The sequence below is a fragment of the Saimiri boliviensis genome, chromosome 3, assembly GCF_048565385.1.
Source record: "Saimiri boliviensis isolate mSaiBol1 chromosome 3, mSaiBol1.pri, whole genome shotgun sequence".
NCBI classification, from domain to species: Eukaryota; Metazoa; Chordata; class Mammalia; order Primates; family Cebidae; genus Saimiri; species Saimiri boliviensis.
In genome coordinates this window covers 120,544,647-120,616,735 of record NC_133451.1, presented here as the reverse complement: position 1 = coordinate 120,616,735, position 72,089 = coordinate 120,544,647, and the positions used below count along the sequence as shown (strand labels likewise).

Genomic DNA, 72,089 nt, shown 5'->3' with positions numbered 1-72,089 from the left:
CAACCATGATTCTAAGTTTCCTGAGCACCACCCCCACCAAGCCATGCAGAACTGTAAGTCAATTAAATCTTTCCTTTATAAATGACCCAGTCTTGGGCAGTTCTTTATAGAGATGTGAGAATGAACTAATATACATCACTATACAACATTTTTACTGAAATGTTTAGCATAGGCAATTCTACAGAGACAGAGAATATATCAGAGATTGCTTAGGGATGGAGGCATTGGGCAATGGGAGTGTACAAATAAAGGGCATGGAAATTTTTTTGAGATGATGAAAACTACAGTTGACTGTAGTGATTGTTGTACACATCTATTAATATACTAGATGCTATTACTGTATGCTTTAAATACATTAATTGCATGATATATGAATTATAACTCAATAAAGATTTTTTTTTAAAAAAATAACACATTTCTAGCAGCTTTCTTTTCCTTGGAAACAACTTTAATTTACACCTGTAACAGACTGTTTTAGAAAAAAAACTCACAGGACTAGATTCTTTAGTTACACAAATATAAAGCAAGAATACACCTTTTGACTTTGAAAAACTATGGAATATCAACAATTTTCAGTGCAGAAGCTGCAGGATGAAATATTATATATTCTGTATGTGAATGTAAGTTGAGTATATTTACTTTTAGGATCACTTGCCTTTGGAAAGTTAGATCCTCTTCCCTCCATCCCCACATAAACATATTTAGTCCAAACTAAACATAGTATGAACTATGTTTAGTCATATGTTGGTATTACATATGAAGTTAAGACTAAATAGTTTTATCTTTTAGAAAGGTGCAGCAACTATCGTGAATGTGTTTCTCAGGTCAGGAAAGCCTAACCACACCATTGTAGGTGGGGTATGGGGTTTTTATGAAGGAATGGTTACTATCACTGTCAAACATACAAGATCATTAAATAAGCAAGACTTCCTTGGACAACAGGGGAGGGAACCTGCTATTCTTTCTGGCATCCAGGAAGGTTGTCTCCTGGTACACATGGTACTAGATGGCAGAAGTTACTTGCTGATGGAGCTGAGATGTCCCTGACTGAGCAGCAACCTACCAGGAGGAAAGCATGAACTCTCTGGTTTGTTTAGTATCTACACACTAAGAGACACTATTTCTAACAGCAGTGCAATATACTTCCTCTATGGTGCTCTATGTATCTGTGTTTACTCAAGTTCTATGACACAGCATAGCCTCGCCTGAAATATAATTTGGGGAAATTAAATGAGGGGTTTACACTCATCCTGTCAGTAAACTGATGGAGGAAGAGTATGACCCAGAGAAACCATTGGATTTAGTGAAGTACTCTAAGAATTCCACAGATTTAAAACAAAAGCAGAATACAATCCAACAAAACAATTCCCAAATACAGCCAATGGGTCAATTTGCAGTATGTTATGCATATTGTATACATACATTTTAGGGATTTCCAGAATTTTCTTGGATAAAAGAATGGACTGCCTCCTGTGATCTAAAGGATGAGATCTGAAATCATTATAATGTAGATATTTTAAATAAGGTCTCAAATGTCAAATACATAAGGTAGGAAAACCTTAAAGGACAAATTTATTTATTTTACTAAGAAAAATAATTACACGGAAATAATATATCATCATCATTTCTCAGTTGTAAAATGACAAAGTTTTCTGTTTTCTTATTCCTACTTTTTATTTTCTTTGTTGTTGTTGTTGTTGTTGTTGTTTGAGAGACAGTCTCACTCTGTCAACCAGGCTGGAGAGCAGTGGCATCTCAGCTCACTGCAACCTCCACCTCCCAGGCTCAAGCGATTCTTGTACCTCAGCCTCCTGAGTAGCTCAGATTACACGTGCAGGCTGCCACACCCAGCTAATTGTTATTATTATTATTATTTTGTATTTTAGTAGAGACGGGGATTCACCACGTTGCCCACTCGAAATCATGGGCTAAAGTAATCTACCCACCTCAGCTTCCCAAAATGCTGGGATTACAGGCATAAACCACCATGCCCAGCCTCTTATTCAGACTTTCCTATGCTAAGTTTTTCAGGACGTGCCGCTGTAAAAGGCTGCATTGCTTTTATAGTCTAAACATAGAATATATGTTATATTTTAAAGTCATGTATTATGTTGTATATAACATATTAGAGATAGATATAATTGTAGCTACATTATTCTTCCCAAAGTTAGGGAAAAAATAAAACTGCTCATTTGAACTTTGGTAAGGTTTAACCTTTAGAAGTTTCATGTTCATATTGAAATTAATTCTGCCCTAGATCTTAATCTATGGTTTATTTTGAACATGTCACTAAGTCCTACTGTATTTTAAAATAATTAAAATAACCAGGCCGGGCGCGGTGGCTCAAGCCTGTAATCCCAGCACTTTGGGAGGCCGAGGCGGGTGGATAATGAGGTCAAGAGATCGAGACCATCCTGGTCAACATGGTGAAACCCCGTCTCTACTAAAAATACGAAAAATTAGCTGGGCATGGTGGCGCGTGCCTGTAATCCCAACTACTCAGGAGGTTGAGGCAGGAGAATTGCCTGAACCCAGGAGACAAAGGTTGCAGTGAGCCGAGATGGCGCCATTGCACTCCAGCCTGGGTAACAAGAGTGAAACTCTGTCTCAAAAAAAATAAATAAATAAAATAATAATAATAATTAAAATAACCTTCCTAACTCTGCTCTCTTAACCTCATACTTCATTTCATTCAATTCCTCCTAAGACGATATAGGTTAGAGTTCCTTTATTCAAGAGTGATATCAAAATTATTTAGCAGAGTGTATTATAGACAGGATCAATCAGAACCAGATGCCAACTACTCAAGAAACTTACAGATCAATCAGAACACATGCCACTCAATCAAAATAAACAGAGGTAAGTGCTAGAGCAGGGGCCTAGAAGCCCCCCTATTACACAAGACATTCCCTCATTAGTTGCTAAATCATGGGAGACATTCAGAGATCTTAGAAGGGGCAGGAGACTTGGAGTAGCCAAGTCTAATAACCAATATGCATGAAAGGGTTTTGCTGTTTTACTTTGCATCTGTGTGACTTCATTTTTGTTTTCCTCCTCTCCCCAGCACTTATTTGACCATGAACTCACTGGGAACAGGACATTTTTTTCTCTCCAAGACCAAACTGCCTAGGTTCAAATCCTAGCTTACTATTCTAAACATTTTGTGTGCAGATAGTAACGTGATGGTTATTATTCTGATAATTTTCTCATTGTCGTTGTTAGCTTTAGAGCAATTGTTTTTTCATTATCTGTGTAACCGTATTAAACTGAAGCTTCCTTATGAATTACGGCAGCAGAATTAGTCATATGTTTATGTTGTCACACATTTAAGCCCAGAAATTTAAAATACATTTTTAAGAATCAACAGATTTTCATATGCTATATTTCTAACTTTAATAACATTACAGGTATTTTTTAAATCTTGCATTTAAATAATGAAATTTGTTTAGATAGCAACAAGCAACAGATGTATAGAGAAGAGATGTGCCCCAAGGTAAGTCTCCCCAGAAAGACAGTTAATTTGTAAATGTTTAATCATAATTTAAGGTGTTAATTGGTCCAGCAAATAATTCTATTAGGCAAAATTATTTTTATGTCTTGACTTAGATATTAGAATGAAAATTAGATAGAAGAACAGAAATTCAGTACGTTATTTGCTTCTTAGGTATTCAAGGCTATCTCAAATTGTAAAAAGTTATTTTAATGTTTTCATACTACTATTGACTGTTATTTGTTTAAATTTATGATTGATACACAAAACTTGTACATATTTCAGGTAATAACATGATGTTTCAATAGACGTGTAAAGACATACTTCATTTTCTTGTACTTCACCTTATTGTGCTTCATAGATAACTGCATTTTTGGTGAGTTTTCTCCCCCCAGAAATTGCAGATTTGTGGCAAGGCAGCCCTGTGTCACACAAGTTTACTGGCACCATTTTTCTCACAGCACGGCACTCACCTTATGTCTCCTGTTTACATTTTAATAATTCTTGCACTATTTTAAACTTTTATTATATCTGTTATGGTGGTCAGTGATCTTCGATGTACTATTGTAATTATTTTGGGGCACCACGAAGTGTGCCTATATAAGACAGCAAACAATAAATAAATGCTGTGGTGTATTCTAACTGCTCTATCAGCTGGCTGTTCCTCACCTTTTTCTTTCTCCTTGAACCTCCCTATTCCCTGAGACACAGCAATATTGTAATTAGATCAGTTACTAACCCTACAAAGGCCTCTAACTGTTTAAGTAAAAGGAAAAGAGGCATGCCTCCCACTTTGAACCAAAAGCTAAAAACGATTGAGCTTACTCAAGAAGGCCTATTAAAAGCTGAGACAGGCCAACAGGTGGGCCTTTTGCACTGAACAGTCAAGTTGTGAACAAAAAGAAAACGTTTTTTGTTTTTTTTTTGTTTGTTTTTTTGAGACGGAGTTTCGCTCTTGTCACTCAGGCTGGAGTGCAATGGCACGATCTCGGCTCCCCGCAACCTCCACCTCCTGGGTTCAGGCAATTCTCCTGCCTCAGCCTCCTGAGTATTGGGATTTACAGGCACCCACCACCATGCCCAGCTAATTTTTTATATTTTTAGTAGAGACGGGATTTCACCATGTTGACCAGGATGATCTTGATCTCTTGACCTCGTGATCCACTCACCTCGGCCTCCCAAAGTGTTGGGATTATAGGCGTGAGCTACCGAGCCCGGCCAAGAAAACGTTCTTGAAGGAAATCAAAAGTGTCACTCCAGTGAACACACAAGTGATAAGAAACTGAAACAACCTTATAGCTGATACGGAGAAAGTTCTACTGCCCTCGATAGAACAAACCACCCACAACATTTCTTCAAGCCAAAGCCTTGTCCAGAGCAAAGCCCTAACTCTCTTCAGTTCTATGAAGGCTAAGAGAGGTGATAAAGCTGCAGAAGAAAAGTATGATATTAGCAGAGGTTGGTTATTTGTGTGTATGTGCATATATAGTAGGTGTATATATTTATGGGGTAGATGAAATGTTTTGATACAGGCATGCAATATGAAATAAGCACATTATGGAGAATGGGATATCCATTCCCTCAAAATAACTTGAGGAATGTAATTGGATTGTTTATAACTCAGGGCATGGGGCCTTCACATCCTCCTACTTGCCTCGGCTCCCTGGGAGCCCACCTTTATGTACCTTCTCATCTCTTAATTTCTTTGTTTCCGCTGACCCTGTTACTTCCTAGGTTGTGTCTGGGCTGGTACCCCGCCATTTTGGTGCCCAAACATCGGGTACAAAGAAGCCTCGGTGAAGGAACACTCCAGGGTACAAACAGGAGGACTACAAAGAAAATCCGAGGACTACATTAAGAAGCTTTTCGGCTAAGCTAAAGCTCTCAGAGGTGCCAGCGACACACGGGCTATGGAGTGAGCAGGTGTAATGCTTACTCTGAGTCTGCTAAGACAGCTCTTAAGGAAAGGAGGAGTTAAAGTGAGTACTAGCCGCATGCTCTGCCAGCTGTTTTCAATGAATCTGTGTTTTCTTACTGTTCTTCTGTTGCTTTCTTTGTCTTTCACTGCATTATAAAGAAGGAGCTGGGGAAGAAGAAAATTGCAACTGAAATGAGGGAATCAAAGGTGACTCAGAAAAAAAAAAGAAAAGAAAAAGAAAAAAGCTCCAGTGGGAAGCTCCCCCCATGCCAGCAAGCTGCGAACCAGGCAGGGGGAGGGAGCAGAGCAAGCAAAAGGTATCCCCCGCAACCAGGTTGGGGCTGGGGGTGGGGAGGAGGAGAAAAAGAAAAAAAAAAAAAGGAAACAACTCAGCAGCAAAGAAAGGTCAAAGCAGCGTTCAAGCGAACAGACTCAGCCCAAGGCCGGCAACTGTGGCCCAGGCTCGGTAGTGAGTAGCACAAGCAGAACACAAGCAGAACGAAGCAAGCAGCAGCCCTGTGAGGCCAGGTCCAAATATCCGCGTGCTGCTCTCCGCAGGTGTTCCACAGAAAAACTTTGTGTGTTCTTTGTAAACAAGTAACATCCAAAATTGTAATTCTCTGCTAAGGTTTAAGTAAAATTTAAATTCTAATAATAATTCCTTTGGTATCTCTGAGATAACTCTTTTAAAATCTGATTTAAGTAAAGCAGTAGCCTCTAAAAGGAAAGAAATTACAGCTAGCCCATGAATTAGTTAAAAAGCAAGTAGAAGCTAAGCATGTAAAATCACACCCTTTAAAGAAAAGCTTTAAACCAAATGGAAATAATATTAGTTAAATTAAAAGTAAAAATGTTAAGCCCATTCTCAAAAAGTAAAAGGGCCAAACCTACCTGATAGTCCCCCGTTGGAAAACTTAAAAGTTGTTCAAAAGCCAACCGTGCCGCTCCAGTGGCTCTATACAGGCCTTCCACAGCAGTAATCATCTATTCAGGCTGGGATTCAGGAGGCTGGTAAAAACGGAAATCTAGAGGGATAGCAGTTGCCTGTTATAATGCATCCTCAAAATGAGCAGGGACAGTTTCAGGTAACATTGAAGACTTTTCCATTTAAATTCCATTTAAATTTCTAAAGAAACTTAAACAAGCAATCAATAATGCTAATACAAAATGTCAGGCTGCTAACAGTCTTTTAAAGGGATAGCTCATTTAATGGACTATATTAAGGCTCATGATGGCAATGGAGGTAATTTACATAAGGCTACATTATTAGTGCAAACTATGGAAGGATTGAGGGTAAACAATGGGACTGCTGCATTTCCTGGGGCTTGTTTTAATTCTGGAAAAAGGGAACACACCAAAAGAACTGCAGACAAAATCTAAGAACAGGACCTCAGCTGAGGGTAACAACAAAAAATACAAAAAACAACAAAAAAATCAGGCATTTGCCCTAAGTGTAAAAAAATAAATAAATAGAAATAATTGGGCTAATCAATGTCATTCAAAATTTAATAACTAAGGGAACCCGATTGCAACTGGGGCCTATCCTGCTCAAGTTACTCTCTCATCTCTGTACAATGTTTGTCCCCTGCCACCAATAAAAGCACAGCAGCAAATTTGTGTAGCACTCAAAAAGTAAATATTTTACCTGGGGAGCCTCCATGAAAAAATACCAGCAGGAGTTTGTAAGCCATTACAGAAACAGTGGTTTTGCTTTTAGGAAAACCTAGCCTTAAAGGGATAAAATTTCATACGGAAGCTATTAATAGTAATTTTACAGGGGAAATGCAAATTGTAATGTCATTTTCCAATACTTTCAGTGCTAAACCTAAAAAACGCATAGCACAAATCTTAATTTTACCTTACATCAAATTAGGTCAAAGCAAAAATAAAAGAATTGGAGGATTTGGAAGTACAAGTAAGCAGGGCAAAGCTGCATATTGGATATATCAAATTACAAATAAACACCCAGCATGTAAAGTCACTAATCATAGAAAAAAAATTTAAAAGTTTAGTTAATACTAGCACAAATGTCTCAATTATTTCTGTTCAGCACTGACCCTTTCCTTGGCCTGTATAAAATGCTCACTCTAATATAGTCAGAGTGGGGCAGACTTCACAAGTTTATCAAAGCAGTCTTATCTTATCATGCAAAGGGCCTAAAGGACAGCCTGGACCCATTAAGCCTATTGTAACTCGGATTCCTATTAACTTGTGGGGAAGAAACTTATTACAGCAGTGGGGAACCAAAGTCTTAATACCCGAACAATCCTATAGCTCCCAAAGTCAACAAATAATGGAGGCCATGGCCTATGTGCCTGGAATGGGACTAGAAAAAATTTACAGGGTCTAAAAGTATCTTTAGAAGTTGCCGGGCGCGGTGGCTCAAGCCTGTAATCCCAGCACTTTGGGAGGCTGAGGTCGGTAGATCATGAGGTCAAGAGATCAAGACCATCCTGGTCAACAATGTGAAACCCCGTCTCTACTAAAAACACAAAAAATTAGCTGGGCATGGTGTCACGTGCCTGTAATCCCAGCTACTCAGGAGGCTGAGGCAGGAGAATTGCTTGAACTCAGGAGGCGGAGGTTGCGGTGAGCCGAGATTGCCCGGTTGCACTCCAGCCTGGGTAACAATAGTGAACCTCCGTCTCAAAAAAAAAAAAAAAAAAGAAGGGACAAAGTTCTCAATATGGTTAGAATATCATTTTTAATGACAGCCATTGTTGAACCTCCAAAACCAATAGCTTAAAAATGGTTAGATAATAAACCAATTTTGATAGAACAATGGCCACTTAAAAAAACTAGAGATTTTTAAAAATGTAGTTGCTAAACAATTAGAAAAAGAACATGTAGTTTCCACATTTTCAGCTTAAAACTCTATTTTTGTAATAAAAAAGAAATCTAAAAAATTTAAAAATGTTAACAGATCTTAGAGCAATTAATGCAACTATACAACTATACTACTTTTACCCACTATGATTCAAAAAAATTGTCTACTAACTACTATTGATTTGAAGGACTTTTTTTTTTTTTTTTTTTTACAATTACTTTGGCAGAAAAGAACTGTAAGCAATTTGCCTTCACTTTTCCTTTTATACTAATCAAAAACCTGCCAAAAAACATTATTGAAAAGTGTTTTCCCAGGGGATGGTAAACAGTCCCACAATTTGTCAAACTTATGTGGACAAAGCTATTAAACCCACCAGAAAAAAATTTCCTCAGTGTTATATTATTCATTATATAATATTCTTTGTACTGCACCAAATAAAGAGTTACTTATACAATGTTATAACCATTTAAAAAAAGAAATCCATTGAATGTACTGGGTTAATAGTAGCTCCAGAAGGCTGGGCACGGTGGCTCACGCCTGTGATTCCAGCACTTTAGGAGGCTGAGGCGGGTGGATCACGAGGTCAAGAGATCAAGACCATCCTGGTCAACATGGTGAAACCCCGTCTGTACTAAAAATACAAAAAATTAGCTGGGCATGGTGGCGCGTGCCTGTAATCCCAGCTACTCGGGAGGCTGAGGCAGGAGAATTGCCTGAACCCAGGAGGCGGAGGTTGCGGTGAGATGAGATCGTGCCATTGCACTCCAGCCTTGGTAACAAGAGGGAAACTCCGTCTCAAAAAAAAAAAAAAAAAAAATAGTAGCTCCAGATAAAATTCAAACTACAACTCCTTATTTGTATTTGTGCATATTGGTAAAAAAAAAAAAAAAATACCACTATACCACTTCAAAAGGTGTCCATCAGAAGAGATAATTTAAAAACTCTAAATAATTTCCAGAAGTTATTTTGAAATATCAATTAGATAAGACCTACTTTAGCCATTCCAGCTTATGCTATGAGTAATTTGTTTTCTATTCTTTCAGAAGATTCCAGTCTGCATAGTCCTCAAGAGTTAACTTAAAAAGCTAAAATGGAATTGCAAGTAATTGAAGAAAAAAATTTGTAAGGCTCAAGTAATTAAAACAAGACTTTAACATTATTAGTTTTCCCTATTCAACACTGTCTTACACTTTCTTAGTAATAATCTCTTAGGAGTTATTATTCAAAATCAGGACTTAGTGGAGTGGCTGTTTTTACTTCATAATAGCACTCACACTCTTACTCTATATTTGGACCGAACTGCAACTTTGATTGGAATGGGGAGGTCTCAAGTTGTAAAAGTGCATGGATTTAATACCATAAGAATAATAGTGCCTCTTACAAAAATTCAAATTCAGCAAGCCTATACTAATAGTGTAACATGGCAAACCTATTTGCCAAGTTTTGTGGGCACTTTAGACAATCATTATCAAAAAATAAAAATTTCTCAATTTTTAAAATTAATCAATTGGGTTTTACCCAAAATTACTAAGTCAAATCTCATTGAAAATGAAGAAAATGTTTTTACAGACAAAATCTAGTAACAGTAAAGCTTCGTTTTCAGAATCTAAAGGCAAAGTTACTGAAACTCCTTATACACAACTGGGCCGGGCAGAGGAACCAGGGAATGGTGGGACCAGAATGGACAACTGGACCTTTGAATCTAGGCCACACATAGGCAGACTAACAAGTGATGGTGCAACCAGCTCAGGTAGCTTTATGTAAGGGCACCTGCTAGTTAGGAACATGCACCCCACCTCAGACCCCAATCCCAGACCACCTGCCTACACTGGGCATTGTCTCATCTTGGCAGAAAGGTGTGGGGGTGATGATCAGGTAGTATGTCCCTGGGTCTCAGGCCTCAGAAGTTCCTTAGGAACTGGGCAGTCACTGGGCAGGGGGAGGGGCCCAGGGACCCCTTGTGTGTATTTGCCCATCGAATGTGTTCTTACCCCAGCTTCTCAGTCCTCACTAGGAGAGTCCAGGGCTTCCACCTGCTCTATGTTTCCAGCTCTGATCCACTCACCTGGTGACTCTGAAGGCTTCCTCACCCCAGCCTGGGTCCTCCTCTGTTAGATGGGGGTTCCAGGCTTCCTGAAGATAGAAGCCAACCACCAGCCCCACCTTGGAGGTTGGACCTGGACCTCTTTTTCTTGAGATGGAGTCCCACACTGTCACCCAAGCTGTAGTGCAGTGGTGAAATCTTGGCTCACTAAAATCTCTACCTCCTAGGTAGGTTCAAGCGATTTTACTGCCTCAGCCTCCAGAGTAGCTGGGACTACAGGTGTATGCCACCATATCCAGCTAATTTTGTTTTGTTTTGTTTTGTTTTAGTAATTTTAGTAGAGACAGGGTTTCCCCATGTTGGCCAGGAGGGTCTCAATCTCCTGACCTTGTGATCTACCCACCTCGGCCTCCCAAATTGCTGGGATTACAGGCATGAGCCACCACTCCCGGTCCTTAGTTCTTAAAGTATAATATTTTTCTCTCTCCAGTCTCCCATTTTTACTAAAGAAAAATCATGATATGACCAAATATCTCTATTATACTTGGCCTGAATATTTGTATAAAGTATAGCAAGAATAGTTATTTTTTATATAGGTTTTCAAAATTGGATTTTATAAAACTTTGTTTCATAGAGTGAATCTCAGATAAGACTTTTTTTTTTTTATTGCATTTTAGGTTTTGGGGTACATGTGATGAACATGCAAGATTGTTGCATAGGTACACACTTGGCAGTGTGGTTTGCTGCCTTCCGTCCCCTCACCTGTATCTGTCATTTCTCCCCATGCTATCTATTCCCACCTCCCCACCCCCCCGCTCCTCCCCCATTTCCCCCCAACAGACCCCAGTGTGTAGTGCTCCCCTCCCTGTGTCCATGTGTTCTCATTGTTCAACACCCACCTATGAGCGAGAATATACGGTGTTTGATTTTCTGCTCTTGTGTCAGTTTGCTGAGAATGATGGTTTCCAGGTTCATCCATGTCCCTACAAAGGAAGTGAACTCATCGTTTTTGATGGCTGCGTAATATTCCATGGTGTATATGTACCACATTTTCCCTATCCAGTCTATCATCGTTGGGCATTTGGGTTGGTTCCAGGTCTTTGCTATTGTAAACAGTGCTGCAATGAACATTTGTGTGCACGTGTCCTTGTAGTAGAATGATTTATAATCCTTTGGATATATACCCAGTAATGGGATTGCTGGGTCAAATGGGATTTCTATTTTTAGGTCCTTGAGGAATCACCACACTGTCTTCCACAATGGTTGAATTAATTTACATTCCCACCAACAGTGTAAAAGTGTTCCTATTTCTCCACATCCTCTCCAGCATCTGTTGTTTCCTGATTTTTTAATGATCGCCATTCTAATTGGTGTGAGATGGTATCTCAATGTGGTTTTGATTTGCATTTCTCTGATGACCAGTGATGATGAGCATTTTTTCATATGTTTGTTGGCCTCCTGTATTCAGATAAGACTTTTTAAAGCTGAGCCCAGCCATGGGTTTGTCCCCTCAAATAACTATATGAGTTGCATAAATTTCTCTTTTGAGGTCACAGGATAACTTGGGTCTCATAAGCCTGTCAGGAAGTAACATTATCTACTTACTACAGGTTACTTACAGGGAATATGTAGACACGGTATGAAGCCAGTTTTCCCAAAGGGCTTTTATTGACTCTATACATCAAGTTTGATTCCTCAGGGGAAAGCATGCCATTCCAGTCAAAGCCTTTCCCAAATAACTAATTGCTCCAATTGTGTTCTGTTGCAGAAGAAAACTTTCTTTTGCACTTAGGCAAATTATATTGGTAAGTTAAGAATACTCACACATAGAATCTAAATTCTGGAGAAAACAGGTAGAGAGAAACAAATATACTCCTAATTTTGTTTACTCAATTGGAGCATATTTTACTCAATTGCTAAAAGCTGTAAATGGCTCAAAATAAGTTTCCGGAACTCTGAAAAACAAAACAAAGGACCAGTAATATTTTAAGAAAAGTCAAAAAGATTACTTCAGTCTTATATTAGTTTACTCCATGCAGTTATGTCCTATTCTGCTTGATATTCTTGAACATTTCAGGTCTTCATGAGAGTCCTGAAAGTTTTTTCTTTTTTTTTTTTTGAGACGGAGTTTCACTCTTGTTACCCAGGCTGGAGTGCAATGGTGCGATCTCGGCTCACCGCAACCTCCGCCTCCTGGGTTTAGGCAATTCTCCTGCCTCAGCCTCCTGAGTAGCTGGGATTACAGGCACGCACCACCATGCCCAGCTAATTTTTTGTATTTTTCGTAGAGATGGGGTATCACCATATTGGCCAAGCTGATCTCTAACTCCTGACATCAGGTGATCCACCCTCCCTGGCCTCCCAAAGTGCTGGGATGACAGATGGTAGCCACTGTATCTGATCTGACAATGCTTTCCGACAATTCCTCCTGTGTGGTTTTTATACCAAATAAGCCAAATGTCATTTATGTACTTTAGGGGACATAATATCTAAAAGATATGTATGTAAGAAAAATACATAATTTATAATTTGATTTTTACAAGTTTGTCAGATATCAAATCACAGCTTATCTTAAGTCACTCATTAACCAAAGTGATAACTCAAAAATTGTAAAAAGGCAAAAACCTTTACTCATTAATAAAGGGATGACTTCACTTTGCAAATAATATATTTTTTCCCTTTCCTGTTGCTCCAGTTTATTCAAAAGGGCAGACAAAAATCTTTCATTATTAAAATAATACAAGAAAATTTTGTTCACAGGGAAATGCTAAATCTCACCTTTGCATTAGTGCATTATACATATCAAACCTAATTCTTTTTTTTTTTTTTTTTTTTGAGGTGGAGTTTCACTCTTGTTACCCAGGCTGGAGTGCAATGGCGCGATCTCGGCTCACCGCAACCTCCACCTCCTGGGTTCAGGCAATTCTCCTGCCTCAGCCTCCTGAGTAGCTGGGATTACAGGCACGTGCCACCATGCCCAGCTAATTTTTTGTATTTTTAGTAGAGACGGGGTTTCACCATGTTGACCACGATGGTCTTGATCTCTTGACCTCATGATCCACCTGCCTCAGCCTCCCAAAGTGCTGGGATTACAGGCTTGAGCCACTGCGCCCGGCCTCAAACCTAATTCTTAATAAAAACTTATTGAACCTCCTTCATGACAAGAAACTGAAGCACTACAAAGAGGTTTTGAAACTTGGAGTGAATGACAGTATGTTTCAGTAATGCTTCATCTACTCAAGGGTAAACAATCAAATCTCTTCTCGACTGTTATCTAGAGAAGGCATCCAAGATGGCCGATTAGGAGCAGCTCAGGATTGCAGCTCTCAGCAAAAGCACAGAGGGTGAGTGGATGCTGCATTTCCAGATGGATTTTTATTGCCCACAGACCAGGAGATTGCCAGGCGGAGGAGCCCAATGGGTCGCCAGTGTGGTTGATTTGGTCCCCGCAGCTGTTTTGGCCTGCACAGCTGTTTCTTACATTGCAGCTGTTTTGCTGGTGCCCTGACATGGCAGTTCTCCATACAAAATACACAGGTCCGGGTGCCATTTTAGCTGGTGATTGGAGCTCTGGGAAGGCAAAGTCGCCCATTCATCTGATTAGAAATGGGACTGAAACAGGGAGCCAGGCCAGGAGATTCCCAGGCAAAAAAGCATCACGTATCTTAGCACCACTGTTTCAGCTGGTGCAGTAGGTCACCGCACAGGAAATCACACAGATCCCGGTGCCTTTTCAACAGGCAACTGGAACACCTGGGAGACAGTCAACCATTAACTAAAAAAAAAAAAAAAAAAAAAAAAAAAATTTTAAAGGGGCTTTGAGGCAGGGAGCCAGGTGATCAGGCTTGGCAGGTCCCACCTCCACAAAAAAAAAAGCAATCGGATACGCTCTGGATTGAGAGTTTCACAGCAAGCACAGCTGAACCCAGGAAGGTCCAGCTCGGCAGTGGGGGGGCGTCTGCCATTACTGAGGCAGTCCACATTTGCTGAGGCAGTCCGCCATTACAGAGACAGTCCACCATTATAGAGGTAGGCCACCAATGCTGAGGCAGTACTAACTACATCCATTAAACAGGACTGCAGGGAAGTTCACACGACAGCTGGGTGGAGCCCACAGCAGCTCAGCAAAGCCTCTGCAGGCAGGCAGTGACTAGGCTGCCTCCTCCCTGGGTAGAGCGCCATGAAAAAAGCCAGCAGAACTCATAAATAAATATGAACAGAAACTCATAAATAAAGCCCTAACTCCTTGGGACAGAGCACCTGAGAAGAAAAAAAAAGGGGGCGGTTTATGAGTTCTGCTGCAGCAGACTTAAATGTACCTGTGCAGCAGCTCTGAATGAACAATGGTGCTCACAGCTCAGCACTTGAGCTCCTATAAAGGGCAGACTATCTCTTCCAGCACCTCCCTGACCCTTGTATATCCCAAGAGTCACCTCATAAAAGAGAGCTCAGATGGACAACTGGCGAGTATCCTTCTGGGACAAAGATAGCAGAAAAAGAAACTGGCAAAACCCTTACTGTTCTGCAGCTGCTGCAGGTGACCCCCATCAAGCAGGGCCTGGAGTGGACCTCAGCAGTCCTGCAGCAGAGGGGCTAGATTGTTAGAAGGAAAACTAAGAAACAAAAAGAAATAACTTCATCATCAACAAATGGGACATCCACTCAGAGACCCAATCTGAAAGTCAACAACTACAAAGACAACAGATGAATAAATATACAAAGATGGGAAGAAACCAGTGCAAAAAGGATGAAAACACCTGAAACCAGACTGCCTCTCCTCCTGCAATGGATCACAGCTCCTCACCAGCAAAGGAACAAGGCTGGTTGAGGAGAATGCATATGATGAATTGACAGAATTAGGCTTCAAAAGGTGGGTAATAAGAAAGTTCTGTGAGCTAAAAGAACATGTTCTAACCCAATGCAAAGAAACTAAGAACTTTGAAAAAAGATTTGATGAAATGCTAACAAGAATAAACAACTTAGAGAGGAATACAAGTGAATTGATGGAGCTGAAAAACACAACAAGAGAACTTCACGAAGCATACACAAGTTTCAACAGCTGAATTGACCAAGCAGAAGAAAGGATATCAGAGGTGGAAGATCAACTCAATGAAATAAAATGAGAAGACAAGATTAGAGATAAAAGCATAAAAAGGAATGAACAAAGTCTCCAAGAAATGTGGGACTATGTGAAAAGACCTAATCTATGTTTGATAGGTGTACCTGAATGTGACGAAGAGAATGAATCCAAGCTGGAAAATACTCTTCAGGATATTATCCAGGAAAACTTCCCCAACCTAGCAAGACAGGCCGATATTCAAGTCCAGGAAATACAGAGAACACCACAATGATATTCCTCAAGAAGAGCAACCCCAAGGCACATAATCATCAGATTCACCAGGGTTGAAATGAGGGAGAAAATGCTAAGGGCAGCCAGAGAGAAAGGTTGGGTTACCCACAAAGGGAAGCCCATCAGACTCACAGCAGTTCTCTCAGCAGAAACCCTACAAGCCAGAAGAGAGTGGGGGCCAATAATCAACATCATTAAAGAAAAGAACTTTCAACCCAGAATTTTATATCCAGCCAAACTAAGCTTCGTAAGTGAAGGAAAAATAAAATCCTTGGCAAAAAAGCAAGTACTCAGAGATTTCATCACCACCAGGCCTGCCTTACAAGAGATCCTGAAGGAAGCACTGAACATAGAAAGGAACAACCAGTACCAGCCACTCCAAAAACATACCAAAGGGTAAAGAGCATCAACACAATGAAGAACCTGTATCAACTAATGGGCAAAACAGCCAGCTAGCAACAAAATGGCAGGATCAAATTCACACATAACAATATTAACCCTAAATATAAATGGGTTAAATGCCCCAATCAAAAGAAACAGACTGGCAAATTGGATAAAAAGCCAAAACCCATCAGTGTGCTGTATCCAGGAAACCCATCTCATATGCAAGGATACACAAAGGCTCAAAATAAAAGGATGGCGGAATATTTACCAAGCAAACGGCGAGCAAAAAAAAGCAGGGGTTGCAATTCTCATCTCTGATAAAATAGACTTTAAACCAACAAAGATCAAAAGAGATAAAGAGGGACATTAAATAATGGTAAAAAGGATCAATGCAACAAGAAGAGCTAATGATCCTAAATATATATGCACCCAATACAGGAGCACCCAGATACATAAGGTAAGTTCTTAATGACTTACAAAGAGACTTAGACTCCCACACTATGATAGTGGGAGACTTTAACACCCCATTGTCAATATTAGACAGATCAACAAGACAGAAAATTAACAAGGATATCCAGGACTTGAACTCAGACCTGGACCAAGCAAACCTAATAAACATTTACAGAACACTCAACCCCAAATCCACAGAATATACATTCTTCTCAGCAACACATCACACCTACTCTAAAACTGACCACATAATTGGAAGTAAATCACTCCTCAGCAAATGCAAAAGAATGGAAATCATAGCAAACAGTCTCTCAGATCACAGTGTAATCAAGTTAGAACTCAAAATTCAGAAATTAACTCAGAACCGCACAGCTTCATGGCAACTGAACAACTGACCCTTGAATGTTGACTGGATAAACAATGAAATGAAGGCAGAAATAAAGATGTTCTTTGAAACCAATGAGAATGAAGACACAACATACTAGAATCTTTGGGACACATTTAAAGCAGTCTCTAGAGGAAAATATATAGCAATAAATGCCCACATGAGAAGCAAGGAGAGATCTAAAATCGACACCCTATAGTCAAAATTGAAAAAGCTAGAGGCACAAGATCAAAAAAACTCAAAACCTAGCAGAAGACAAGAAATAACTAAGATCATAGCAGAACCAAAGGAGATAGAGACACAAAAAACCCTTCAAAAAATCAATAAATCCAGGAGTTGGCTTTTCGAAAACATCAACAAAATAGACAGAACACTAGCCAGATTAATAAAAAAAGAAAAGAGAGAATAATCAAATAGATGCAATAAAAAACGATAAAGGGGATATCACCACAGATTCCACAGAAATCCAAACCATCATCAGAGATTATTACAAACAACTCTACGCACATAAACTAGTAAACCTGGAAGAAATGGATAAATTTCTGGACACTTGCATCCTCCCAAGCCTAAACCAGGAAGAAGTCAAAACCCTGAATAGATCAATAACAAGGTCTGAAGTTGAGGCAGCAATTAAGAGCCTACCACCCAAAAAAAGTCCAGGTCCAGATGGATTCACAGCCGAATTCTACAAGACATACAAAGAGGAGCTGGTACCATTCTTTCTGAAACTATTCCAAGCTATCCAAAAAGAGGGAATCCTTCCCAAATCATTTTATGAGACCAACGTCATCCTGACACCAAAACCTGGCAGAGACTCGGCAAGAAAAGAAAACTTCAGGCCAATATCCATGATGAACCTAGATGCTAAAATCTTCAATAAAATACTGACAAACTGACTGCAACAGCACATCAAAAAGCTTATCCACCATGATCAAGTAGGATTCATCCCGGAGATGCAAGGCTGGTTTAACATATGCAAGTCTATAAACGTAATTTGCCACATAAACAGAACCAAAGAAAAAAACCACATGATTATCTCAATTGATGCAGAGAAGGCCTTTAAGAAAATTTAACAGCACTTTATGCTAAAAACTCTGAATAAACTAGGTATTGATGGAATGTATATCAAAATAATAAAAGCTATTTACGACAAACCAACAGCCAATATCATACTGAATGGGCAAAAACTGGAAGCATTTCAAAATCTGGCACTAAACAAGGATGCCCTCTCTCACCACTCCTATTCAATATAGCATTGGAAGTTCTAGCCAGAGCAATCAGGCAAGAAAAAGAAATAAACGGTATTCAAATAGGAAAGGAGAAAGTCAAATTGTGTCTATTTGCAGATGACATGATTGTACATCTAGAAGACCCCATCATCTCAGCCCAAAAGCTCCTGAAACTGATAAGCAACTTCAGCAAAGTCTCAGAATACAAAATCAATGTACAAAAATCACAAGCATTCCTATACACCAGTAACAGACTGAAAGAGAGCCACATCAAGAATGAACTGCCATTCACAATTGATACAAAGAAAATAAAATACCTAGGAATACAACTAACAAGGAATGTAAAGGACCTCTTCAAGGAGAACTACAAACCACTGTTCAATGAAATAAGAGAGAACACAAACAGATGGAGAAACATTCCATGCTCATGGTTAGGAAGAATCAATATTGTGAAAATGGCCATTCTGCCCAAAGTAATTTACAGATTCAATGCTATCCCCATCAAGCTACCAGTGACCTTCTTCATAGAACTGGAAAAAAACACCTTAAACTTCATATAGAACCAAACGAGAGCTTGCATAGCCAAGTCAATTCTAAGCAAAAAGAACAAAGTGGGAGGTATCACACTACCAGACTTTGAACTATACTGCAAGGCTACAGTAATCAAAACAGCAGGGTACTGGTACCAAAACAGAGATATAGACCAATGGAGCAGAACAGAGGCCTCGGAGGCAACACAACACATCTACAAGCATCTGATCTTTTACAAACCTGACAAAAACAAGCAATAGGGAAAGGAGTCCCTGTTTAGTAAATGGTGTTGGGAAAACTGATTAGCCATGTGCAGAAAGCAGAAACTAGTCCCCTTCCTGACACCTTACACTAAAATTAACTCCAGATTCCAGAAGGATTAAGGACTTAAAACATAACACCTAACACCATAAAAACCCTAGAAGAAAATCTAGGCAAAACCATCCAGGACATAGGCATAGGCAAGGACTTCATGACCAAAACACCAAAAGCATTGGCAACAAAAGCCAAAATAGACAAATGGGACTGAATCAAACTCCACAGCTTCTGCACGACAAAAGAAACAGTCATTAGAGTGAATTGGCAACCAACGAAATGGGGAAAGAATTTTGCAGTTTACCCATCTGACAAAGGGCTGATATCCAGTATGTACAAAGAACTAAAACAGATTTACAAGAAAAAAAGAAACAAGCCCATTCGAAAGTGCACAAAGGATATGAACAGACACTTTACAAAAGAAGACATATATGAGGCCAACAAACATATGAAAATGTCCTCATCATCACTGGTCATTAGAGAAATGCAAATAAAAACTACATTGAGATACCATCCCACACTAGTTAGAATGGTGATCATTAAAAAATCTGGAGACAACAGATGCTGGAGAGGATGTGAAGAAGTAGGAACATTTTAACAATGTTGGTGGGAGTGTAAATTAGTTCAACCATTTCAGAAGACAGTGTGGCAATTCCTCAAGATCCTAGAAATAGGAATTCCATTTGATCTGGCAATTCCGTTACCAGGTATATATCCAAAGGATTATAAATCATTCTACTATAAGGACACATGCACACGAATGTTCATTGCAGCACTGTTTACAATAGCAAAGACCTGGAACCAACCCAAATACCCATCAATGATAGACTGAACAAAGAAAATGTGGCACATATACACCATGGAATACTATGCAGCCATAAAAAAACGATGAGTTCATGTCCTTTGCAGGAACATGGATGAACCTGAAAATTATAATTCTCAGCAAACTGACAAAAGAACAAAAAATCAAACACCACATGTTCTCATTCATAGATGGATGTTGAACAATGAGAACACATGGACACAGGGAGGGGAGCATCACACACTGGGGTCTGTCAGGGCAAATAGGGGAGGGACAGTGGGGTGTGGGGAGTTGGGGAGAGATAGTATGGAGAGAAATGCCAGATATAGCTGATGGGGAGGAAGGCAGCAAATCACACTGCCATGTGTGTACCTATGCAACAATCTTGCATGTTCTTCACATGTACCCCAAAACCTAAATTGCAATTAAAAAAAAGGAAAAAAATTTCTTTAAAAGTCTTACTAATAAAAATGTCTAGTTTGTGGAGTTTATCAAAAAGGAAGACTAAAACATTGGATTCTCATCCACTTTAGAACAGAAGAGAACTTCTTCAAGCTAATAAAGGGCATCTCAAAAAACCCTACATCGAACCTCATATTTAATGATAAAAAATTCAAATGCTTTCCTCTTAATGTCAGAAACAAGACAGGCATTTCCACTGTCACCAGAATTTATAATTATACTGAAGAACTGAAGGTTCCATCTTGTATAATGAGGTCAATCATTCAATAAATAATCTTGGAAATGAAGAAATAACTCTTCATAGATGACATGATTTGTACTTGGAAAATACCAAAGACTCTTCAAAAAAGTAATGAAACTAGTTGGTGAGTTTAGCAAAGTTTTAGGATACAAGGTCAATATACAAAAATTAATTATAGTTCTTTATACTATACTATACTATAAAATTCTGTTCTATAAAATTAATTGTAGCCTTATATACTATAAAATCTGATTTCCAATTGTTCATAATTAGTATGAGCAATTGGAAATCAAATTTTAACATGAAGCACTATTTACAATAGCACCAAAATATGAAATGCTTAAGTATAAATCTATCAAAACATGTACAAAATCTGTATGCTGAAAACTGCAAAACATTATCAGAAAATATCACAGATAACTAAATAAACAGAAAGATATACTGTGTTCATGGATTGGTGGACTCAATATCGTTAAGATATCGGTTCTCTCCAATCAATATCTGAGCAAAATTTTTGTAGAAATTTATCAGCTGATTCCAAAATTAGATGGAAAGACAATAGATTAAGACTAGCCAAAAGAATTTTGAGAAAGAATAATAATAGCAATATTGAAGAATTCACAATGTCCAATTTCAATAGTACTGTAATTAAGATGGTGTACTGCTGATAAAAAAAATGCAGACAGATAAATCAGAGACCGTCCAGATGTAGACCCAAAAATTTTAATATAATGAAATGGAGAAAAAATAATTTTTTCACAAATACTGCTGGGATAATTGTAAATCCATATTTTTAAAAAGCTAATCTTGATCCACATATCACACCATATAGAAAGTAATTTGACACTCTCATAGACATATACTTACAATACAACAGAGCAATCCAGGTAATTACCCAAACAAATGGAAGATTGTGACAAACACGGAAGACTATATACTGTATTATTTCACTAATACTAAATTCTGGAAAAGGTAAAACCATAGTGACTGAAACTAGATAGATGGTTGCCTAGAACCGGGAATTGGAGGAAGGCACTCACTGCAAATGTCCATGAGGAACTTCTGGCAATGATCTATATCTTGATTATGGTCATGGATACATGACTGTGTGTAAACTCCAAAGCTTACTAAACGTTATACTTAAAATAGGTAAATTTTATTGCTTGTAAATTATTCCTCAATCAAACTAGTTAAAAGTGAATTGGCTAAATTATTCCTCAACCTTTCTTGAATTCCGTTTGACTTACTTGAGTCATTTTTTGACTGAGTCACCCATGTCCACCCTTCTTCATACAGTACTGTTCTCTGTATCATCAACTGTTGTTCAGCCTTTATTAAGAGTGCATTACTATTTTCTCCAGAATTTTCTTCCATGCCTCTAACACCCATTCTACAAGTTTTGATGTAAATGTTCAAGCAATGATGATCATATTACTTTTGCTGCTTACCTGACTGCAGGTAAAATGAACTTTTTAATTATTATGTAATAATCTCTTTATCTTCAGTAATGCTTTTTGGTTGTCAGTGTTACCTGATATAAATATAACTAACATGACGTTCTTTTAATTTTGCTGGTATATCTTTTCCCCACCTTTTTACTTTGAGAGATCAACCCTGCCTTTACAATTAAGGGGCTCTAGAGAGCTAGTGCTGGTGTTGAGCAGTGTCTGATGTCTGGTGGAGGTAGATACTTGAGAGAGCAGTAACAGTACCTTTAAGATAAGACATGTTTATAAGTAAACAAGATACACCTCCAGGGATCCCCAGAAATACTTGAGAAACATTGCAGAAGTGGCTAATGTCATCTACAAGCACGTGGAGCAAAAGCCACTGACATCTGAGTATTAATGCAATAATGATTCCTGTCTCTGTCCTCAATTGACTTTATTTAGAATACATATACAACATCTAAAAATGTACTTAAAAGCCAAGAAAAATTCTACTAACACCTTAGCCTGGATTATCACAAATCATCATCAAATCTGTATGTTCTATTTCACTGTAAATAACACATATTACCTTGGGAATATTTATAACACTAAAAGTAAAATGAGAGAAATGTAAGATAACCCTTCTAAAATATAACTGAATGACTGGGCAATAGGCAGACTGAAAAAAAAAAGTTCTCTAAATTTGGCAAGAAAGAAGTCACTGATAAGCTCAGGAAAGACATTTACAGTAAAGTACAAGGACTAGGAGCCATATTAAATGAAAATGAGTGAAAATCAATTACTCTCAAAAATATGTTTGAGGAATTTGGGGTCAAAGGGTAGTTGCATATTTCTTTTGAATCAGTCCATATCCAAAAATCTAAGGCTTAGGCCTTCCCAACTAAATTGCCTCATGCTGATTTCTTTCTGTATATCACTTTAAATTTTTACCTTGTCATCTCTTTTTATCAGATTGTTTTCACAATCTGATAAAAGGTCAAGAGCATCCTGTCACACAACATGGTCCAGATACTCACTTTGACACCCACTGGCCATGTGGCCTTAACTGCTCTGACTATCCATTTTCTCTGTCCTGCCTCCTGCCACCTCTCCAGCAACCTCAACACCCCACTCTGAGTTCTTCCAGAAACATCATTCAGGCTATTCACTCACTCATTCATTTTTTCAATCAGTGAATATAATTGAGCACCTGCTGTGAACTTGAGGTTGGAAAGACAGCAGTGAACACTGTATAACATTATCTCTGTTTCTCCTGAAAGCCTTGCTCAAGCAGTTCCTTGTGTCTGGAATGCTCTTTTCTGGCTAACTCCAACCAACCCTCAGGTACCATCTCTGCCAGGAAGGACATCTGCTCACCACTATCCCCTAGATATGGCCAATAACTGAAGGCAGAGCTATAGAAGTTTAACTACAGGCCTTTAAGCAAGAAATAACTGCTAGTGTAAGCTGCTGAGAGTTGGGGGGCTATTTGTTACACAGCATTATTGTAGCAAAAGCTGACCAATACAATCAGGCAAGTTCTAGCTTCAAGCTTCAGGACTTGGACATTGTGAATCAACACTTAGTGTTTTTAGACAGGGTGGGCCAATGCTAAGCAGATGTTCTCAGAAGAGATAACATCTGAGATTGAGGGAGACCTGGCTGTGAGTCTTTGTTTTTTCATGCAGGGGTAGTAAAAAGCCTAGTGATTAAAAAACACATTCTCTGGAATCAAGTTGATTGGGTGCAAATCCCAGTGCTGCCACTTATAAGCCATGTAACCTCTACTAGTTTCTTAACTTTTGGGCCTCAGTTTCCTCATCTGTGAAATGGAAATGACTCAAGTACCAGCCTCACTGGGGCATTAAGTTGATTCAGTAAGCTATTATATGTGATGTGCTATGAGTTGCTACTTTTCAGTCATTGTGGGTGAGCTTGGCTTGCCAACTTTGCTTCCAGAACCTTGTCATGTATCCAATGCACTTTGTGTTCTTTGGATTATCAGAAACTCTAGCTGGCATGTTGTAGCTTTCTAGGGACCAAAACCTTCTTGTGCTCTCTCCATAGCAACTGTAAGCATAGACTCTGGAGTTGGACACACTCAAGTTCTAATCTGGTGACCTTGGGCAAGTGATTTAACTCTCTTTGCTCATCTGTAAAATGATAGCAGTAATTTCACATGCATCTGAGGGTATGGTGAGAATCAAATGCAAATAGTGTATTTTTTACAGAAGTACTTAACACAGGCCCTGGATCATAGATGGTGTTATTGGCTCTTCTTTGGAGAGAGGTGACCTATTGGAGAGCTGTCTGCTTCTGGGCATAAGCTTGCAGGGAGCGTGTGACCAGAGAAATCCACTCTTGCCAGTAGGACACTTTGAGTCTTTTTCCCCAAGGTTGGCAAGAGCCAGGCACAGAGAATCAGCATAGCCCACTTAGTACCTCCTTCTCCTCTATCTTCTAGCTGTCTAGCTTGATCCAGAAGACTTATGAGGGCCCCCTTCTTGTGAAGAAGCTCCTAGTTGGAACCCATCTCTACAATGGCCCCATCGGCCAGCACCAGGATCCAATCAGCCTGGGGCAGGATGTGGAGTGTGTGGGTCACAACGGTCTGTGTCTGGGCAGGGAAGAGTTAGAAGTTAACACACAGGTGGGGCGCGGTGGCTCAAGCCTGTAATCCCAGCACTTTGGGAGGCCAAGGCGGGTGGATCACAAGGTCAAGAGATTGAGACCATCCTGCTCAACATGGTAAAACCCCGTCTCTACTAAAAATACAAAAAATTAGCTGGGCAAGGTGGTGCGTGCCTGCAATCCCAGCTACTAAGGAGGCTGAGGCAGGCGAATTGCCTGAACCCAGGAGGCAGAGGTGGCGGTGAGCCGAGATCACGCCATTGCACTCCAGCCTGGGTAACAAGAGTGAAACTCTGTCTCAAAAAAAAAAAAAAGAAGTTAACACATATGTGGCCGCATTCCATGGCTCATGCCTGTAATCCCAGCACTTTGGGAGGCCAAGGCAGGTGGATCACTTGAGGCCAGGAGTTCAAGACCAGTCAGGTCACTGTGGCTAAGCCCTGTCTCTACTAAAAATACTAAAATGAGCTTGGTATGGTGGCACACACCTGTAGTCACAGATACTTGGGAAACTGAGGCATGAGAATTACTTGAAACTGGGAGGTGGAGGTTGCAGTGAGCTGAAATTGCACCACTGCATTCCATCCTAGGTGATGGAGCAATATTCCATCAAAAAGAAAGGACGGAAGGGAGGGAGGGAGGAGAGAGGGAGAGAGAGAAAGAGGGAGAGAGAGGAAGGGAAAGAGGAATGAAGGGAAGGGGAAAGAAAGTAAGAAGAGAAAAGTCATAAACATGTGCTTGGCCAGCCTCCTGGAGCAGGGGGTAGGGGTGGGAGTATTGTCCCTGGACTCAGAGTGGGAAGAGCTCCCCTTCTTGTGCTCCTGCTATCTTTCTTGAAAATAGCATTTCCAAATAGAGAAACAGAGGGGACTCCTTCAGCCTACCTCAAGAAGACCAGGAGTCCATCTGACCCAGGACAATCATCCAAGGCAGAGCTGTAGTAGTTAAACCACAGATGCATAAGCAAGAAACAGCTGTTGTTGTAAGCTGATGGAATCTGAGGGGTTGTTATGTAGCATCATCACAGCAAAAGCTGACCAATAAAGAAAATTGGACTCAAGTGGAAGGGGGCAGTGAGAGAAACTTGGGTTAGGACTGGATGCTAAGGGCATCCTCTGCCTTTGCCCTGTGCCCTCTGACACTTGTTCCGAAACTTGCTGTTCCCTGGAGTAGCCTGCCAGGTGCAATGACCTGGTTAAAGATGTGCTGAGTGACGTGGGCATCCAAACTCACCAGGGGGTCATCCAGCAGATACACAGCTGCCTTTCTGTACACAGCCTGGGCAAGGCTCAGCTGCTGCTTTGGGCCCCTGAGAGATTCATGTCCTGTGGCCACAAAAGGGACAGTGTCATGAGTCTGCATCTACAAGGTGAAACTGGGGAGCCCAGGAAGGAGCAGGTTGGTGTGCATCTGCCCATCAGGGTGAGGTGTCGCTCCCCATGTCTGTCCCCTGGGGACATGCTCAACTTCAAAGGCACTCACTTCCAAGCCAGCGTCCCCTCCATCCTTACTGGCCTCACTTCTCCCCTTCCCAGCACGCTTCCTGGAGGAGTTACCTGCACTTCCCAAGCTACTCTGTCTCCTACTCACTCTCTGTATCCATTTGAGTCCGACTTCTGTTCCCTTTCTCCACTGAGACCACCTTTAATGAGGATGCCATTCATTTCCCTATTCGATGATCCAGTGGTAACTTTTCAGTCCTACTTATTTTTAGTTTAAATTGTAATTAATTTCTTTTAGTTTTTATTGATATGTAATAGTTGTACCTATTTGAGGGGCATAGGTGATATTTTGAGATCTGTAGAGCAGTGATTTCCAACCTTTTTGGCACCAGGGATCTGTTTTGTAGAAGACAACTTCTCCATGGACCTGGGGGCAAGGGGTTGGTTTCAGGATGATTCAAGCACATTACATTTATTGTGCACTTTACTTCTATTATTATTATTATTATTTATTGAGATGGAGTTTTGTTCTTGTCACCCAGGCTGGAGTGGAATGGCATGATCTTGGCTCACTGAAACCTCTGCCTGCTGGATTGAAGCAATGCTCCTGCCTCAGCCTCCCAAGTAGCTTGGATTACAGGTGCCTGCCACCACACCTGGCTGACTTTTTGTATTTTTAGTAGAGATCGTGTTTCACCATGTTGGCCAGGCTGGTCTCGAACTCCTGACCTCAGGTTATCTGTCTGCCTCACCCTCCCAAAGTGCTGGGATGATAAGCATGAGCCATTGTGCCTGGCCTGCTTCTATTAGTATTACATTATAAAATATAATGAAATACTTATTCAACTCACCATAATGTGGAATCAGTGAGAGCCTCAGCTAATTTTGCTGAAAACTAGACGGTCCCTTTGGAGATAATGGGAGACTGCGATAGAGGATCGAGCATTAGATTTTCATCAGAGGCATGCAGCTGCAGTACATGGTGGCTCATGCCTGTAATCCCAGCACTTTGGGAGGCCAAAGCGGGAAGATCACAAGGTCAGGAGGTTGATACCAGCCTGGCCAACATGGAGAAACCCTGTCTCTACTAAAAGAATACAAAACTTAGCCATGCGTGGTGGTATGTGTCTGGAATCCCAGCCACTCAGGAGACTGAGGCAGGAGAATGGCTTCAACCTGAAAAGTGGAGATTGCAGTGAGCCAAAAATGCGCCACTCTATTCCAGCCTGGCAAAGAGCGAGACTGCATCTCCAAAAAAAAAAAAAAAAAAAAAAAAAAAAAAAAAAAAAAGGAAGAAGAAGCATGCAGCCGAGATCCCTCGCATGTGCTCTTTACAGTAGGGTTTGCACTCCTATGAGAATCTAACACAGCCACTGATCTAGAGGTAGAGCTTAAGTGGTGATGCGAATGGCTGTAAACACAGATGAAGCCTCACATGCCTGCTTGCTGCTCGCCTGTTGTGTTGCCTGTCCAGTTCCTAACAGGCCTCAGACTGGTACTGATTTGTGGCCAAGGGATGTGGGGACCCCTGATGTAGACAGTATGTAATGATCATATCAGGGTAACTGAGATAGTCATCACCTCAAATATTTATCTTTTGTATGGAGTACATGACAATCCTTGTCTTCTAGCTATCTTGAAATTTACAAATAAATTCTCATTCACTATGATTTCCCTTGTGTACTATTGATTACTATCACTTATTCCTTCTATATAGGACTTCTTGTCTTTCATGCATTCTTTTTTAAAATTATTTTTATTTATTTTTGAGACAGAGTCTTGCTCTTTCATCCATGCTGGAGTGCAGTGGCATGATGTGGACGCACTCCAACCTCCAACCTCCACCTCCTGGGTTCAATAGATTCTCCTGCCTCAGCCTCCCATGTAGCTGGGATTACTGGTGCACTACCATGTCTGGCTAATTTTTGTATTTTTAGTAGAGATGGAGTTTCACCATGTTGGCCAGGCTGGTCTCAAACTCCTGACTTCAAGTAATCTGCCTGCCTTGGCCTCCGAAAGTGCGGGGACTACAGGCATGAGCCATCACACCTGGCCATTCATTCATTCATTTTTTTTCTCTGTAATCTAGACTCAGATGACACATTCATTCATTCTCACATTAATTCGGTTCACTAATAACTACTGCCTGGTTATCATATCCCTGTCAGGGTTCTAGGCTTTGGGGAAACAGCAGTGAATGAAACAAAGTTTCTGCTATCTGAATGGATCCATCATTCTAATGAGGGGGAAAGAGACAGGCAATCCACAAACAAACCAGTAACACAGACAGCACATCAGGTGGAAAGCGCTGTGAATAATAAAAACTAAAGCAGTTGCGGTGGCTCATGCCTGTAATCTCAGCACCTTGGGAGGCTGAGGTGAGTGGATCACTTGAGGTTAGGAGTTTGAGATTAGCCTGGCCAGCATGGTGAAACCCCATTTTACTAAAAGTACAAAAATGGTGGCGCTTGCCTGTAATTGTAGCTACTCAGAAGGCTGAGGTGGGAGGATTGCTTGAACTTGGGAGGCAGAGGTTGTAGTGAGCTGAGATTGCACAACTGCACTCAGCCTGGGGAACACAGCGAGTCTATCTCAAGAAAAAAAAAAAAGGAAAAAGGAAAGGAAAAAAGAAAGAAAATGAAATGAAAGGAAAGGAAAGCAAAATCAGATGTGGGTGTAAGGTGCACTAGCATGAGCAGGGTTACGGTGGTGGTGGTGGATAAGGTAATCAGGGAAGCCTTCTCTGTGAAGGTGATAGAAGTGAGGGATGAGCCCTGGGAACTCCTGGGGAGAGATTTCCAAGAGTGGGAACAGCAGGTGCAAAGGCCCTGGGGACAGAGTGTGCTGCGGGGGATCAGGAAACATCACAGAGACTCTGGGGGCTGGAGTGAAGCCAGGAGATGTCGATGGGAGATGCGGATGATGGATACCAGAGCAAGGTGACAGAGACCTTGCCAGGGATTATCACCACTTGGGCTTTGACTCTGAGGGAAATGGGGAGATGACCTGAGGTCAGGAGCTTGAGATGAGCCTGGCCAACATGGTGAAACACTGTCTCTACTAAAAATATAAAAATTAGCCAAGTGTGGCACACACCTATAATTGCAACAGAGTGAGACTCCATCTCAAACACACACACACACACACACACACACACACACACACACCTGCTGGATTTGGCCTGGGAGTCACAGTTTGAGAGCTCCAGATGCATATATCCTGTGTCTTGGACATCTCTGTCCAGACCCTTTGGTGAGGCCCAGAGAGGGGAAGCAATTACATTGACGTTACCCAGCAAGGCAGGGCAGAGTAAGAAAGGAGCCTAGTCATCTCACTCTCAGTTGTCAGAGAGACCCTCACAGCCAATCCCTACCACAGCTCCTTGCCTCTCTGTGTCCATTTCTATTTATTTATTTATTTATGATTATTTATTTATTTATTTATTTATGATTATTTATTGAGCACCTAGTATGTGCTTGACCCTAAGCTGAGCACTTCCTCTCCTCCACTTCCGTGACCACTTCCTGCATTTCTCCATCATACCAGCCATGATGAGTCAGGGACCAAAATGACCCCCAACTGCAATGCTGCCCTGACCCAAAAGACCCTGAGACTCTCACCTGCTCCCCAATTGAAGTGTGGACTCCCGCAGGAAAGCTGTCCACATCTGGCCTCAGAGCACAGGCCTCTAGGACTCTCCCCAGCCAGGCTGGGTCCAGCTACTGCCTGAGGCACACTTTCTCCACCACAGAGGTGTTCTGCACTCAGGCATCCTGGAGCATGCAGGCTACTGAACACTAAAACACAACTAACTTTGGTCACAGAAGGATGATGGGGACAGAGTTATGACAGGTTTTGAGGAGCAGTGGGAGCTTGGCTCTCGGTGGGTGGGTGGTGGAGAGAATGAATAAAAATGAGCTTGGCTGGGATGGGGAGGGGTGGAAAGGCAGCGAGGAAGGGGGACTTTCAGGATGATGGGGACATCCTAGCAGACAGGCAGGGGGTGGCCTCACTTTGATGCTCATGAATCCCTCCAGCTTTGACAGCTCCCCAAAGAGGAAGGACAGCAGGGAGGATTTCCATGTTCCCCCTGGATCGACTACAGCCAGGAAACAGCCCTGGGGCATGGTGAGGTTTATTCTTTCAATACAAGAAAGGAGACATGACCTTGGTTAGGGCCCAGCCTCCATCTTTGAGGAAGGGTGAGCCTCAGATGGAGCCGAGCTTTCCTGCTCCAGGACTCTAAGAGCACCTGTGGGGCTGTTCCTTTCCCAGTCCTTGTCTGGCTATTTGAGCAACCATCCTGTGCACATCTGTGCATGTACGTACTCATGCACACACACAAAGAGTGCACACATGCATGCACATTTGCACACTCATACAAGCATGCTAACGTGCACAGCAACACACACAATGTGGGCACACATCCACACACACAAGCGCATGTGCATACCCAAGCAATCCATGCTCACACGCATACATGTGTGCACACACACCATGCACACACATGCATGCACGTCCACCCACGTGCACACAGATTTGGCTGCCGTCTGAGGGTTTCACCAGCCTGGCCTCCTACCTTGGCTCTTGCAATAAGTAGGCTCTTTCCTCCAGGAGGTCAGCGGTTCTCAACTGGGGATGACTGCATCCCCCAAGAATCATTTGGCAAGATCTAGATATTTCTGAATGTCACAACTGGTACGGGGTGCTGCTGGCATCTAGTGGGTAGAGATTGGGGGTCCGCTAAACATCCCACAATGCACAGGACAGAACCGAACAATGAAGTTACAGCCCAAAATATCAACCATGCTGAGGTTGGAAAACCCAAGTCCAGGCATACTTCTGACCCAGGACCTTTGCATATGCCATTCCCATTGCCTAGAAGGCTCTTCTCCCACGCCAGGCATGGTGGCTCATGCCTGTAATCCCAGCACTTTGGGAGATGAGGCAGGTGGATCACTTGAGATTGGGAGTTGGAGACCAGCACGGCCAACATAGTGAAACCCCGTCTCTATTCAAAATACAAAAGTGAGCTGGGTATGGTGGTGGTGCCTGTAATCCCAGCTACTTGGGAGCCTGAGGCAAGAGAATCGCTTAAACCCAGAAGGTGGAAGTTGCAGTGAGCTGAGATTGTGCCACTGCACCCCAGCCTGGGTGACAGAACAAGACTCTGTTTCCAAAAAAAAAAAAAAAAAAAAAAAAAAAATGCTCTTCTCCCGGACACCTGCACAGCTCACTGTCTTTCCTTATGATCTCAGCTTGAATGCCAAGATTTTCATCACTAGGCATGCCATTGTGCTCTGCCCCCTATGCTGGATTCCTTTTTAGGCTTCACCTCTATCAGTATGTCACCCCAAGACAGCTGAGCCCTTGTCTTTTTCTTTCACCCAATCCCCAGTACCTAGAACAGAGCATGGCCCATAGCTAGTGCTCCATCAATGAAGTGAGTGAATGACAACCAATACAAATACTGCCCAGGACATTTCTCTCCCTTCTTATGGAGTTTCAGGGCTGGCTGAGATTTTTGGCCACAAAGACCAAGCCATGAGTTGGGGGCTATAGATGATAATGATCTGGGACTGATATATGTGGCACAGAAGTGAGCAAAGCTGACGAGGTTGAACCATGGAGCTCCTCAGCCAGCCTCACCTTGGCAACATCTTGGCCAGCCTGGGAGCAGAGGGGTGTCTCCTCCTGTGGGACACTCAGATGCCGTAGTCCCCATCTGCAGGAAGTGCAGGTCTATGCTGTCCAGGTCCCCACCTGCAGGAGGTACAGGAGCATCTGGCAGAGCCCCATCCCAACCTAACCCACCCTCCCATCCCAGGCTGGAAACCTGCACCACCCCTCAGGTGGAAGGTGGCAGGAGCCCCACGCAGGTTCTCCCTAAAAACATGAGGCTGGTTTCCGTGGGTGTCATTCTGTACCTGTGGAGGCAGAGAGGGCTTTCCTGGAACCAGGCGGAGGTGGCACCGTGTATGGTGATGCAATCCTTCCTGGCAGCTGCGGGGCACAAGAGGCCAGTTACAGGAGACCCCTGACCTGGCCAGCCTCTGCATCGGGGAGGCCGGAGGCAGAAGCTGCAGCAGGAAATCTCTCCCACTGAACAAACCGTCCTGCTACTCGCTGGCTTGTGAGTGACCCTGCAGGGATCTTGTTCTTTCTGTGTCCCATGGCTAACAATCCAGGGGAAGGCAAACCATGGCCCAGAGACCAAATCCTGCCTACTGCCTACTCTTATCAATAAAGTTTTATTGGAACACAGCCAAATCCATTCATTTCTATATTTCATGTTTTGAGCAGTTGTGACAGAAACTGGCCCACTAGCCTAAAATATGCACCATCTGCTCATTTATGAAAAAGTTAATGAATTTATGATATAAATTATCATCTAAGCCCAGACTTCCCAGAGAGTGAAGGGGGTGTTACTAATTTCACTGTGGCCGGGCGCGGTGTCTCATGCCTGTAATCCCAGCACTTCGGGAAGCCGAGGTGGGTGGATCCCTTGAGGTCAGGAGTTTCAGACCAGTCTGGCCAACATGGCAAAACCCCATCTCTACCAAAAAGCATGAAAATTAGCCAGCTGTGGTGGCGGGCGCCTGTAATCACAGCTACTCAAGAGGCCAAGGCAGGAGAATTGCTTGAATCTGGGAGGTTGCTGTGAGCCGAGATTGTGTCACTCACTGCACTCCAGCCTGGAAGACAAAGCAAGATTCCATCTCAAACAATAGTAAATACTTATTAGAATATATCTTATATATTTACTTTAATTATATAACTATAATAATTATTATAACCATTATAATCAGTAATAAACATTTCACTGTGACAAGTGTAATTAGATGACTGGTTCTTGATCCTTAACACATAGTTAGAATCTCTTGAAAGATTTTCTAAAATCAAAGCTCTCATGGCTCAGCCCAGATCCATTAAATCCACTCTCACAATCAGCTGCTGTGATGATTGATATGCCCATTTTGCAGATGGAAACACGGAGGATGAGAGAGATGATCTACTTGTCAGGATCACTCAGCTAGTCAGTGCTGGGGCTGGGATTTGGACCTGGGAAGTCCAATGCCATCGGCTAGGCTTTTTACCACGAGGTGAATGTTTTTCAGGTACACAGTTTGCCCAGGTTCTTCAGTACAACAAGGGAGATGGTGGCTTGGTCCGTGGGGTGACAAAATGATGGGTGGAGGGGAAGCCCAGGTAACTTGAGTTTGGAGAGTCTCATCATGGAATAATGCTTGCAATTATGCCTCACAGGGATGACACAGGTCTCGGCGGGGAGGTAGACAACCAGGAAAGTGGAGACAGAGAGTCGGGTGGTAGTTGGGAAGTGTTGGACAAACGGGAAAGCTCGAAGAAGGCAAAAAGGTAAAGCCTCCAGCCCCGGGTCTTTCCAGGTGCTCAGGCGGTCCCCCATCCAAGCCCAAACAAGGCCTGACGCTGCTTAGCTTCCAGGCCGAGGCGCCCTGAGGCTGCAATGGCGTTCAGTGACTTCAGGGACAGACCCCTCAGGGAGGTCCTGGGCCGTGGCAGGGTCTCAGGCAGGGAAAAGGCCTGGGCAGAGTGTTGGGGTGTTTGGAAAGCCTTACAATCGGGGGAAATCGGGAAGGGAGCAGCAATAAGCCAAAAGGCTTCAGCCCCCTGTACCCCCAGTCAGTCACATCCAATCCCCAGCCAGGTGTGATCCTGCTCAGCTCCCGGGCTGGAGCACCCTCAGGTTGCTATGACACCTGGGGTCTACAAGGACAAATTTTTACCAGGAGGTCCTAGGCTGCAATGGGCTTGCAGGCTGATGGAAAACAGGGGGCCAGAGTCAGGGAGCAGTTGGGAAGCGTTGCAACAAGCAAAGAAAAGTGAAAAGGCAGCGGGAAGTTAAAAGCCTGCAGTCCCCAGTCTCTCTAGGCGGCCCCCATCCAAGCTCCAGCCAGGCTTGACTCTTTTTAGCTTCCATGCTTTGGCCCCCTCGGTGCTAAAATGCCTGAGGGCTGCTGGGCAGACCGCCGAAAGAATGTACAGGGCTTCCATGGGGGCACAGGCAGGCAGAAAAAAGTAGGGGGAGGCAGCGAGTCGGGGTGGTTGGGAAGCATTGGGACAAGCAGGGAAAACCAGAAGGGGAAAGTCAAAAGCCTCCAGCCCTTGTTGTTCCCAGGTGGTCCCTCATCCAAGCTCCAGACAAGTCTGACCCAGCTTAGCTTCTGGGATGGGGTGCCCTCAAACTGCTCTGGTGCCAGAGTGTTGATATTTACTTGGGGTGGCTGACAAAACATTAAATATTTGGAAAAATTATAGATTGTAATCTCAAACCTTTTGGAAGGCCAGAAGGTTTTATTGAGGCATGCTGAATGCAGCCGCCTAGTTGACATCAGCATAGGAAAGAGAGATGATCAAATACCTTCCGAATTTAATTCCATTTACCCCATAGTTCTTTGTCTCCACTGTGTTAACTCCTATAAATTTTGTGCTGAGTGGTCCTGTCAGGAGATCAAAGGGAAATTACCTGTTAATAGTGTTTAGGCCCTGGAACCGAAAGATTTATCAGTCGTGAAACCATTCTTTTAACCATGTTAATTATCCACAAGTATGCTGACTTAGAACCTCTGTTGTAAAATCTACAGGAATCAAAGTGTGGGTGAACAGAGGGTCTTGGTCAGTTGGATGCGTTTCACCTTCTGAAAGTAGCCAATGGCCATCCCTAGCTTACAGCAATCACTGTGATGGTTGGAGTGCATTCATCTGTCGTTCCATCAGTGTCTGAAGGCCGGACGTCCCAAGGCGATGTTCCAATCTCACCAGGGGGCTTCTGAGACGGACACCCACGAAAAGTCCCTGTTCTTGGTGGGGGCGCAGGCAAGTAGAATGGGAAATACAAAGCCGGAGCGTCAGGAGGCGCTTGGGAAACGCTGCGACAAGCGGGGAGAGCAGGAGTCGGAAAGCCAAAGCGTCCGTCCCGTGTCTTCAGGCGGACTCCCATCCGAGCGCAGCCGGGACGCACCCTGCTTAGCACCGTGCGGCGGTGTCCGGGCCTCAGGACGGGATCCCGGGGCGGCTGGGAAGCGCTGGGCCCGGGGGGCGGGGGGGGGGAACCTGCAGAAAGCAGCGAGGACAGAGCCTCCCGCCCGCAGCTCTCCGGACAGCCCCCATCCAGACCCAGCCGAGCCGGTCCCGCTCAGCTCCGGCACCGCCCGCCGCGTTCAAGCCACCGGTACGTCTTTGAGGGTTTGCCCGGACGGGCCTGTGAGCCGGAGCAGCCCGGAAGCTAAGCAGGGCCGGGAGGGGCTGAGGCCTGGATGGGGGACCGCCTGCGGAGGCCGGGGCTGGAGGCTTTCCTCCCTGTCACAGCACCTCTTAACGGCCCCCAGACTCTCTGGACACCGTTTCCCGCCCAGCTGCGCCTCCCCGTGAGGGTCTGTCCCGGCTGACCCTCGTAGGCCTAGCAGCCGGAGGGCGCCCCAGCACGGAAGCCGAGCAAGGAGGGCGCGGCCGGGCCTTGGATACGGGACCATTTGTGGGGTCCGCTGGCTGGAGGCTGTCTCCCGCTTTTGGCAACTCTTCCCACCCGCCCTCTGACTCCCTGACCTTCCCCTTTCCTGCCCACCTGCGCCCCTGTCTGGGGTTGGGGCTTCCCCGTGGGGGATCCGTTCGGGCTGCCCCCCAGTCACCACAGCAGCCGGAGGGCGCCCCAGCCCAGAAGCTGAGCAGGGACGGGCCTGACTGAGGCTCAGATGGGGTACCGAAGGGAATGACCAGCCTGGGCCTGGAGGCTTTTGGCTTCCACCCCTGCCCCTCAGACTATGGTTTTCGGAGGCTGCCCAAAGCCCCTCGGGTCAGTCTCTGGCTGCGCGGGGGAGCAGGCTGGCTTGAAAGAAGGGGCCAGAGAGTCAGCGGGTGGTGGGGAAGGGTTGCGAGAAGCCAAAAAAAAAAAAAAAAAGGAGGAAGCAGGAAGCCAAAAGCCTCTAGCCCACAGTGTCCCCAAGCAGTCCCCCATCCAAGCCCCACCGAGGCCCGACCCTGCTTAGCTTCTAGGCTGGGGAGCTCTCAGGCTGCTACGGAGCCCAAGGGCTGCTCGGATGGCCCCTCGGATACACCCCACGACATGGTGGGGGCACAGGCGTGGGGGAGTCACAAAGGAAGAGCCAGAGTCAGGGCGCTGTTGGGAAGCTTTGCGATAAGCCGGGAAGATAGAGAAGGGAGAATGTTTGGGCCAGGAAAATTGAGCAGGCAAACGGTCTCGGATACCAGCTAGTGTTTAGAAGCAAGATTCAATCTCTTGAAGGCAGTGTTCCTCAATGTGTGGTTCCTATCACTTGCTTCAGAATGACCTGGAGCACTTGTTAAAATTCAAGTGTTGAGCCCAATCTTAGATTTGCTAAACCTGCCTCTCTACGGATGGGTCTCAGCAGTTGATACTGGAAATGCGCAGGTCCCTTAGGAGATGCTTATGCATAAATTTGAACTGTTATGTTTAAGGGTTAGCGAGCTGGCAAAGCAAGGAATAGACCAGGCCCTTGGGTGGGAAGGCTCCACAACCTTGGCACGGGTAGCATTCTGGGCGGAATAGGATTTTGCTATATGCTTCGCAGTATCACTGGCCTCTACCCTCTAACACCATATCCCAGTTGTGAAAACCAAAAATGTCCCCTGGAAGGCAAAACAGTAACCAGTTGGGAACCAGAACCACTGCTTTGTGGGATCATAGTAGTAACCTTGTTCCCAATCCAAGGATCAGAAGAACGCAGATGACAGAACGTCCAGCTATTGGAACTGGAGTGTCAAGTTGGAGCTAGACCTACAACAAAGCTCCTTCATAGGGCTGATCCCGTGGCTCAGCTACCTAGCTTGTACAGATGCCATGTAACACTAGATCTGGGGACAAACGGAATTTAAAGGCTAGAACTAGATAGGGTCTTTCAAATTAGGCCAGCTCACAATGTGGACTTTTGACAACATCCAGAGGCCTGAAACCACCTCAGTCCTGAGGCAGAATTTCCCGTGACACTTGATACACAACCTGGATTTGGACCACTCATTGGGATCAGATCCCACCGGAACACTGTGTTTAGGTACTCACAAAAAACAGGCTTCAACAAAGCAGTTCTGAGCAACACTTAAGTGTCTGAACTTCATCAGCCTCCATTCCAGCCCACTAGTGAGGACATAAGCATCACACACATATCCAGGATCTGCGGCTAACCTGTCATTAGAGAGTTTTCCCCAGTACTACTCTCTTCCCCACTGTTCTGGGCCTATTTGCTCTTCTGTACTGTTTCCATTTTCCGTCCCACTCCCTAACAGATGACTTGTTCTCTCTGCCCAGCCCCCCAGTTCTGATATTTGTCTTGATTGTCTGTGATCTGGGTAGTCCTTAGGAGGTAGAATCAAGGCCTTGCTGCTTGGATTGGGAATTTCTAACTTTCTTAAAGGCACTGATGAAGCATCTATTGTATCAAGTTAAGTAACATTACGATGAAATGCGACAGGAAATGCGACAGGTTCCACAAGGAACACAGGAAGAACTGATTTCTTAGACTACACTTCATGCTTCAGGACAGGAAATACAGAAAAAAATTCTGTGGTACGTTAAGTGTGTACTGCAAATTTCATTTCCATGTGAAAATCTGTAGTCAGCTAAAAAGTACATCTGTGAAGAATCTTGATTAAACTTGTTTAATCCTGGTTCAACTAGCTACTAGTTAATAATTTCACAACAACTCAAGAACCTGTAAAAGCACTTCCTCTGAATATTTTATTTAGAAAAAAGAAAAAAACACCACAAAAAGATAAGGCAGAAACAACAACCTCAGTCATTTGCAGTATCTGTCAGCTTTCAATTTGGCTCTCCTATTTAAACAAAGAAAAGTAATAAAATTAATCTATGTAAAACATGCCATATATATTCAACTGCTACTAAATGTAAAAAGCTTTAAAACTGTATGCTCGATTTTGGTTTATTACTACAACACTTACATTAAAATATGCATACTTTTAAATTTGGTTTCTATAAAAAATGGATTCTAATCTTATAAAAGTTATTTCCTAATATTCAACAAATGTTGCCTAAAGGCTTTTCCAATCCACAATAGCAATTTTAGTTATTTCTGAATTTAAGTGTCCTCTAAATTTTCATTTAACAGAGTGACAATATTGTATTATTGCAAGTGATAAAAATTATAAGGACATACAGCTTATTCTGTTTTAGACTCTACTTCCTGATTATATTTTATAACTTCCTCTTGATTTCTTAGAACTAGATACATATTCATTTGCTCAGCTGGAAAAAATTCTTAACATTATTTACTGACTTTAGGTATGAACCCTACCAACTAGTTAATAATTAAACATTCCCTTTATCAAGTAATGTAAAAAACAGGGTGAAAGTAACTTTGCAACATAGGACTTAAATAAGTGGCTGTTGATTATCAAAATCTGGCACTTAATTGATTTATACTTGCACACTCACAGCTAATCATTTCTACCTCTATGTTGTAAATCTAGGACATTACTTATCTACATAGGAAGGGTAATAAATATTAATAATGTGCTAGGATAAACATCCTGCACACTTCCAAATCTTACAATAAAACTGCTTCAATTTCACTTGTTTAGCTTCTATAACTTAGTTTTTCAGTTGATCTATTCTTATTTTAAGGAAACTGAATTACTCTAACAATCTAGAGAATTTTTATATTAGTCACACTGTTTCTAACTCTGGTTCTAATACTTATAAAAAGGCAGTAACAAATTTATGAAGCAGATACAATCAAACTTGAATTTCTTAATGTATATACTTAGAATCGGTTATAATTTTTACATGTTCTTTCTTGACAGTCTTTCCCCAGACTTACGATGTCCTCTCTAGGTAATATTGCCACATTCATAAATTAGAAATAAAGACAAAAATGTGAAAACTACAGTAAATTTAAGAGAACACAGGTTTTCTACATGCCATTTCTATTGGCCACTGAAAATAGTTGGAAATAAGTAAATAAATATCTACCTGTCCAGAAGCATCTCATGCAAAAATCCATCTTTCCGAGCCTTTTTAAGAATTTTACTGTCTTCTTTACTTACTTTAAGTTTGTGGTCTTGGAAGCTTTGAAATTTCTTCCTGTAAAGGTGTGTTCATTGGAAAATACTTCAAATTCTGATTATACATATTTACTATTACATTTATAAACACTGTCAATTTCTTTTTCACTTATTAAAAAAGTCTAATTGTAGGTTTTTAATAAGCTGTAGCTTTTCAATGACAAAGATGACCATCATAACCGTTCAAGAGGAGGACCACTCATTGACTGGGTAGCACCACAAGGCCCCACTGCTATTAGGGCATTGCTGGCTGGAGTCCCCTGTGTCCTGGCCATAGCACAGTCTTTGACTGGCATCACAGCCATTCTATGACTGACTAACCCAAGTGACTTTAGCTTCGAGAGATGGTAGGATGATTAGGAAAACTGAAGCCTTGAGAAAAGTGTTTAGCTCAGCGCTCTGTCCTAGAGGCTACACTATGCTGCCTCTTCTTGTCCCCCAGTTTTAATTTTTTCAGACAGGTCTTGCTTTGTCACCCAAGCTGGAATGCAGTGGTGATCAGAGCTCACTTCAGCCTTGAACTCCTGGGCTTAAACAATCCTCCTGTCTCAGCCTCCCAAGTAGCTGGGCCTCCAGGTATGCACCACCATCCCCACCTAATTAGATTATTTATTTTGAAAGCACATTGAAAAGCACTTCACTGTCAAATTTGTGGGTCTAAAAGAAAAAGAATACGTACACATAATTGATTTCACATTGTTTTACATTTCCTTTGTCTTCTTCTGGAATGTCATCTTTTTTCTTGGTTTCTCTTTCAGCACAGGATCTAATCTAGATATTGGAAAAGAGAATCCAATGGGTTATGTTTATCTACCACCTTCCCCACTTTACGTATTACGTAAGAACATTCAAGGTGACTTCTTATGCAAGAGAAAAAATTAACCGAGCAATTATATTCAGACAAGGACAGGTTCTAGCTATGTGTTTTTACTTCATATACATAATCTTAAGCAAGCCGCTATCATATGCTTCCTCTGCAGCCCTTGTGTCAGAAACACTAAAGATAAAATTATTTAAAAAACATTTTGCAGATCAGATCCTGCTGAGCAATAAAACAAGCATTTAACTAATTTTGTCCTTATGAAATTATCCCTAGCAGACAAGTGTTCATTTTATCAGATTGAAAACTTAAGATAGCTATTTTACTTTGCATAGACTATTAACAAATATATTCAAACTTTTAACATTACACAACTTATTTTTACTTAATTAGAACCCACCTCTTTTACAAACCTCTTATATCCTCCTAAGTTTGGATATTTACTATCTATCCAATTATATGTCATAAGTTAGTTGATATGCATTCAACAATTAGGATCACCCACAGAACAGGCAATTGGCAATGGTAAGGACCCATGTCTCCTAAGGGATCTCTGTGGTCAGAGTCTAATTCCAGGACTGCTTAGAAAGTCATGACAAATAACGTGTTTGTACCAATGACATCTTTGTGACAGTTTTGATTAGAGGGGTCCTAGAAGACCTGATAACATTCCCTGCTACGGCCTGTAACACAATGCTACTTTTAGTAATAGGGATCTGTGTTCTGGTAGATAAGGCAAGATCATAAAGGCGAACGGCTGACGGAGATTAAGAGAGCCTGCAAGTAAGGAAAAGAGTTCTAAATAATCTGTTCAGAGCTTCCAGGTACTTGATTAACCAAAGAGATCGAGCAAACTTTGTATTTCATCTAAAAACTGCTTAAAAAGTGAAAAACACAATAGAGCATCTTTGTATAAGTGCAAAGCACTGCACATATATTTACAGCTGTTGCCTTCAATAACACTTTTGTGAGAATAACCAGATGAAAAATAAGTTAAACATGATACAATAAAATATAAATAAATAAAATTAAATGTAAGTCACACACCCATCTGCATTTTCCCAATGACCTGTTTCCTGAGAAGCAATGTGCTAGGAAATGTTGAGAGTTGCTTCTGGAGTCAGCTGGGCCTGGGTACACATCCTGTCTTTACCCACCTAGCTTTGTGATTTCCAGGAACTCACTGACAAAAACCACGAGGATGTAAGAAGGGTCAGAGGCTGTCTTTCTGTCTGTTATACTGAGCTCATATCCACCTCATAGGAGCATTAGGAGGTTCAAGACAACAAGACATGTGCCAGATGCATGCAATGAAAAAATTAACATTTCACGTCTCTAGCTGTAAGAAAGTATCTAAATTACAGAATAAAATTGACCTTTAGATTTGAAATTATTTGAAATCAAAAATATTTTAAAAAGAAAATCAAACACAGGAAGCACGTACAGGCATTTGATAGATGCTTTTAAATTACACTGGTAATAGAGAAAAATGTAATATAAATGTTTACACTGTAATTATAGGAATGAAGGGCATTTTAGAAAAGGCATTTCCCCCATCTCTTAGAGCCTTCAACCCTGGCCCCCACAATGCCTTACACAGCAAATCTGGGTCAGACTGGATACAACCTCTGTTTCCCAATGGAGCCAAACAAAGCATGGTTCAGGATGCTCACTACTGGGATAAAATGCTAAAACAGAAAAGCCATGTGTCAAGAAGGTGGGAGTTATTCTTTAGATATACCTTGGTATATGTTTATCATTAATGATCAGTGGCTTTTGAGAGTCTAAAATATTAAGCTTAAATGTCTTCATCAAATTCCAGTTAACTACCTGACTTATCTAGTTATATTAACACTTATTTAAAATTTCATCTTAATATGCAGATGTCTAAGTAACTTTTACAATGATGTAAAACAAAGTGTAAGATTAGGAAATTTAGCCTGGAATAAGGAGCTTTTGTTTCCAGCTTGGTGTCACACAAACATTTTTAAAATAAAGTAAAAATAAAAATCAAATAGGAGTGGTGAGAGAGCCAAATAAAAAACTAACTGCCATCCACAACTGCTACAAAGAGAATAAAATACGTAGGAATACAGCTAACAAGGAACGGACCTCTTCAAGGATAACTACAAACCACTGCTCAACAAAATAAGAGAGAACACAAACAGATGGAGAAACAGTCCATGCTTATGGTAAGGAAGAATCAATATCGTGAAAATGGACATACTGCCCAAAGTAATTTACAGATTCAAGGCTATCCCCATCAAGATACCAATGACCTTCTTCACAGAACTGGAAAAGACCACCTTAAACTTCATATGGAACCAAAAGAGAACCCACATAGCCAAGACAATCCTAAGCAAAAAGAACAAAGCTGGAGGCATCACACTATCAGACTTCAAACTATACTACAAGGCTACAGTAATCAAAACAACATGGTACTGGGACCAAAACAGGGATATAGACCAATGGAACAGAACAGAGGCTTTGGAGGCAACACCACACATCTACAACCATCTGATCTTTAACAATCCTGACAAAAAGGATTCCCCGTTTAATAAATGGTGTTGGGAAAACTGATTAGCCATGTGCAGAAACCAGAAACTGGACCACTTCCTGTCACCTTACACTAAAATTAACTCCAGATGGATTAAAGACTTAAACATAAGACCTAAAACATAAAAACCCTAGAAGAAAATCTAGGCAAAACCATTCAGGACACAGGTATAGGCAAGGACTTCATGATCAAAATACCAAAAGCATTGGCAACAAAAGCCAAAATAGACAAATGGGACCTAATCAAACTCCACAGCTTCTGCACGGCAAAAGAAACAGTCATTAGAGTGAATCGGCAACCAACAGAATGTGAAAAAATTTTTGCAGTCTACCCATCTGACAAAGGGCTGATATCCAGAATTTACAAAGAACTAAAACAGATTTACAAGAAAAAAACAAACAAGCCCATTCAAAAGTGGGCAAAGGATATGAATAGACACTTTACAAAAGAAGACATATATGAAGCAAACAAACATGAAAAAATGCTCATTATCACTGGTCATTAGAGAAATGCAAATCAAAACTACACTGAGATACCATCTCATGCCAGTTAGAATGGCGATCATTAAAAAATCTGGAGACAACTGATGCTGGAGAGGATGTGGAAAAATAGAAACACTTTTACACTGTTGGTGGGAGTATAAATTAGTTCAACCACTGTGGAAGACAGTGTGGCGATTCCTCAAGGACCTAGAAATAGAAATTCCATTTGACCCAGTAATCCTATTACTGGGTATATAACCAAAGCATTATAAATCATTCTAATATAAGGACACATGCACACGAATGTTCATTGCGGCACTGTTTACAGCAAAGACTTGGAACCAACCCAAATGCCCATCGATGATAGACTGGACAGGGAAAATTTGGCACATGCACACCATGGAGTACTATGCAGCCATCAAAAGTGATGAGTTCGTGTCTTTTGTAGGGACATGGATGAACCTGGAAACCATCATTCTCAGCAAACTGACACAAGAACGGAAAATCAAACACCATGTGTTCTCACTCATAGGTGGGTGTTGTACAATGAGAACACATGGACACAGAGAGGGGAACATCATACACTAGGGTCTGTCGGGGGAAATAGTGGAGGGACAGCGCGGGGTGGGGAGTTGAGGAGAGAGAGTATGGGGAGAAACGCTGGATATAGCTGATGGGGAGGAAGGCAGCAAATCACATTGCCATGTGTGTACCTATGCAACAATCTAGCATGTTCTTCACATGTACCCCAAAACCTAAAATACAATTAAAAAAAAAAGAAGACAATAAAAATAAAATGACCAAAAAAATAAATAAATATCATATTTTATGTGATCCGTGTTCCTCCTAATGCAAAGAAAAGTCGTACTATTAATAAAAATATAAAAACATTTGAGGGCTAAAGCCCCAAAAGTTCTGCTACGATTTTTTTTATCTTCCAGAGAGTGATTATCATCATGGAAGCTCAAGCATAACATAAACACAAATGCATATACCCTTGACCTGGCAATTCTGCTTCTGGAAATTTCTCTTTAGGCCTACCCCCACTCTACAAATTAATGCATATTCAATGTTATGTATGTACTGTAGCACTGTTTATAAGAGCAAAAGACTGGAAACAGCCTAAATTTCCATCTATAAGAGACTACTTAAATAAATTAAGGTACATTCCTAAAATGGAATATTATGTGGCTATTAATAAGAGACAGAGAAAGAGAGAAAAAGAGAAAACTTCCTACATTCAAAGTAAGAGAAAACTCTCCAAGATACAATTTTAAGGAAAAAAAAAAAAATCAAAGTCTAGAAGACTATAGAGGAGGCTACCTTTGGTGTAAAACAGTTGAAAATTATGAACATATTCATGTTTATAAAAAATTTTAGGAGGCTGTAAAAAAACAAAGGGAAAGAGATAAGAACAGGAGCTGGGACACCGATTGAGTAAGATGCATGGCAGGCATATGTCTTTATATGCTTTTATTTTAAAATATTGAACCATGTGTACATAGTATCTATTTCAAAAATTAGATTTTAGAATACAAGCAAGAAAACTAGAAAATGCAAGACTAAAAAGAGCATGTACTCAGAAAAAGATACTAACACATGGAGATAATGGCAAGGTAGCTCATAGATGCAGTAATTTCTCTATCACATTATACAAACAAGCTACCAATCGCTGGATTTATAATTAAAAATGAGTCTATTTGAAACACATTATAAAAAAATGTAATTAAATCTTTAAAGTGACAGTAATTGATGATTTAATATTTTAGAGATACAGTCAGATCACATGTGTGAAATGCAGTCATCTGTATAAAAATGTCATGATTACCTTTATCATTTCTTCTTCTCCAGCTGTTTTACTTTTTGCTTCTATGTCCCCTGCTTCATTACATCTAATAAAGCAGCTATTTGAGGCCAATAAAGCCATTTTCCCCTAGGTGAAACGAAAAATAGAGCCATGAGAATACTTGCGGAAGAAACGTTTATACTGAATTAATTTTTCCTTCCTGATTTAAAAGTCAAGGAAAAGAACTTAAGAGAAAACCTGAACAAAATATAAGAACATATAGAAAAGGAAACCAAAATCACCTATCATTTTAAAATTCAAAGTTTACCACAATAAACATTTTTAGTGTATCTTTTTAGTAGGACTAAATTCTAATTAGGTGAAGTAGATCGCCTCCTTTCTAAAAAATCTACTGAAACTGTAACTGATTTAGTTCGGTTTGAAAAATTAAAGACAAGAACATAATTACTACTGCATAATACTTTATTAAAATATTAGCATTTTAAGGAAAATTTACGTTCCTCATAATTAGAAAACATGAAAAGATATATAGAATGCCTTTGGTGTCTTTAAATTTAAGAATCAATGTCTGAGGGACTTCTGCGTGTGAAAATAAATATTCGTATATTTTTTAGTTGTTTAATGTTGGATGTATTACACTGCTTTCTATTAAAGCTTTAAAAACTAATTTTCAGGCCGTGCGCGGTGGCTCAAGCCTGTAATCCCAGCACTTTGGGAGGCTGAGGCGGGTGGATCACGAGGTCAAGAGATCGAGACCATCTTGGTCAACATGGTGAAATCCCGTCTCTACTAAAAATACAAAAAATTAGCTGGGCATGGTGGCGCGTGCCTGTAATCCCAGCTACTCAGGACGCTGAGGCAGGAGAATTGCCTGAACCCAGGAGGTGGAGGTTGCGGTGAGCCGAGATCGCGCCATTGCACTACAGCCTGGGTAACAAGAGCGAAACTCCGTCTCAAAAAAACAACCTAATTTTCTGGTGTATCTAAAGCTGGGTTATAAATTTGGTTAACTTAATTCCCTTAACAAATATAATGTTTAATTATAACTTGTATTTGGTTGATTCTTTTGGAAAACTTAAAATACCATAACATTCAGAGAAAATATTTACAAATACAATTACAGAACACATTAACCTTACATCACATCCAGTAAAAAAAGTGCTGATAATGTGAATTTAATTTCTGAGTCAAGGTGGCAAGGGCTGGTCCTCTCTCATCTGGATGGCTCCTGATGAGCCCTGGAGCATGGCTGTATCGCCCAAGGCGACTTAAACCTGTGCTGCAGATTATTCGGCTGAGTCCCTTTTTGCATTAGAGTTTTAAGTGCCTCTTTCACTTAAATTTAAATTTTCGAAACTTAGCGTCCTTCCTAAAATTAAAATGAAATGAACTTTCCTAAAGTGTTGTATTATTAGTACTATCTAACTCATCATCCTGGCTTTAGGATATACTGGCCTTTTCTACTGGCATATTTTTATTAGACGTATCTCATCATAACTAGTAGGATCATCTCAAAGGGGTTGCAACACATTAGTGGGTCATGAAATCAACTCAGTGGTTCCTGAAAGGTACTGGGAAAAAAAAAATACACAAGGAGGAAGGCATAAAAGAGAACAAGAAATATCAAGGTGCATAACACATGGATAAGTAAGAATTGTTAATTGTGTGCTGGGCTGCAATGTAAAAATGCATTTCTCAATGGGTTGGGGTCGAAATAGTTTCAAAGTCACTGACTTAAGATTTTACACTAGGGGATGAGGAAATGAGTCTAAATGAGTACCTCTTTTGGGGGGGATGTTTGTTTAATCTGTCATCTTGGAAGACACTCATGAGTTCCTATTTTCAATTCATTATTGTAGACTACCAAAGCTGCTACTCAAGGCTGAGCTTATCTTCTATTTGGCTATTTCGTGGTGCCCACTGGTCCTTACTGTTTTTGATACAGTTATCTACTTTTTAAAGACTATTTAGCACTCACATATTTTTGTTCAATCTTTACTTCTTACACAAACAGAAAAAGCAAATTATACATTCTGTATTAACAAGGATTTTTATCTTTTTTTGAGATGGAGTTTCGCTTCTTTCCCAGGCTGGACTGCAATGGTGCAATTTCCGCTCACTGCAATCTCCTGGCTCCCGGATTCAAGTCATTCGCCTGCCTCAGCCTCCCAAGTAGCTGGGATTACAGGCATGTGCCACCACACCTGGCTAATTTTGTGTTTTTAGTAGAGACGTGGTTTCTCATATTGGTCAGGCTGGTCTCGAACCCCCGACCTCACGTGATCCACCCACCTTGGCCTCCCAAAGTGTAGGAATACAGGTGTGAACCACTGCACCTGGCCATCAACAAAGATTTGACAAAACATCCATATCCTACAGCTGCCTACTTACTACAATTAAGAATTAATATATTATATTTTTTCTTCTTTTATAGTAAAACTATTTTGTCGTACACTATTTTAAGCTTATGAACTGGAAGTCTTTTAGAGATAATTTACTTCAATGAGCTATTATTATTTATTTTACACACAAATTGTCACAACTTGGTTGTAGCTTGCTCCATTGCTCGCATACAGTCTCTAATGTTTCTGAAAGCATCCACGATTTCTGCTACGAAGAAGATACTTAGGAACTATTCTGGTTTCCTACCCTGAGACCTAAAATTGACTGGTTCTTTAATGGAAATGAGATCCACATCTAGGAAATTAAGGTATACAGAAATAATCATGGGCAAGTGTACTAATGCTATTTTTGTTGCACTATTTTTTGATTTCTCTTTAAGGTTATATGTTCTTACTGATTTTTTCCAATTTAATGCATTGCACTATTGCATCCTACTTTTTCTTGTTAAATATATTACCATTGACAGTCACGGACTTTCTGTTAAACTGACAGGAATTTCTTATAAACAGTAACAGCACTTACATTTTGAAAGACTGGTTCCCATTGTTCTCTTGGTCCAATTGCATCTGAACGCCCAACTACAAGCCCATCTGAATTTATACCAAGATATTTCCCATAGCCAGACTTCAGGGCAATTCTGTAAATTAATAAGATAGATAAAAGTTAAAAACTGACAAAGAAAATTAATTAGAGAACATCAAAACAGGACACGTGTATGTGTGGGAGTGTGTACATATCTAAAGTTTCAGACTGGACATATTTTAAGTATTCAAAAGCTGCATGTGGCTAAGTGGTGACTCACTCCTATAAGCTCAGTGCTTTGTGAGGCCAATGGGAAAACTGCCTGAAACAAGAGGTTCAAGATCAGCCTGGACAACATAGTAAGACCCCATCTCTACCGAAAATTAAAAAAATTAGCTGGGCATGGGTGGTGTGCACATAATACCAGCTACTCGGGAGGCTGACGAAGGAGGATCCCTTGAGCCCAGAGGTTGGAGGTGATGGTGAGCTACTATAACACTACTATACTCCCACGTGGGTGACAGAGTGAGATTATCTCTTAAAAAAAATAAAAATATAAAAGCTACATCTGACTAGTTGCTGCCATATTGGACAGTGCAGTTATATATTTACAGTTTTGTTTTGCTTATTTAATATAAACATTTTACCTTACATATTGCATAGCAAACATTTTCCCAATTCACCATTCTTCAATTACACCTCTTTTAATGGTTAGAAATGTTTAATAATAAATTATTAAAATGTACTTTTTCTGTTTTTAAATAGTTCTATTTACATCTATTCTGTACATAAAACTGCTGATTTATCCTTAGAAAAAATTCCTAAAAAGGAAATAACTGGATCAAAGGGTATAAAGTTATATCATCAAACTGTTTTCCAGAAAATGCTGTTTCAATTTACACTCTTACCTCAAATTAAGAGAGTATGTTTTGTATCATGAATTTGTTTAAACAAGATGACTTTTTTTTTTTTTTTTTGAGACAGAGTTTTACTCTTGTTACCCAGGCTGGAGTGCAATGGCGTGATCTCAGCTCACCGCAACCTCCGCCTCCTGGGTTCAGGCAATTCTCCTGCCTCAGCCTCCTGAGTAGCTGGGAATATAGGCACGCGCCACCATGCCCAGCTAATTTTTTGTATTTTTAGTAGAGACGGGGTTTCACCATGTTGACCGGGATGGTCTCGATCTCTTGACCTCGTGATCCACCGCACCCGGCTAAACAATATGACTTTTTAAAAAACTTAAAAACCTGAAATGGAAAAACCAGTATCCTATTAATTTGCATTTTAGTAATAAACTAGACTAACAATTGTTTTTACTTTTCTTTCCTTTTTAGTTTTTAGATTATCTGGTTATGTCCCACATGCATTTTTCTATTGAGGTCTTACTGTTTGCGAGTTTTCTACTGGGGTCTGATGGGGTGCTATGAATTCTGTACATACTTATGAAGAGTAAGAACTCACTGCCTATTAAGGTTGTTGCAAAAATTCCCCCATTTGTCAGTTCTATTGAATTTTTTCTTCCTCTGCTTTTATTCTTTGTCTTTTACCATATATCAGACTTTCAAAGGAAGTATAGAAATACTCATCTTAACGTGATTTTTTAAAATTATAATTTCTAATTTTTTACCTTACCAAGAATCTCCTGGGATGCCAGAATTCCACTCCTTTATATGTTAATGATAATATAACAGAAATCATTATCATACTGATGTAACCAATTACTAAAATACCATAAACTCACTTTCAGTATCTTCTACCCAAAGAATCATTCTATACTTCTGCACAATGTGAGAATAAAAAAGGTTACCTTATAAAATGACTGTAAAAATAGTGCGTAAAAATATTCTTTTGGTTGTTATGATTCTGTAACATTTTCTGCTGGTTTCAACAACATCCCTGTTTGTCTCTGGACTTCCGAGCAGTGAGTTTAAATATCATAGCAACAGTGAACCAGGTTTTGTACTGTTTGATTTCTTTTTTAATCTATTTGGTCTGTGAAATTATTAATCTTCATTTTTTAACTTACATACTTTTTTCCCAGCCTACCATTACATATTGATAGGAAATCCATGAAAAGTGATCACAAAATCTACTTTTCAAAAAACTTATTTTGTTTTTTATATCAAAATTACTCTGTGGGCTTAAGTAAGATATAACATTTTTAATAAATAAAATTAAATTTTAAAAATAACGGGTTACTAATTATAGTACAACATAAGCTCACCTGGAATCAGACAACTTGACAGCCGTAAACTGCTCTGGAGGACTAGGGCCCTCATCGACTATTGGAGAAAAAAACGTTTGAGAATAAATTTGACATTTGCTATAAATATAGATATAAAGACATTATTTTGTTTTTAAAAAACGTAGTTTTCTTCTGCAATTAAATATAATAATATTCAGATATTCTGATGGCACTGTAATACTGTATCCTTGGAATTAAGATCTATTTAACTTATTTCGACTATAGTGCTAACTTTTTTTTTTTTTTTTAAAGATGGGGTTTCATCATATTGGCCAGGCTGGTCTTGAACTCCTGACCTCAGGTAATCCACCCATCTCGGCCTCCCAAAGTGCTAGGATTACAGGCGTGAGCCACTGCGCCCGGCCAGTGCTAACTTTTACATACTGAATATATAAGCAGACAGGCTGACCTAATGTGTATTTAGTAATTTCCAAGGTATCTTCTCTATGTTTTAAAATACAGTCATAAATAAGCACTTACTTAAAAAGCTAAATGTTTTCATTTATTCAAGGGGTAGCCATGATGACCAATTGATACCACTTTTTATCTTCTAATTACTTCGTATCTCATTAGTGCTTTCTCTAATGGGCTAAAAAAATGAGACAACTTCAAATTGTTAAATACACACAGGTTAGTTGTGGCAACAGGTCTGAATAAAAAAGAAATTCAAACATTTTGACTCAAGCAGATTTTCTTTTTCCTTCCACTTACTATTTTAATTTTTCATGTTGTTTTGACTTCCAAAGAGACTCCTCTGGAACTATACAGAATGTTTTCAAAGGCTTGTATTATTAGCAAGAGGGACTTGCCAGTGGCTGTAAATATCAAGGAAGGACAAAAAAATGGATGAGTCAAATGCAATGGCTCCATTCCTTCAGAAAATGTTTGAGACTAGTTAAGAGTTTGGCCTAAGTGAATGTCACAAAATCTACACTTGTGGCAGCCTCTACCCTTCCAGACACAAACCTTCTTTGTGTGGAGCTCCCAGTGTAAAAAGACCATTGTCGAGTGCATGTATATAGGTTCCCTTATCCATTTCAATGGCTATGGTTCCTGAAATTTCACCAAAGTTTGTTACTGTCCACCAGATTCCTAAAAAATAAAAATCAATATTTAAACTTTACATTTTAGTTTTGAAAGAGTTTTTTTTTTTTTTTTTTTTGAGACGGAGTTTTGCTCTTGTTACCCAGGCTGGAGTGCAATGGCGTGATCTCGGCTCACCGCAACCTCCACCTCCTGGGTTCAGGCAATTCTCCTGACTCAGCCTCCTAAGTAGCTGGGATTACAGGCACGCGCCACCACGCCCAGCTAGTTTTTTGTATTTTTAGTAGAGACGGGGTTTCACATTGTTGACCAGGATGGTCTTAATCTCTTGACCTTGTGATCCACCCGCCTCGGCCTCCCAAAGTGCTGGGATTACAGTCTTGAGCCACCGCGCCCGGCCTAAGAGTTCTTTTTTTAATAACTTAGTCTTAAAAACTTTTTATTTTGCAGATATAAGAAATAATACGAAAATCTCACATATCCTTTACTTTTTCTCAATGATGACATCTTGCATAACTATCATATACTGTTAGAATTAGGAAATTGACATTGATAAAATCCATGAACCTTACTCAGATTTCACCAGTTTTACATGCACTTGCTTGCATGTATGTGCAGATTCATGTGACTACCAGCAGAGTCAGGATTCAGTTCTTTTTAAAATACAAAATAGCAACACACAGCCAGGCATGTGGTGCATGCTCTAACCCCAGTTACTCTACTCGGGTAGCTGGGGTAATAGGGTCACTTGAGTTCAGGAGGTCGTTATAGTGGGCTATGATCATGCCACTGCACTCTAGCCTGAGTGACAGAGCAAGGTCCTGTCTCAAAAACAAAAACAAAAACAAAAACAAAAACAAAAACAAAAACAAAACAAACAAAAAAACAAAAAACAAAACCAAACAAAAAGGCAATATGTGAAGGTACAAAGTGATACATGAAGAATGGTCTCTCTCATTATGGACCCCAGCCATCTATTCATGCCTACTTCCAGAGGCAATGCCTATTATAATCTGTTTCTTAGAAATTCCCTACAGGAAGACTTTCCAGGATAGTAATCTTAACTATGATTTTAGATTGAAAGCAAAATGAGCAGAATCTATGTCTACGTAAACTTCATTTTTAATTCACCAATAAAAATGTTAGACTCTAGGCAACAATTATTTAAGCAGTTGTTATAAAAGTTTATATCTTAATGTTAAAAAAAGATCCTCAAATCTCCTCCTAAATTGTACTTAGGTAAAAATGAGTCAGTTGTTAACTGGATATTACAGAATTCTTAACTTTGCAAGGTCTGATAATGGCATGGTAGAACAAAACAGATGATGAGAGAATGTTGACGTAAATGTACATGTTAACAACTTTACATTTATATACTTACAGGTAAAATGAGATAATACCTATGATTTAACTTAAAACTTTCTAGGAAAAAAAGGTGTGTGTGTGGATATATATAAATGAAATGAGACTGGCAAAATATTGATAATTAATGCTGGGGGCATGGGTACATGGGAGACTCATTATATTCTTCTATGTATGTATTAGTTTGGATATTTACATAACAAAAAGGTTTTAAAAACTGAGTTAATTCCACGGCACAAAATTTTCCATTCAACTAAACAGTTTGTGCTTTTCATAATAAATTTTAAAATACATAAAGTTTTAGCTAAAATGAAGTTGGACCCTTACCTAACACCAAATACAAAAAGTAACTTGAAATAAACCAAAGACCTAAAGGTAAGAGCTAAAGTTAGAAAACTCTTAGAAGAAAACAGCTTCATGACAATGAATTTGGCAATGATTTCTTGTATAGAATACCAAAGGCACAGGCAACAGAAGAAAACATAAACAAACTGGACTTCATCAGAATTAAAAACTTTTGTGCATCAAGAACCACTGTCAACAGAGTAAAAGGCAATCCGGAGAATGGAGAAAATATTTGTAAACTACATCCACTATAAGGAATTAATATCCAGAATATATAGAAAACTTCAAAAAGACAAATACCACAATTCAAAACTGGGCAAAGGAAGTACACAGATACTGCTCCAAAGATGATACACTATTGGCCAATAAGCACTTGAAAAGATGCTCAAAATCACTATAGACACTAGGGAAATGTAAATCAAAATCATAATACAATACCACTTCACACCCATTAGAAAAGCTGCAAGAAAAATGTTGGGCAGGATGTGGAGAAACTGAAACCCTATGCAATACTGGTGGGAAGGCAAAATGGTGCATGTGTTTAAATGCCACTGAGGTGTACACTTAAAAATAGGAAAACTGGCAAATTTTATATTCTGTATATTTTACCACCCCCCACAAAACCAATGGAAAGAAAATTAATCAAAATTAAAATTTCAGCTAAAGACTATTAGCAATAAAACTAATGAGCAAGTTAGATGATTATTTGAGTTGTCTTATAGCTACAATTGCTTTAAGTAAAAAAAAAAAAATGCTTTATTCAGAATCATTATGAGCAGTTACGATTAGCAAGTCTTTCTTACAAATGCAATACTTAATGGTTTTAAATTATTTGTATTTTGTATGTTCCATGCCAGGTTGACCAAGTACTTTTAATATTAAATTAAAACATTTAAATATAATATCTCATTAATGTTTTGCAAATGAAGAAGAAATTTCTGGCAGACAAGCATCTCAAAATTTTCACACTCTGTCAAAGGAGGGAAATGATGTAACAACATTACTTATAAAATTGTGAACTGAAAAAGAAATTACTTTAAGCAGAGGCCAGTATTTCTTCTCAATGAGATTTCAAAGAATAAGAAAGCTAAACATGGTATAATCACGAATTACACGTGAGCTATTCTGCCTATCATCTGCAAGTGGCTTACATTCAACCCTTGGAAGTATACTTGCATGTTTAATTACTAAAGTAACTAACATTTACCAGTGCCACTGTGGGGGGTTTTAGCTGTGAAAAAGCAGTGGATACTAAAAACAGTGGGGACGGAAGTTGTCTGTCTCTAAAGTCAGGTTATTGCTCAAGTTGTCTATATGTTGCAGATGCCTAAGCGGAATCTGAGAATGCAGTCTAAAACATTACTTGCTATTTAGACACATGCTTAAAGTTATTTCCTTTTAAACCTTAGGCAGATGGTCAAATATTCCTGCTGTGTTGTCTCAAAATGCGTTAACAAAGCTTTTCACATATTATACATTTTTACTTAATCACTTAGAACATAAACTCTGTGGGGGTAGGAACCAGATTTATGTTTCTGTATGTCTGGCATGCCTGTAATCCCAGCACATTGAGTGAGAGGCTGAGGCAGGAGGACCACTTAAGCCAGGCAGTTCAAGACCAGCCTAGGCAACAAAGAGAGACACCCATCTCTATAAAAAATAAAGAAATTAGCTGGGTATGGTGGTACAAGCCTGTGGTCCCAGCTACTTTGGAGTCTGAGGTGAGAGGACTGCTTGAGCCTGGGAGGTCAAGGCTACACTGAGCCATGATCACACCACTGCACTCCAGCCCAAGCAACAAAGCGAGACCCTCTCCCTTCCCTCTTCCCCCTCAAAAAAGCCAAATGGCTGGATGTACCAGTGTCACAGCTGGTAAGGTAGTACCATGGCATCCTACTTCTAGCATGAAGCCTCTGTGACAGCTCACCTCACCTTCTGATTGACCTAGTGCTTCTGAGCTAAGGGCCCCCTTTAATCTTCTGTTTGTTATGTGCTTGGCACAAAGGGATGATGTATCTTAGATTTGGAACTGGAATTTTCCTCCCCAGTCTTATTGTAGTCTAAGTACCCTTCACAGACCTTCTATTAACCCAGAGCTTACTTAGCTTTAGTTCCTGAGTAAATAAAATATGTGTTTTGCAAACTTCGATATTTTAAGTTCAATTGCTTCTGAATCTAGCAGAGCTCAGGGAAACTCTTTCCTTACAGAGATGCTCTTTTTTTAATTAATGTCACATTTGGTATTTTCCACGTGAAAGAGAATTTCCTTCATCTTACTTACCAATCCCTTCAGATCCTTGTGAGGAACCAACAGAACAGCTTTAAAAAATTAAAAGGTTTTTTTTTTTCTTGATATGGAGTCTCACTCTGTCGCCCAGGCTGGAGTGCAATGGTGCAATCTTGGCTCATTGCAACCGCCACCTCCCGAGTTCAACTCATTCTCCTGCCTCAGCCTCCCAAGAGGTTGAAATTATGGGTGCCTTCCACTGCATCTGGCTAATTTATGCATTTTAGTAGAGAGATGGGGTTTTGGCATGTTGGTTAGGCTGTTCTCGAACTCCTGACCTCAGGTGATCCGCCCTCCTCGGCCTTCCAAAGTACTGGGAATACAGGCGTGCTGCACCCGGCCCAAAAGATTTCTTTTCTTTCCTTTTAAAAATAGGCACATGCGGCTGGGCGCGGTGGCTCAAGCCTGTAATCCCAGCACTTTGGGAGGCCGAGGCGGGTGGATCACGAGGTCAACAGATCAAGACCATCCTAGTCAACATGGTGAAACCCCGTCTCTACTAAAAATTCTAAAAATCAGCTGGGCATGGTGGCACGTGCCTGTAGTCCCAGCTACTCAGGGGGCTGAGGTAGGAGAATTGCTTGAACCCAGGAGGCAGAGGTTGCAGTGAGCCGAGATTGTGCCATTGCACTCCAGCCTGGGTAACAAGAGTGAAACTCCGTCTCAAAAAAAAAAAAAAAAAGGCACATGCTTACTTATATGGCAAGTTTGGAAAATCCACAATGCAAAAGAAGGTGGAAGGACAAAGAGAAAAAGACACAGAAGGATTTCCTCTTCCACCCAAGATGAAATGGGGAGGTCCTAGACTTGCCCTTCCACCATGACCAATGAGAAAACTGGATAGAATATCTGAAAAAACTGTTTTCAGGGATTGGAACACAGGCAGAACAGGACTGAGATCTTTGAGACCAGGAAAACACAGGAGGCAAATCTCAGCTGCACTTCGGTTTTCTGCCCAATGGGAGTTTCTTGACCACTTGGAGAGAGGTAGAGACCTCCAAGAACCAGGCAATTTCACTGAGCTGAGAGTCTTGCAGTGCTAAAATGTTAGAGGAGTTTACAGAGGGAACTACATAGAGGTAAGGACTCAAAAGAGTATGCAGAAGTTCTCTGCAGATCTGTGGCCTGGGAGAGTGCACCCAGCAGGCAGACTCCACACAGCCTCTGCAGAGTGGCTGGTGCTGCAGAGGGCTGACTGGAGACGCCCAGAGATCACACAATTTTGGGACACAGCAGAGTGGAGAAAACTCACCAAGTATACCTAGCACCTGTGGTTAAGGCCCATGAGGATGAACCTTTCCTATAGTAAGAGTCACAGTCTAAGTCTACATGGAAAACCCTAATACATAAGCACAAACAAAGGCCACGCTTGACAGGAGCATACGGATGGTCAAATAATTTAACTAGACATTTACCAGAAATAAAGATAAAAACTGCTCAAGTAGACAGCTGTAGAATTACAGCTGCAGATTTTAACATAACTCTCAAAACGTTGTAGGATTAGTTAAAAATCAGTAAGGACACAGAAGATCTGCATAGTCAGGAGCTCCACCAGCTGATCTAACTGACATCCAAAGACCGAACGGGCTGGGCGAGGTGGCTCATGACTGTAATCCTAGCACTTTGGGAGGCCGAGGTGGATGGGTCACCTGAGGTCAGGGGCTTGAGATCAGGCTGGTCAACATGATGAATCCCTGTCTCTACTAAAAATGGGAAAAAAAAAAAAAAATTAGCTGGTCGTGGTGATGGGTGCTTGTAATCCCTGCTACTTGCGAGGCTGAGGCAGGAGAATCATTTGAACCTGGGAGGCGGAAGTTCCAATGTGCTGAGATTGTGCCACTGCACTCCAGCCTGGTGGGCAACAGAGCGAGAATCCATCTCCAGAAAAAAAAGAATACTGAATCAACATCTGCAGAAGACACATTCTCTTCAAGTGTGTACATGGAAATTCACCAAGAAAGTATGTTCTCTAACCATACTATAAATGAATTAGAAATCAGCAACAATAACATATCTACAATACATGTCCCTATGCAGTAGAAATTAAACAGTACACTTTTAAATAACTCATAAGTCCAAGAAAAGAAAAAACATAAGAGAAACTAGATAATATTTTGAATGGAATGAAAATGAAAACACAATGTGTTAACTACAGCTAAAACTAATGTGCAACAAAAAGTTCTAACTCCCTTCTTAAGAAGCTATAAAACAAGAGCAAAGTAAACTGAAAATAAGTTAAAGGAAGGAAAAAATAAAGACTGAAAATAAATGAAATAAAAAATTAAAAAAAACACAGAAAATAAAAAATACTGAAACAGGCTTGCCCAACATGAGGGCTGCATTTGGCCCAGGACAGTTCTGAATGCAAACCAACACAAATCCATACATTTTCTTAAAACATGAGTTTTTTTTTTTTTTTTTTTTTAGCTCATCAGCTTATCATTAGTGTATTTTACGTGTGGCCCACGACAATTCTTCTTCCACTGTGGCCCAGGGAAGCCAAAAGATTGAATATCTCTGTACTAAAGGATCATTAATAACCTAAAATAAATGTTCTTTTAAAGATAAACAAGCTGGTAAACCTCCAGCTAGACTGACTGATCCAGGAAAAAACAGCAAAAACACAAATTACCAATACAAAGAGACTGCAACACAGATTTTACATACTTTAAAAGGATATGAAAGGAATATTCTGAACAATTTTATGCCAGTAAATTCAACAACTCAGATGAAATAAAATTTTCTTAAAAGACACAAATTACCAAAACTGACACAACAGAAAAATCTGAAAATATCTATTAAAAAAAATTTAATTTTTCCAGCTGAACACGGTGGCTCATGCCTGTAATCCCAGCACTTTGGGAGGCCAAGGCAAGCTGATCACGAGGTCACGAGATCGAAACCAGCCTGGTCAATGTGGTGAAACCCTGTCTCTAGTAAAAATACAAAAAATTAGCCAGGAGGCTGAGGTTGCAGTGAGCCAAGATTGTGTCACTGCACTCCAGCCTGAGCAACAGAGTGAAACTCCGTATCCAAAAACAAAACAAAACAAAACAAAACAAAACTTGAAGATAACTTACAGACATTAAAGTAAAAAGAAAAATGAATAAATAAAATAATTAATTTTACCACAAAAAACTAAAACCAAACCAAAGAAACCCTCTAGGTCCAGATGACTTCACTGGTGAATTCTATCACAAATGTAAAGAAGAAATCATACCCATCTTCCACAACAGCTATTTCCAAAAACGGAGAAGGAGCGAGTACTTCCCATCTCATTTTATGACACCCAGTATCATCTTGACACCAAAATCAAATAAAGATATTACAAGAAAAGGAAACAAAAAATCTAGTATCTCGCATCAACACCATTATAGGTATCTTAAAAAACAACAAGAAAAACACCTAGAAATCAAGTCTAGCATTATCCCAAAGTACAAAGCACCACAACAAAAGTGGGGTTTATCTTAGGGATGTAAAGTTAGTTTAAAGTTGAAAATGAAACCAATGTAATTCACTGGCAGAATAATGAAAGCTGTATAATCATCTCAACAGATACAGAAAGGCATCTGATAGCATTAAACACTATTATGATAGAAACTCCCAAGAAACAAAATTTAAAAGGAATATCCTCATTTTGATAAAGGGTATCTCTGCAGATCCTATATATGGTGGACTACTGAAAGCTTTCGGCCTAACCTTTTAAAAAAGGCAATTATGCCCATTCTCATGACTTCTTTTTAACACTATGGAGGTCCTGGACAGTATAATAAAGCAATAAAAAGACAAGACAAAAGGATTAGAAAGAACACAATTCTCTGAGAAAATGCAACAGGCTTCACTGTAGAAATTAATAAGTTTATAGTTAATAAGTACAAACTTAGAGGACTTATACTACCTGATCTTAAGACTTCATGAAATTATAGCAATCAAAAGAAATACATCAATGGAAAAACATACAAATATATCAATAGAACAGAGTCCAAATATAGACCAATACATAGATTAACTGATTTTTTTATGAAGATACCAAAGTGGATTAATGGAAAAAGGAAACAACAGTGGTGCTGGAACAACTGGCTATCAGTATGTTAAAAAAAAAAAAAAGTGAACCTTGAAACCTAACCCACACCATACCAAAATAATTTGAGATGAATGACAGATTTAATGTAAAAACTAAAACTATGATGCCTCTAAAAGAAAATGTAGAATATTTTTCTGACTTTGGGGTAAGCAAAGATCTCTTAGATCAGAAAGATAAAGCAGTAACACGCTTGTAATCCCAGCACCTTGGGAGGCTGAGGTGGCCAGATCACGAGGTCAGGGGATTGAGACCATCCTGGCCAACATGGTGAAACCTCATCTCTATTCAAAATACAAAAATTAGCTGGGTGTGGTGGTTGTGCGCCTGTACTCCCAGCTACTCAGGAGGCTGAGGCAGGAGAACTGCTTGAACCCAGAAGGCATAAGTTACAGTGGGCCAGACCGCACTACTGCACTCCAGCCTGGCGACAGAGCGAGACTCCGTCTCAAAAAAATAAGCAAACAAACAGAGCTTTATAAAAATAAACACTTCTCACTTTGGGAGGCCGAGGCGGGTGGATCACGAGGTCAAGAGATCGAGACCATCCTGGTCAACATGGTGAAACCCTGTCTCTACTAAAAATACAAAAAAAATTAGCTGGGCATGGTGGTGCATGCCTGTAATCCCAGCTACTCAGGAGGCTGAGGCAGGAGAATTGCCTGAACCCAGGAGGCGGAGGTTTCAGTGAGCCGAGATTGCGCCATTGCACTCCAGCCTGGGTAACAAGAGTAAAACTCTGTCTCAAAAAAAATAAAAAATAAAAAATAAACACTTCTGCACATCCAAAAACCACCATTAAGAAACTGAAAAGGTAAAACTCAGACTGGTAGAAAAGACTGATAACACCAGCAACTCTTGGCAAGGATGTAACTGGAGCAGTAACCCATTTTTGGTGGGAGAGTAAAATGATAAAACCAGTTTACAAAATTCCTTGCAGTTTCTTACAGAGTTAAACATTCACCTGTCCTTTGACACAGCAATTCCACATCTATGTATCTACCTTATTTACCCTAATTTTAGAATTGTTGATTTGCCATTTGAAAAACAATGAATCTTCCAGAACATTAGCTTTATGACATTCCATACTTTATATATTTTTAAAGTTGTCATAATTTATGAAAATTCAAAATGCAACTTGCCAAGTTTTAAAAGAGAAAAAAAAGTGCTGTAAATTAAGGAAAGTACTAAACGGAGAATAAGCTAGTTAAGTGTGTTTGGATTTATTTATTATACAGTTTATTTCTAGTATCAATTAGAGGCTACCCTGATGTTGTATTTAAAATTTTCATTCATTTCAGAGTTCATGAAGTAATAATGATTTTTCCTGTGAAGATACTTCCTTTAAGAGACAACTGACTTCTACTATTAAAATACATACATGTTCAAAGAAAATAATTTTTAAAATATACTTAGTTGAATAACATTTACATTAGGCCTTTAAAATTATGTATCAGAATCTCTGGCTATTAAGCAGTGTAATGGTACCTACTAAGTCAAAGAATTATAATCCTTCTCTCCTGTGCTTTGTTCTGATAATGAAATAAAGACATCAGTAGCATCTACCTTGCTTAAGAATAAATTGAATTTACAACTGTAGGTAGCATTTAAGCACTTTAGGACAAATATAAATACGTCATAAATTTCTAAGAAAATATTTTCAATGAGATCCCCCAAAACATTAACTTTTTCCAGAATAGAGTGCTGAAAACTCACTCACCAACAATATCAAGCTGGGTTTCTTCATCTTCTTCTCTTTTTCTCTTCTCTTTGCTCTTTTTCTTCTTACTACGGACATAAATTACATAGATGAGTTTACTATATTGATTTGTATGACAAATAAATATCACAAGATTGAAGCTTAAAGTCTTTTAAACTGTTTCATTTATAAATGATTGATTTAGGATGACTTACATTGCTATGCCCTCTTAAATACACACTGAAAAGTTGCTTCAGACTCTATACATACCATGAGAGTTCAAAGCAGACTGTGGAGCCATACTGCCAGACTTTAAATCCTGTTTTTGTCACTTCTTAGCTCTGTGATTTTTGGAAAAGGTACTGAATCTCTCCGTGAGTCAGTTTCCCCATTTATAAAATTAGGATCGCAACTTAACCTAACTCTTAAGGTTACTGTGAGGAGTAAGAGCTAACATGTGCCTTCGCGCATTGCTGGTAGAAATATAAAATGGTGCAGCATCTACAGAAAACGGTTCGGGGTTCCTCAAAAAGTTAAAGAGTTACCATATGACCCAGGAATTCTACTCCTAAGTATCCATACCCAGGGGAAATGAAAACATATGCCCTCAAATACTTACATAATAATATTCATACTAGCATTATTCATAATAGCCAAAAAGTCAAAACGACTCAAATGTTCATCAACTGATGAATGGATAAACAAAACGTGTCACATCTGTACAATGGAATATACACAGCCATAAAAAGGAACAAGTGCTACAACATGGATGAACCTCAAGAATGTTTTAAGTCAAAGAAACCAGATACAAGAAGCCACATATTCTATGTCTTTCTTATGAAATATCCAGAATAGGCAATTTCATATAGACAGCAGATTAGTGGTTGCCAAGGACTAGGAGAAGGGGAGGATGAGATGTGACTGCTTTAATAGGTAGGAGGAGGTTTCCTTCTGGGATGATGAAAATGCTGAGCAATTGTACAATGAAACCTCTTGAATATATACTAAAAAGCACTGACTGTACAAAAGGGTACATTTTATAATTATGAGTTACATCTCAAGAAAAAAGAAAAAACCAAGGGCGATTTGAAAAAAGTCAAGGTGCAAAGTGCCTATAACAATTTCTTGGCACATTGAAAGTGCTATTAAGCATTAACTATGATTACTACGATATGATGATTACGAAAAATGCACCCTTGTCTGCATTTTCATCAGTTTTCAGAAAACTCTCCTCTCTTCCCACGAAATTCATAGAGTAAAAATCTCATATTTATTCTGGATAAATCTGCCATTTATTCTAGCATCTTCATAAGGCCAGACTCCTAGGCAGAGTTCTCAAGGGCAGTGGCTTCCGCTCACTCCTTGATACTTTTTTTCCATGATGCCTAGAAGTATCAAAACCTCTGTTTATCACAGAGACCAGGACGAAATGCTCAACATTTGTATGTAGTCAACGTCTGGCAAATTTGCCAATTAAAAAAGAAGCAGGGATATGACTGCACAGGTATTTCTCCCTAAAAAGCTAATAAATTACCACAACGACCTCCTCCTCGAATTTGGCTCAATTTATTTACTGCACATATGTTCTCTCATGTAATCCTCACTGTCTTCTAAAAGTACAAACAATCTTCTAAAAGCATAAATGTGTGAACAGAGGCTCAAAGATATCTGATAACTTAATAAATGAGTAAATGGAAGTTCAGATATATTAACCAATGTGCCATAAATTACAAAATTAGTAAACGATAGAGTGCAGGTTCGAGCCCATATCCCTATCAAAGCCCATATACACCTCAACCACTGTGTGATTCATCCTGGTTTCACTCGACGTATTACGTTAGAAAATATTAATCAAGAATTCTTCTAGGGAGAAAACAGACGACGGTGAAAAGTATAATCCCTAATACAGGAAGTTATTACCATGAACTACGAGATCGACTAATGCAGACCCACCAGGCAGAGGCCTGTAGATGCCTCGGGGGACCCACCCTCGAGGCTGTGGGTCACCCGCCCGTCTACCCTGTTTCCAGGGTCGTCCAGGCGGGAGGCTGCCTCTCTCTGCACAGACGCTGGGAACCGCGGCGCAGCCTCCGTCCAGCCCCGGAGGGCCCAGAGCCGGCCCTCCACGCCACGGCTTCCACCGGACTCGCAGGGGTGCAGTGCGTTCGAGAAGAACTGAGGAGGCTCCGGCCCGAGCTGCAGGGCTCACCTCTTCGCCTTGGTTCCCTTGAGCACGAGCTTGGTCGACTTCACGTAAGAGTACTCGGCCATGACTCCGGGAGACTTCGGCACTGAGAGGCTGAAGCGGGCTCAGGACGAGTATCTGACACGGAGCAGGCGGCCGGGGAGGAGCAGAGGTGGTGGCGAAGTAAACGCTCCCTGACTAAGTATGAAAGAGTACGTGCAGAGGCGTCGCCCCAGAATCCGCCATGGTCCTCACCCACACGCAGGACGGCCGGGGATTCCGCTTCCGGGTGTTTGCCGGGGGCGGGGGCGGGGGCGGGGTATGGGGGGGCGGGGGAGCTACGGCGGCCGCAGAGGGCCGAAAGTCCGCGCGCGGGGGATCCCTGAGGATTCGCGCCTCCTGGAGGGGAGGAGAGCCCGCCTGAGGCGCCAGTGCCCGAGTGACTGACTGGGCTGCCGCGCGCGCTCTGCAGCCGCCTCACGCTAGGGCTGCGGGCTGGCGACGGTTCTTACTCCCTGAAATAGAATTAAGCGCCCCGTCCGCCGCGAGTGCTGTGGGAAGTTGGGCGGAGGTGAAGAGTTGCAGACCGGGGTCGGGAGGCGGTGTCTGAGGAGGGTCTCGAACGCACCCGAGTTTCTGCCCGACGGAGGTGGCAGAAGCAGTAAGGTAGAGGCGCGGGGCGGCCGCGAGCGGCCGGGCCTGTGAAGCATGTGACAGGAACCAGGATGGAGAAGGCCGGTCGGTGTCCTGTGGCCGCTGAAGAATTTCAAGGGAATCAGTGAGCAGGTGAGAGGACCAGTTGCGGGAGAACGGGACGAAGCGAGTGGCAGTCCGCGGGGATTCCTCCGCAGCGGTGGGTGTTATTTGCGTATGTGACACCAACCCCGCCCACCTCCCTTCCTAAAGCAAAGTAAAACCATTTATTTTGACAAGTAATACTGTATTTTCCCAGCTTTATGGTGGCAGAGATTAGGCTTAATCTCTAATCATCAGAGAAATGCAAATCAAAACCAAAACAGGATACGGTCTCACACTAGTGAGAATAGCTACTATTAAAAAGTAAAAAAAAAACCCAGATGTTGGGAGGCTCTGGAAAAAAGGCAACATTGACACATAATTTGTGTGAATGTAAATTAGTTCAGCTACTGTTGAAAGCAGTTTGGAAATTTCTCAAAGAATCTAAAATACAACTACAGTTCAAGCCAACAATTTCATTGCTAGTATATAACCAAAATAAAAATTATTCTACCAAAAAGACACCTGTACTTAAATGTTCATCACATTTCTATTTACAATAGCAAAGACATGGAATCACCCTAGCTGCCCATAAACAGTGGATTGGATATGTAAAATGTGGTACATATACACTGTATTATTAGGCCATCGTTGCATTGCTATAAAGAAATACCTGAGGCTAGGTAATTTATAGAGAAAAGAGATTTAATTGGCTCACAGCTCTGCAGGCTGTATGGGAAGTATGGTGATGGCATCTGCTTGGCTTCTGGGGAGGCCTCAGGGAGCTTTTACTCATGGTGGAAGGCAAAGAAGGAGCAGGCACATTACATGGCCAGAGCAGGAGCAAAGAGAATGGGGGAGGAGGTACGTGCCACACATTCTTAAACAACCAAATCTTGAAAGAATTCACTCTCACAAGGATGGTATCAGGCCATGAGCAATCCATCCCCATGACCCAGATACCTCCTACCAGGCCCCACCTCCAACACTGAGGATTACATTTCACCATGAGATTTAGAGGGGCCATGTTCCAAACCATTTCATACACCATGCTATACTATGCAGCCATAAAAATAACAAAATCATCTCATTTGAAGCAACATGGTTGCAGCTGGAGGCCATTATCTTAAGTGAATTAATGGAGGAATAGATCTAACGAAAAAATAGGCAAGTTTTTATGATAGCAAAAAGAAGAATGGAAGAAATAGGACTGAGGTTATAGTGATTGATAGATATTAATGGACAACTGAGTCAAAAGCCTCTGGTTGCATAAAATACTGATTAATTTTGTTTTATTCTAGTAAAACAACAAAATCCTATGCTCTGCCCCCAGAAAAAATATCTTTTAGCCTGTAATTATCTTTATTCCCAGAACCATTCCATTCATTAGTGTATAGGGTGATTATTAACTGAATTATTCCCAGAATTAAGGCAGAAATTTTTGTATTTTAGGGCGATGTTAATAATATAGTCATTGAACTAAGATAAAATTTGACTAGAAGTGTGATCACCATGAATGCCATGTGGATATCTTGTTAGATTTGGCAACCCAAAGTTAACGAATTTATTAATAAAATAAAATTTCATTCATGATTAATTTACAATTAGTAAACATGCTGTTACCTCTTACTTCCCTTTCTTTTTTCAGCCATCCATTCATTCCTACAGAGCAGTGGCTTTCAGTCTCAGATCCCCAGAATCCTAAGGAATCCTCGAATGTCATCATGGGGAGCCAGGTGTGGGGATTCCCAAAAGTTGTATTTAATATTTGAAAAAATCTCAAAAAGTTATGTATGTACACTAGAAAAAGCTACATAGATTTTAAGTTTTATATGTAGTCAAATACTTTTTATTTCTATCTGGAACTAAGTCATTAAAGTTAGTAATGTTGATTATTTCATACTGACCTAATCGGTAGCCTTATATATCACTGATTAATTATCAATAAAATAACCCCACAAAATTACAAAATATATATATTTTTTGTGGGGCAAAAGTGAGCCTGGTCCTGGAACATTCACTTTACAAGTTAAGATACAGTGGATGCTGCCTTAACTGACCTCCACTTAACTGATTTGCAGTCAGCACTTTCTGGTACCCCTGTACAACTTACTGACTGAGATCCACTGCAAACTGAAAGTCCCTGAGTTACTTTCAATGCCTATACATTTCCCCTTCTATCATGCAAATTGTATATTTTCTAAAAGGAAGCTGTGTTCATTCCTAAATATGTTTACACCATTTGTTCTTGTTCTTGTAGTTATGCAATTTAATTAAGTTACGTAAACTGAGAAAATGAGTATAACAAGAGTAGTATTGTTGTTTTTCTGAGAAATAAACTAAATGTGTTAGAAAAATGAGACACAAACAGTTGCTGACGGCTTAATGGTTGGCAAGAAAGCTAGAAACAAATGGGAAAAATTATATAATCTAGGATTTCAGACCCCAGTTCTCTTCACAGAAAGTGAACAAGAAATCAATGACAACATATCATTGACAGTTTCCACAAGAAAGTCCACTCAGTGAATCCATGCAAGCCTTTGAACTTATCATCCAAATACTGCAAATTTATTTACACGTCTTTTAAGTTAAAATTAAGTTTTAAGGACATACATGTAAATACTTCTTGAACGATTCCTCCATCTAACTTAAATTTGTTGTTAATCTATTTATTAATGGTCCCAATCTCATTGAATAAGGGGGTTTCTACCATTTTGCTAACCAAAAGTTTACTTTGATGAAGATGGAATTACAAATTACAAGAATTTATTCAAGTTTAAGGAATTAGTAATAGAATTTAATAGTTAATACACTTTAGTATGCCTAAAAATCACTTGAAAAGCTTACTAACAATGCAAATGCTTGTGCCTTAAGCCTGAGATTTTGATTCAGTAGGTCTAACAAGGGACATAGGAATCTGTATTTTTAGGAATGTTAAAGGAAAATTCTTAAAATATGGTAAATTATGGCTTACAAATATAAAATGAACACTTGTCTAAGATTGTTGTTTAACTCATTTATTTAATGAGGGAGCCAGTGTGATGTTATAATGAGTTTTGTGGAAAATTCAAAGAACCATACATATCTAGGCACTAAGAAACACTGAAATGAACTTGCTCCATAGATTCAAAACTGACTTCCTGATGGGAGGTGGAGGAAGGAAAATTAATTATACTTCCACCAAAATCAATCATTTGCATGTCTATAGACAAGAATATTTGCATTACTAACAGTAATCTGCAACTAACAGAATTGCAAATAACAAAGAAAATGTTAGAAACAGATAACCCAGAGTATTCTAAACAAGGCTGGGTATTCCATTGAAGACACTCAGTGGTAACTTCTTTGGTCCATCTTAAAATATTTCATTTTCTCTTGAAACAAGCTTCTCAAGCAATTCAAATACAATGAATGTCTTCAGTGGGTCACACCTGGAGAAATCATTTTCTGACTTATAATCAAGACTGTTGAATTACTCCCTTCACTAGAGAGAATAAAATATTACCACATAAATTCGTGTTATGATAATGGCCCACTATGAGTGCCTTGGTGTTCTTAATTTTCTTAAGATTAATATTTCTAAAGTAACTCCTCAATGCCAAGCAATGTATTTGCCAATTTAATCTTTGATTGACTTTTACTTTCACTTCAATTTAGCTACTCACTTTCATGGTTATAAACTTAACTTTTCAATAACTTAAAAATTGATTTCTAATATTATAAACTCTAATGTTTCATTCTGTGACCTGCTCTGTCAGATTCTCTCTTCATTTCTGCGAATTCACCTTCTCTTCTATCTCTTCGAATGCCCCAGTATCTTGACTCTTCCATTTCCTTTTTTGTTTTTTAAGTGGACACAATATAATTTCACATGATGATGGGGTACAATGTGGTTATTTTGATACATGACAAATTGTTAAATAATCAAGTCATAGTAATTAGCATGTCCATTACTGTAAACATTTATAATTTTTTGTTGTGAGAAGATTCAAAATTCTAGCTATTTAAAACACACAATGCCTTATTATTGTTGTTATCTATGGTCACCCCTAATGTGCAATACAATGCCAGAACTCATTCCTCTTATTTAATTGTAATATTGTACCCATTGGCCAACTCTCCCCATCAACCTCTCCTCCCTGTCCTTCTCAGTCTGGTAACCACTCTTCTACTCTCCATTTCTGTTAGATCAGTTTTTTTGTTTTGTTTTGTTTTGTTTTTAATATTTCATATATGAATGAGATCATGTGATATTTCTCTTTCTATGATTAGTTTATTTCACTTCCCACAGTGTCCTCTATGCTCATTCATGCTGTCACAAGTGACAGAATTTCATCCTTTTTATGGCTGAATAGTATTCTATTGTGCATATGATATAGTTTGGATATTTGTCCTCATCCAAATCTCATGTTACATTGTAATCCCCAGTGTTAGAGATGGGGCCTGGCAGGAGGTGTTTGGGTCATAGAGGTGACCCTCATGGCTTGGTGCTGTCCGCATTATAGTGAATGAGTTCTCAAGCTTCCAGAGGCCTCCCCAGAAGCTTATGTTGGCACTATGCTTCCTGTACAGCCCACAGAACCAGGAGTCAATTAAGTGTCTTTTCTTATAAATTACCCAGTCTCAGGCATTTCTTTATAGCAGTACAAGAATGGCCAAATACAGCATATATGCTAAATTTTCTTTATCCATTCATTCATTGATGGACACTTAGGTGGATTCTAGGCTATTGTGAATAGTGCTGTAATAAACATGAGAGTGCAGAAATCTCTTTGACATACTGATTTAATTTTCTTTGAATATATACCCAGTAGTGGGATTGCTAGATTATATGATAAGTTCATTTTTAATGTTTTTCAAAATTATCATACTGTTTTCCATAATGATTGCTCTAATTTACATTTCCACCAACAGTGTATGAACATTTCCCTTTCTTCACATCCTTGCCAGCTTTTGTTACTTTTTGACTTTTGGATAAAATGCATTTTAAGCAGGGCGAGATGATATCTCACTGTAGTTTTGACTTGCATTTCTCTGATTATTTGTGATGTTGAACATTTTTTCATATATCTGTTGATAATTTTTATGTCTTATTTGGAGAAATGTCTATTCAGGTCTCTTGCCTATTTTCTGATACATTTTTTTGTATTTTTGCTGTTGAGCTGTTTGAGTTTTCTATAAATTTGGGATATTAACCTTTTGTGAAGTGAATAGTTTACAGGTATTTTTTCCCATTTTGTAGGTTGTCTCTTCACTCTGGTGATTATTTCCTTTGCAGTGCAGAACTTTTTATTTGGTGTAATTCCATTTGTTTATTTTTGCTTTTATTGTGCATGTCTTTTGATGTCTTTTCTAACAAGTCCTTGCCCAGAAAAGTTACATACAGCATTTTGCCTATATTTTCTTCCACTAGTTTCATAGTTTGGGGTCTTACATTTAAATATTTAATTTTATTTTGAGTTGATTTTTGTACATGATGAGAGATAGGGGTCTACTTTCATTCTTTTATGTGGACATCCACTTTTTCCAGCACTATTTATTGAAAAGACTGTGTATTCCCCATTGTATGCTTGCACCTTTGTCAAAAATAAGTTGCCTGTAAATGTGTGGATTTATGCCTGTGCTCTCTATTTTTGTTCCACTGATTTAGGTGCCTGTGTTTATGGCAATACCCTGCTATTTTAATTAGGATGGCTTCGTAATATATTTTGAAATTAGATAGTTCTATACCTCTAACATTGTTCTTTTGCTTAAGATTTATTTGGCTATTTGGGATTTTTTTGTAGTTTCACATGAAATTTAAGATCTTTTAAAATATCTGTGAAGAATGAAATTGGAAATTTGATAGTGATTATATTGCATCTATAGATGGATTTGAGTAGGATGGTCATTTCAACAATATTAATTCTGCTAGTCCATGAGTATGGGATATCTTTCTATTTATTTTAATTTTTTTCAATTGCTTTTATCAATGTTTAATAGTTTTCATGTTTTCTTGGTTTAACTTATTCCTAGGTATTTTATTTTTTTAATAGCTATTTTGAATGGGATTACTTTCTTTATTCTTTTTCAGATAGTTTTCTATTGGTGTATAGAAATGCTACTGATTTTTTATGTTGATTTTGTATCCTGAAACTTTATTATATTTATTATTTCTGATTTTCAGTACAGTGTTTAGGGTTTTTTTTTTTTTTTAATATATATGATCATGTTATCTGCAAACAGGGACAGTTTGACATTTTTTCCCCAATTTGGATGCCTCTTATTTCTTTCTCTTGCCTAATTGCTCTGACTAGGACTTCCAGTACTAAGTTGAATAGAAATGATTAAAGTAAACATCCATGTCTTATTCTAGATCCTGGAGGCCAAGCTTTCAACTTTTCAACATTCAGTATAATGTTGTCTGTGGGTTATCATGTATGGCCTTCATTATGTTGTGTTCTTTTTATAACTAATTTGTCAAAAGATTTTATCATAAAAGGATGTCAAATTTTGTCAAATGCTTTTTCTGCATCTCTTGAAATAATTTTTGTATACTTCATTGTTTAAGGTGATGTATCAAATTTATTGATTTACATATTACACATTACATATAACATGTAATATATTTATTTATTAAATTATATTATATATCTATACATATAATTTACCTCCCCAGGTAAATACCACTTGATTATGGTGAATAATCTTTTTTTTTTTGAGACAGAGTTTCACTCTTGCTACCCAGGCTGGAGTGCAATGGCGCGATCTCGGCTCACAGCAACCTCCGCCTCCTGGGTTCAGGCAATTCTCCTGCCTCAGCCTCCTGACTAGCTGGGATTACAGGCACACACCACCATGCCCAGCTAATTTTTTGTATTTTTAGTAGAGACGGGGTTTCACCATGTTGACCAGGATGGTTTCGATCTCTTGACCTCGTGATCCACCCACCTCGGCCTCCCAAAGTGCTGGGATTACAGGCTTGAGCCACTGCACCCGGCCGTGAATAATCTTAATGTGCTTTTGAATTACCAGTTTTAGCACTGCTAGTGTTGAATTTTTGCATCTAGGTTCATCAAGGATATTGGCCTGTAGGTTTTTTTTTTTTTTCCTGTTCGTGTCTCATTTTGAAATCAGGTAATGCTGTCTTCATAGAATGAGTTTGGAAGAGTTCCCTCCTTTTCATTTTTTTTGAAATAGTTGTAAATAATTTTTATAAGTTCTTTTTTAAATGTTTTATAGAATTTGTCAGTGAAAACCATCAGGTCCTGAACTCTTCTTTCTTCTATTTTTTTAGAGACAGAGTCTTACTCTGTCACTGAGGCTGGCTTACAGTGGTGCAGTCATAGCTAACTGAAGCCTCAAATTCGTCATCTTAAGTTATCCTCCTGCCTCAGCCATCTCAGTAGCCAGGACCGCAAGTAAAAACCACTACACATGACTAATTTTTATTTTTATATTTAGAGATGGGGTCTTGCTGTTTGCCCAGGCTAATCTTGAACTCCTGGCCTATAGTGATTCTCCTGCCTTGTGTTCCTAAAATGTGAGATTACAGGAATGAGCTACTCCTTTGGAGTTTCCTTTATTGAGAGACTCAATTGCTGCTTCAATCTCATCATTTACTGTTGGTGTATTCACATTTTCTATTTCTTCTTTCTTCAATTTTAATAGGTTGTATGTGTACAGAGTGTATGTATGTATTCAAGGTTTTTCAATTTGTTGATGTATAATTGTTTGTAGTACTTATGATTATTTGTATTTCTGTAGTGTCCCATCATAGTGTCTCCTTTTTCACCTCTGATTGTGTTTATGTGAATTTTCTCTTTTTTTCTTTGTCTGACAAATCATTTGTCAATTTTATATTTTCAAAAAAGATCCCTTCATTTAATTAATCTTTTGTATTTTTTGTCTTCATTCTATTTATTTGTGCTCAGATCTTTATAGTCTTCTGCTAATTTGGGGCTTAGTTTGTTCTTGATTTTATAGGTCCTTGAAAGACTTTGTTAGGTTATTTGTGATCTTTCCTTTTTTTTTTTTTTAATGTAGAAATATATTGCAATAAACTTCCCTCTAAGGACTGTTTTGCTATATTTCTTAAGTTTTCATATGTTCTGACTTCATCTTTGTCTTAAGACATTTTCAAAATTAACGTTTTTTTCATTGACCCATTGGTTGTTTAGGGATATGTTGTTTAATTTGTATGTATTTGCACAGTTCTGAAGTTCCTCTTGTTGTTTATTTCTAGCTTTATTCTATATGGTCAGAAAAAAACGTGATATAATTTTGATTTTTTTGATTAGCTAAGACTTGTTTTGTGGTCTGACATATCTATCATGGACAATGTTCCATGTGCAAGTGGAAAGACGATGAATTATGCAATTGTTGGTTGACATGTTATGTAAATAACTGTTAAGTTCTTTTGGTCTAGAGTGCAGTCTAAATACGATGTTTCTTTATTGAGATTCTGTCTGAATGATCTGTTCATTGCTGAAAGTGAGATTCTGTCTCAA

General features: G+C 39.9%; 1 protein-coding gene across 2 annotated transcripts; it reads right to left on the bottom strand.

The window, feature by feature from the left end:
• Positions 1-37,660: 37,660 nt before the first annotated feature.
• FRG1 (FSHD region gene 1) lies at positions 37,661-63,155 on the bottom strand. 2 transcript variants are annotated; one of them, XM_003933816.4, is made up of 9 exons: positions 62,890-63,155; positions 60,702-60,769; positions 50,829-50,954; positions 49,842-49,899; positions 47,618-47,732; positions 44,714-44,818; positions 39,706-39,797; positions 38,935-39,045; positions 37,661-37,778 (listed from the first exon to the last, which is right to left on the bottom strand). In XM_003933816.4, the coding sequence occupies exons 1-9, from the start codon at positions 62,949-62,951 to the stop codon at positions 37,742-37,744; spliced, it is 774 nt and encodes a 257-aa protein (XP_003933865.1). In that variant the 5' UTR covers positions 62,952-63,155; the 3' UTR covers positions 37,661-37,741. The 2 variants fall into 2 exon arrangements, with proteins under 2 accessions (XP_003933865.1, XP_074252846.1); XM_074396745.1 differs by lacking the exon at positions 62,890-63,155 and adding an exon at positions 62,634-62,829.
• Between the last annotated feature and the right edge of the window lie 8,934 nt (positions 63,156-72,089).

Coding starts and splice junctions, on each gene's coding strand:
- FRG1 (XM_003933816.4), bottom strand. CDS start 62,951: ATGGCCGAGTACTCTTACGTGAAGTCGACCAAGCTCGTGCTCAAGGGA. Junction 50,955..60,701: donor AACCCAGCTTGATATTGTTG/GTGAGTGAGTTT, acceptor TTTATTTTTTAG/GAATCTGGTGGACAGTAACA. Junction 37,779..38,934: donor CATGAGATGCTTCTGGACAG/GTAGATATTTAT, acceptor TTGTTTAAATAG/GAGAGCCAAATTGAAAGCTG.